Consider the following 72,089-nt stretch of genomic DNA (forward strand, 5'->3'; position numbering starts at 1 on the left):
CAAGTCACGTGATTACCTCGAGACTCATCTACGGTGCTGCGAATGGCATTGTGTCCTTTTTTTCCTTGGCGAATATTCTGTCTTAGCGAGGTCCATTTTCTGCAATGTGATTCCCTGAGGGCTGAGGATTAGCTGCCCTGGGCAGCCTGACCAAGCCGGCAAGCCCTCCCCAGGTGTGCCTGGGTTGAGGTCAATATAAACAGCACTCCAGGCAGCAATAGCCCCTGCAGCTGTGCCTGACTCCATATTCTCTGCCCCGTCAGCAGTCTCGGGGCTGTGCTGTTGGGAGGGTGGGAGGGTCCACGGCTTTGTGGGTGGCCCGGTGTGAGTGGGGCTCTGCTGGACTTTCGGCAGGAGTTGCCAGGCTGCCACCTGTAAAGAAGGGGATGTGTCACCCATAACTTCCACTGGAATATCTCTCCGGGCTGAGGTGAGGAAGGAAAAAAAGGAGTGGGGGCCGGGACAGGAGGGGTATCTCAGGCAGGGCAATGGAAAGCTTCCAGAAGAGCACCCGTGGCCAGGACCATCCTGGCTGACCTGCAGGCACCAAGTTGTCCTGCGTGCCGTCGCTGGTGTGGCTCCACGGCCCTCCCTCTAGGCTTTCAAGCCCTTGTACATATTCAGGTGTTTCACCTGGGAAGGGTGGGAACAGTTCAGCAGCATCTGGCCTGGGGCTCAGCTCACGTTTACTCACAGAGGCCTGGGCACGGTCTCCCAGCTTTGCAATAAGGACGCTCCTTGCGTGGGCGGGTGGGGCTGCTGGCTGTATGGGAGATGATTCCCCACCTCTGACCAATTTCAGAATTGTTTACCACTGGAGCAAGTGCCTTGGTAGTGTTTTCCTCTGTATAACTGTTAGGTTCAGTTTTTTTTTTTTTTCTTTTTTGGTTCAAGTTAGATTTTATTCCTCTTTTATGTATTTATAGATATAAGCATGGAAATAATTCATTGTTATATATACATCAGTGTGAATGGAAGAACTTTTTTTCTGTTTTATTTTAACATTTTATTTTTAAAAATTTTGAAATTTAATTTTGTTTATTTTTTTATACAGTAGGTTATTATTAGTTATCTATTTTATGCATATACATGTATACAGGTCAATCCCAATCTCCCAACTCATCCCACCACCACCACCCCATGGCTTCCCCCACTTTGTGTCCATACGTCTGTTCTCTACCTCTGTGTCTCCATTTCTGCCCTGCAAACCAGTTCATCTGTACCATTTTTCTAGGTTCCACATATAGGCATTAGTACACAATATTTGTTTTTCTCTTTCTGACTTACTTCACTCTGTATGACAGTCTCTAGATCCATCCACTTCTCTACAAATGACCCAGTTTCATTCCTTTTTATGGCTGAGTAATATTCCATTTTATATATGTACCACATCTTTATCCATTCGTCTGTCTGTGGGCATTTAGGTTGCTTCCATTACCTGGCTATTGTAAATAGTGCTGCAATGAACATTGTGGTGAATGTGTCTTTGTGATTTATGGTTTTCTCTGGGTATATGCCCAGAAGTGGGATTGCTGGATCCTATGGTAATTCTCTTTTTAGTTTTTTAAAGGAACCTCCATACTGTTCTCCATAGTGACTGTATCAATTTACATTCCCACCAATAGCGGAAGAGGGTTCCTTTTGTCCACACCCTCCCCAGAATTTGTTGTTTGTACATTATCTGATGATGCCGATTCTAACAGGTGTGAGGTCTTACCTCATTGTAGTTTTGATTTGCATTTCTCTAATAATTAGTGATGTTGAGCAGCTTCTCATGTGCGTCTTGGCCATCTCTGTGTCTTCTTTGAAGAAACGTCTCTTTAGATCTTCTGCCCATTTTTGTATTGGGTTGTTTGTTTTATTAATATTAAGCTGCATGAGCTGTTTATATATATTGGAGATTAAACCTTTGTCCATTGATTCGTTTGTGAACGTTTTCGCCCATTCTGAGGGTTGCCTTTTTCCATTCCCGTTTTTTTAACAAAGAAAGAAAGAAAGCAAAAGAAGCAGAACACTAATGTGCGTGAAATATGCCTCTTGAAACTGTCGTTTTGAAATATGGACGTCTTTTGAATTTTTTGGTCGATATATGACCCCAGGATTTGTTTTCAGGGCAGGCGTCATTTACAGGCCGGTAATGATTTGGAATATCCACTGACCATTAGCGCTGGGATTAAAGCTGCAGTTGTGAGAACCGGCCACAAGGTGGCAGCAGTTCTCCCTTACCAAATCTGGTTACTAGGGCAGCAGAGCCTCAATGGAAGTCGCGTTCTAGATTGGAATGTAGAACGGAATGTGCCAGGAGAAAGCCCCTCAAGTGTGTCTCACTACTTCTTGTTCTTGTTTTTAATTTAATCTTTTATTTTTTATTACAGCAAGTTTGAGTACAACGTTTAGCTTGTTGTAGGTGTGCAAGAGGTGGTTCTTTTACACATATACATATGTCTGTTCTTCCTGGGATCCTTTTCCCATGTACGTTATGACAGAATGTTGAGTAGTCTTCTCTTGGTACTCCGTAGGTCTTTGGTGATTATATACGTCTACTGTGTTTGTATATGTCTGTTAACCCCAATATCGTAATGAATTCAATCCTCACACCTTTCCTTTGGTGAACCATAAGTTTCTTTAATGAATCTGTGATTGCCCTTCTCCGTGGAAATATCTGCCCTGGTATCAATTTATAGGTAACACCTATAAGTGATATGATACGATATGTGTCTTTCACTTTCTGACTTACTCCAAGTCACGTGATTACCTCGAGACTCATCTACGGTGCTGCAAATGGCATTGTGTCCTTTTTTTCCTTGGCGAATATGCTGTCTTAGCGAGGTCCATTTTCTGCAATGTGATTCCCTGAGGGCTGAGGATTAGCTGCCCTGGGCAGCCTGACCCTGCCGGCAAGCCCTCCCCAGGTGTGCCTGGGTTGAGGTCAATATAAACAGCACTCCAGGCAGCAATAGCCCCTGCAGCTGTGCCTGACTCCATATTCTCTGCCCCGTCAGCAGTCTCGGGGCTGTGCTGGTGGGAGGGTGGGAGGGTCCACGGCTTTGTGGGTGGCCCGGTGTGAGTGGGGCTCTGCTGGACTTTCGGCAGGAGTTGCCAGGCTGCCACCTGTAAAGAAGAGGATGTGTCACCCATAACTTCCACTGGAATATCTCTCCGGGCTGAGGTGAGGAAGGAAAAAAAGGAGTGGGGGCCGGGACAGGAGGGGTATCTCAGGCAGGGCAATGGAAAGCTTCCAGAAGAGCACCCGTGGCCAGGACCATCCTGGCTGACCTGCAGGCACCAAGTGGGCCTGCGTGCCGTCGCTGGTGTGGCTCCACGGCCCTCCCTCTAGGCTTTCAAGCCCGTGAACATATTCAGGTGTTTCACCTGGGAAGGGTGGGAACAGTTCAGCAGCATCTGGCCTGGGGCTCAGCTCACGTTTACTCACAGAGGCCTGGGCACGGTCTCCCAGCTTTGCAATAAGGACGCTCCTTGCGTGGGCGGGTGGGGCTGCTGGCTGTATGGGAGATGATTCCCCACCTCTGACCAATTTCAGAATTGTTTACCACTGGAGCAAGTGCCTTGGTAGTGTTTTCCTCTGTATAACTGTTAGGTTCAGTTTTTTTTTTTTTTTCTTTTTTGGTTCAAGTTAGATTTTATTACTCTTTTATGTATTTATAGATATAAGCATGGAAATAATTCATTGTTATATATACATCAGTGTGAATGGAAGAACTTTTTTTCTGTTTTATTTTTACATTTTATTTTTAAAAATTTTGAAATTTAATTTTGTTTATTTTTTTATACAGTAGGTTATTATTAGTTATCTATTTTATGCATATACATGTATACAGGTCAATCCCAATCTCCCAACTCATCCCACCACCACCACCCCATGGCTTCCCCCACTTTGTGTCCATACGTCTGTTCTCTACCTCTGTGTCTCCATTTCTGCCCTGCAAACCAGTTCATCTGTACCATTTTTCTAGGTTCCACATATAGGCATTAGTATACAATATTTGTTTTTCTCTTTCTGACATACTTCACTCTGTATGACAGTCTCTAGATCCATCCACTTCTCTACAAATGACCCAGTTTCATTCCTTTTTATGGCTGAGTAATATTCCATTTTATATATGTACCACATCTTTATCCATTCGTCTGTCTGTGGGCATTTAGGTTGCTTCCATTACCTGGCTATTGTAAATAGTGCTGCAATGAACATTGTGGTGAATGTGTCTTTGTGATTTATGGTTTTATCTGGGTATATGCCCAGAAGTGGGATTGCTGGATCCTATGGTAATTCTCTTTTTAGTTTTTTAAAGGAACCTCCATACTGTTCTCCATAGTGACTGTATCAATTTACATTCCCACCAATAGCGGAAGAGGGTTCCTTTTGTCCACACCCTCCCCAGAATTTGTTGTTTGTACATTATCTGATGATGCCGATTCTAACAGGTGTGAGGTCTTACCTCATTGTAGTTTTGATTTGCATTTCTCTGATAATTAGTGATGTTGAGCAGCTTCTCATGTGCGTCTTGGCCATCTCTGTGACTTCTTTGAAGAAACGTCTCTTTAGATCTTCTGCCCATTTTTGTATTGGGTTGTTTGTTTTATTAATATTAAGCTGCATGAGCTGTTTATATATATTGGAGATTAAACCTTTGTCCATTGATTCGTTTGTGAACGTTTTCGCCCATTCTGAGGGTTGCCTTTTTCCATTCCCGTTTTTTTAACAAAGAAAGAAAGAAAGCAAAAGAAGCAGAACACTAATGTGCGTGAAATATGCCTCTTGAAACTGTCGTTTTGAAATATGGACGTCTTTTGAATTTTTTGGTCGATATATGACCCCAGGATTTGTTTTCAGGGCAGGCGTCATTTACAGGCCTGTAATGATTTGGAATATCCACTGACCATTAGCGCTGGGATTAAAGCTGCAGTTGTGAGAAACGGCCACAAGGTGGCAGCAGTTCTCCCTTACCAAATCTGGTTACTAGGGCAGCAGAGCCTCAATGGAAGTTGCGTTCTAGATTGGCATGTAGAACGGAATGTGCCAGGAGAAAGCCCCTCAAGTGTGTCTCACTACTTCTTGTTCTTGTTTTTAATTTAAGCTTTTATTTTTTATTACAGCAAGTTTGAGTACAACGTTTAGCTTGTTGTAGGTGTGCAAGAGGTGGTTCTTTTACACATATACATATGTCTGTTCTTCCTGGGATCCTTTTCCCATGTACGTTATGACAGAATGTTGAGTAGTCTTCTCTTGGTACTCCGTAGGTCTTTGGTGATTATATACGTCTACTGTGTTTGTATATGTCTGTTAACCCCAATATCGTAATGAATTCAATCCTCACACCTTTCCTTTGGTGAACCATAAGTTTGTTTAATGAATCTGTGATTGCCCTTCTCCGTGGATATATCTGCCCTGGTATCAATTTATAGGTAACACCTATAAGTGATATGATACGATATGTGTCTTTCACTTTCTGACTTACTCCAAGTCACGTGATTACCTCGAGACTCATCTACGGTGCTGCGAATGGCATTGTGTCCTTTTTTTCCTTGGCGAATATTCTGTCTTAGCGAGGTCCATTTTCTGCAATGTGATTCCTTGAGGGCTGAGGATTAGCTGCCCTGGGCAGCCTGACCCTGCCGGCAAGTCCTCCCCAGGTGTGCCTGGGTTGAGGTCAATATAAACAGCACTCCAGGCAGCAATAGCCCCTGCAGCTGTGCCTGACTCCATATTCTATGCCCCGTCAGCAGTCTCGGGGCTGTGCTGGTGGGAGGGTTGAGGGTCCACGGCTTTGTGGGTGGCCCAGTGTGAGTGGGGCTCTGCTGGACTTTCGGCAGGAGTTGCCAGGCTGCCACCTGTAAAGGAGAGGATGTGTCACCCATAACTTCCACTGGAATATCTCTCCGGGCTGAGGTGAGGAAGGAAAAAAAGGAGTGGGGGCCGGGACAGGAGGGGTATCTCAGGCAGGGCAATGGAAAGCTTCCAGAAGAGCGCCCGTGGCCAGGACCATCCTGGCTGACCTGCAGGCACCAAGTTGGCCTGCGTGCCGTCGCTGGTGTGGCTCCACGGCCCTCCCTCTAGGCTTTCAAGCCCTTGTACATATTCAGGTGTTTCACCTGGGAAGGGTGGGAACAGTTCAGCAGCATCTGGCCTGGGGCTCAGCTCACGTTTACTCACAGAGGCCTGGGCACGGTCTCCCAGCTTTGCAATAAGGACGCTCCTTGCGTGGGCGGGTGGGGCTGCTGGCTGTATGGGAGATGATTCCCCACCTCTGACCAATTTCAGAATTGTTTACCACTGGAGCAAGTGCCTTGGTAGTGTTTTCCTCTGTATAACTGTTAGGTTCAGTTTTTTTTTTTTTTTTCTTTATTGGTTCAAGTTAGATTTTATTCCTCTTTTATGTATTTATAGATATAAGCATGGAAATAATTCATTGTTATATATACATCAGTGTGAATGGAAGAACTTTTTTTCTGTTTTATTTTTACATTTTATTTTTAAGAATTTTGAAATTTAATTTTGTTTATTTTTTTATACAGTAGGTTATTATTAGTTATCTATTTTATGCATATACATGTATACAGGTCAATCCCAATCTCCCAACTCATCCCACCACCACAACCCCATGGCTTCCCCCACTTTGTGTCCATACGTCTGTTCTCTACCTCTGTGTCTCTATTTCTGCCCTGCAAACCAGTTCATCTGTACCATTTTTCTAGGTTCCACATATAGGCATTAATATACAATATTTGTTTTTCTCTTTCTGACTTACTTCACTCTGCATGACAGTCTCTAGATCCATCAACTTCTCTACAAATGACCCAGTTTCATTCCTTTTTATGGCTGAGTAATATTCCATTTTATATATGTACCACATCTTTATCCATTCGTCTGTCTGTGGGCATTTAGGTTGCTTCCATTACCTGGCTATTGTAAATAGTGCTGCAATGAACATTGTGGTGAATGTGTCTTTGTGATTTATGGTTTTCTCTGGGTATATGCCCAGAAGTGGGATTGCTGGTTCCTATGGTAATTCTCTTTTTAGTTTTTTAAAGGAACCTCCATACTGTTCTCCATAGTGACTGTATCAATTTACATTCCCACCAATAGCGGAAGAGGGTTCCTTTTGTCCACACCCTCCCCAGAATTTGCTGTTTGTACATTATCTGATGATGCCGATTCTAACAGGTGTGAGGTCTTACCTCATTGTAGTTTTGATTTGCATTTCTCTGATAATTAGTGATGTTGAGCAGCTTCTCATGTGCGTCTTGGCCATCTCTGTGACTTCTTTGAAGAAACGTCTCTTTAGATCTTCTGCCCATTTTTGTATTGGGTTGTTTGTTTTATTAATATTAAGCTGCATGAGCTGTTTATATATATTGGAGATTGAACCTTTGTCCATTGATTCGTTTGTGAACGTTTTCGCCCATTCTGAGGGTTGCCTTTTTCCATTCCCGTTTTTTTAACAAAGAAAGAAAGAAAGCAAAAGAAGCAGAACACTAATGTGCGTGAAATATGCCTCTTGAAACTGTCGTTTTGAAATATGGACGTCTTTTGAATTTTTTGGTCGATATATGACCCCAGGATTTGTTTTCAGGGCAGGCGTCATTTACAGGCCTGTAATGATTTGGAATATCCACTGACCATTAGCGCTGGGATTAAAGCTGCAGTTGTGAGAAACGGCCACAAGGTGGCAGCAGTTCTCCCTTACCAAATCTGGTTACTAGGGCAGCAGAGCCTCAATGGAAGTCGCGTTCTAGATTGGCATGTAGAACGGAATGTGCCAGGAGAAAGCCCCTCAAGTGTGTCTCACTACTTCTTGTTCTTGTTTTTAATTTAATCTTTTATTTTTTATTACAGCAAGTTTGAGTACAACGTTTAGCTTGTTGTAGGTGTGCAAGAGGTGGTTCTTTTACACATATACATATGTCTGTTCTTCCTGGGATCCTTTTCCCATGTACGTTATGACAGAATGTTGAGTAGTCTTCTCTTGGTACTCCGTAGGTCTTTGGTGATTATATACGTCTACTGTGTTTGTATATGTCTGTTAACCCCAATATCGTAATGAATTCAATCCTCACACCTTTCCTTTGGTGAACCATAAGTTTCTTTAATGAATCTGTGATTGCCCTTCTCCGTGGAAATATCTGCCCTGGTATCAATTTATAGGTAACACCTATAAGTGATATGATACGATATGTGTCTTTCACTTTCTGACTTACTCCAAGTCACGTGATTACCTCGAGACTCATCTACGGTGCTGCAAATGGCATTGTGTCCTTTTTTTCCTTGGCGAATATTCTGTCTTAGCGAGGTCCATTTTCTGCAATGTGATTCCCTGAGGGCTGAGGATTAGCTGCCCTGGGCAGCCTGACCCTGCCGGCAAGCCCTCCCCAGGTGTGCCTGGGTTGAGGTCAATATAAACAGCACTCCAGGCAGCAATAGCCCCTGCAGCTGTGCCTGACTCCATATTCTCTGCCCCGTCAGCAGTCTCGGGGCTGTGCTGGTGGGAGGGTGTGAGGGTCCACGGCTTTGTGGTTGGCCCGGTGTGAGTGGGGCTCTGCTGGACTTTCGGCAGGAGTTGCCAGGCTGCCACCTGTAAAGGAGAGGATGTGTCACCCATAACTTCCACTGGAATATCTCTCCGGGCTGAGGTGAGGAAGGAAAAAAAGGAGTGGGGGCCGGGACAGGAGGGGTATCTCAGGCAGGGCAATGGAAAGCTTCCAGAAGAGCGCCCGTGGCCAGGACCATCCTGGCTGACCTGCAGGCACCAAGTTGGCCTGCGTGCCGTCGCTGGTGTGGCTCCACGGCCCTCCCTCTAGGCTTTCAAGCCCTTGTACATATTCAGGTGTTTCACCTGGGAAGGGTGGGAACAGTTCAGCAGCATCTGGCCTGGGGCTCAGCTCACGTTTACTCACAGAGGCCTGGGCACGGTCTCCCAGCTTTGCAATAAGGACGCTCCTTGCGTGGGCGGGTGGGGCTGCTGGCTGTATGGGAGATGATTCCCCACCTCTGACCAATTTCAGAATTGTTTACCACTGGAGCAAGTGCCTTGGTAGTGTTTTCCTCTGTATAACTGTTAGGTTCAGTTTTTTTTTTTCTTTTTTGGTTCAAGTTAGATTTTATTCCTCTTTTATGTATTTATAGATATAAGCATGGAAATAATTCATTGTTATATATACATCAGTGTGAATGGAAGAAATTTTTTTCTGTTTTATTTTAACATTTTATTTTTAAAAATTTTGAAATTTAATTTTGTTTATTTTTTTATACAGTAGGTTATTATTAGTTATCTATTTTATGCATATACATGTATACAGGTCAATCCCAATCTCCCAACTCATCCCACCACCACCACCCCATGGCTTCCCCCACTTTGTGTCCATACGTCTGTTCTCTACCTCTGTGTCTCTATTTCTGCCCTGCAAACCAGTTCATCTGTACCATTTTTCTAGGTTCCACATATAGGCATTAGTATACAATATTTGTTTTTCTCTTTCTGACTTACTTCACTCTGTATGACAGTCTCTAGATCCATCAACTTCTCTACAAATGACCCAGTTTCATTCCTTTTTATGGCTGAGTAATATTCCATTTTATATATGTACCACATCTTTATCCATTCGTCTGTCTGTGGGCATTTAGGTTGCTTCCATTACCTGGCTATTGTAAATAGTGCTGCAATGAACATTGTGGTGAATGTGTCTTTGTGATTTATGGTTTTCTCTGGGTATATGCCCAGAAGTGGGATTGCTGGATCCTATGGTAATTCTCTTTTTACTTTTTTAAAGGAACCTCCATACTGTTCTCCATAGTGACTGTATCAATTTACATTCCCACCAATAGCGGAAGAGGGTTCCTTTTGTCCACACCCTCCCCAGAATTTTTGGTTTGTACATTATCTGATGATGCCGATTCTAACAGGTGTGAGGTCTTACCTCATTGTAGTTTTGATTTGCATTTCTCTGATAATTAGTGATGTTGAGCAGCTTCTCATGTGCGTCTTGGCCATCTCTGTGACTTCTTTGAAGAAACGTCTCTTTAGATCTTCTGCCCATTTTTGTATTGGGTTGTTTGTTTTATTAATATTAAGCTGCATGAGCTGTTTATATATATTGGAGATTAAACCTTTGTCCATTGATTCGTTTGTGAACGTTTTCGCCCATTCTGAGGGTTGCCTTTTTCCATTCCCGTTTTTTTAACAAAGAAAGAAAGAAAGCAAAAGAAGCAGAACACTAATGTGCGTGAAATATGCCTCTTGAAACTGTCGTTTTGAAATATGGACGTCTTTTGAATTTTTTGGTCGATATATGACCCCAGGATTTGTTTTCAGGGCAGGTGTCATTTACAGGCCGGTAATGATTTGGAATATCCACTGACCATTAGCGCTGGGATTAAAGCTGCAGTTGTGAGAAACGGCCACAAGGTGGCAGCAGTTCTCCCTTACCAAATCTGGTTACTAGGGCAGCAGAGCCTCAATGGAAGTCGCGTTCTAGATTGGAATGTAGAACGGAATGTGCCAGGAGAAAGCCCCTCAAGTGTGTCTCACTACTTCTTGTTCTTGTTTTTAATTTAATCTTTTATTTTTTATTACAGCAAGTTTGAGTACAACGTTTAGCTTGTTGTAGGTGTGCAAGAGGTGGTTCTTTTACACATATACATATGTCTGTTCTTCCTGGGATCCTTTTCCCATGTACGTTATGACAGAATGTTGAGTAGTCTTCTCTTGGTACTCCGTAGGTCTTTGGTGATTATATACGTCTACTGTGTTTGTATATGTCTGTTAACCCCAATATCGTAATGAATTCAATCCTCACACCTTTCCTTTGGTGAACCATAAGTTTCTTTAATGAATCTGTGATTGCCCTTCTCCGTGGAAATATCTGCCCTGGTATCAATTTATAGGTAACACCTATAAGTGATATGATACGATATGTGTCTTTCACTTTCTGACTTACTCCAAGTCACGTGATTACCTCGAGACTCATCTACGGTGCTGCAAATGGCATTGTGTCCTTTTTCTCCTTGGCGAATATTCTGTCTTAGCGAGGTCCATTTTCTGCAATGTGATTCCCTGAGGGCTGAGGATTAGCTGCCCTGGGCAGCCTGACCCTGCCGGCAAGCCCTCCCCAGGTGTGCCTGGGTTGAGGTCAATATAAACAGCACTCCAGGCAGCAATAGCCCCTGCAGCTGTGCCTGACTCCATATTCTCTGCCCCGTCAGCAGTCTCGGGGCTGTGCTGGTGGGAGGGTGTGAGGGTCCACGGCTTTGTGGGTGGCCCGGTGTGAGTGGGGCTCTGCTGGACTTTCGGCAGGAGTTGCCAGGCTGCCACATGTAAAGAACAGGATGTGTCACCCATAACTTCCACTGGAATATCTCTCCGGGCTGAGGAGAGGAAGGAAAAAAAAGGAGTGGGGGCCGGGACAGGAGGGGTATCTCAGGCAGGGCAATGGAAAGCTTCCAGAAGAGCGCCCGTGGCCAGGACCATCCTGGCTGACCTGCAGGCACCAAGTTGGCCTGCGTGCCGTCGCTGGTGTGGCTCCACGGCCCTCCCTCTAGGCTTTCAAGCCCTTGTACATATTCAGGTGTTTCACCTGGGAAGGGTGGGAACAGTTCAGCAGCATCTGGCCTGGGGCTCAGCTCACGTTTACTCACAGAGGCCTGGGCACGGTCTCCCAGCTTTGCAATAAGGACGCTCCTTGCGTGGGCGGGTGGGGCTGCTGGCTGTATGGGAGATGATTCCCCACCTCTGACCAATTTCAGAATTGTTTACCACTGGAGCAAGTGCCTTGGTAGTGTTTTCCTCTGTATAACTGTTAGGTTCAGTTTTTTTTTTTTTTCTTTTTTGGTTCAAGTTAGATTTTATTCCTCTTTTATGTATTTATAGATATAAGCATGGAAATAATTCATTGTTATATATACATCAGTGTGAATGGAAGAACTTTTTTTCTGTTTTATTTTAACATTTTATTTTTAAAAATTTTGAAATTTAATTTTGTTTATATTTTTATACAGTAGGTTATTATTAGTTATCTATTTTATGCATATACATGTATACAGGTCAATCCCAATCTCCCAACTCATCCCACCACCACCACCCCATGGCTTCCCCCACTTTGTGTCCATACGTCTGTTCTCTACCTCTGTGTCTCTATTTCTGCCCTGCAAACCAGTTCATCTGTACCATTTTTCTAGGTTCCACATATAGGCATTAGTATACAATATTTGTTTTTCTCTTTCTGACTTACTTCACTCTGTATGACAGTCTCTAGATCCATCCACTTCTCTACAAATGACCCAGTTTCATTCCTTTTCATGGCTGAGTAATATTCCATTTTATATATGTACCACATCTTTATCCATTCGTCTGTCTGTGGGCATTTAGGTTGCTTCCATTACCTGGCTATTGTAAATAGTGCTGCAATGAACATTGTGGTGAATGTGTCTTTGTGATTTATGGTTTTCTCTGGGTATATGCCCAGAAGTGGGATTGCTGGATCCTATGGTAATTCTCTTTTTAGTTTTTTAAAGGAACCTCCATACTGTTCTCCATAGTGACTGTATCAATTTACATTCCCACCAATAGCGGAAGAGGGTTCCTTTTGTCCACACCCTCCCCAGAATTTGTTGTTTGTACATTATCTGATGATGCCGATTCTAACAGGTGTGAGGTCTTACCTCATTGTAGTTTTGATTTGCATTTCTCTGATAATTAGTGATGTTGAGCAGCTTCTCATGTGCGTCTTGGCCATCTCTGTGTCTTCTTTGAAGAAACGTCTATTTAGATCTTCTGCCCATTTTTGTATTGGGTTGTTTGTTTTATTAATATTAAGCTGCATGAGCTGTTTATATATATTGGAGATTAAACCTTTGTCCATTGATTCGTTTGTGAACGTTTTCGCCCATTCTGAGGGTTGCCTTTTTCCATTCCCGTTTTTTTAACAAAGAAAGAAAGAAAGCAAAAGAAGCAGAACACTAATGTGCGTGAAATATGCCTCTTGAAACTGTCGTTTTGAAATATGGACGTCTTTTGAATTTTTTGGTCGATATATGACCCCAGGATTTGTTTTCAGGGCAGGTGTCATTTACAGGCCGGTAATGATTTGGAATATCCACTGACCATTAGCGCTGGGATTAAAGCTGCAGTTGTGAGAAACGGCCACAAGGTGGCAGCAGTTCTCCCTTACCAAATCTGGTTACTAGGGCAGCAGAGCCTCAATGGAAGTCGCGTTCTAGATTGGAATGTAGAACGGAATGTGCCAGGAGAAAGCCCCTCAAGTGTGTCTCACTACTTCTTGTTCTTGTTTTTAATTTAATCTTTTATTTTTTATTACAGCAAGTTTGAGTACAACGTTTAGCTTGTTGTAGGTGTGCAAGAGGTGGTTCTTTTACACATATACATATGTCTGTTCTTCCTGGGATCCTTTTCCCATGTACGTTATGACAGAATGTTGAGTAGTCTTCTCTTGGTACTCCGTAGGTCTTTGGTGATTATATACGTCTACTGTGTTTGTATATGTCTGTTAACCCCAATATCGTAATGAATTCAATCCTCACACCTTTCCTTTGGTGAACCATAAGTTTCTTTAATGAATCTGTGATTGCCCTTCTCCGTGGAAATATCTGCCCTGGTATCAATTTATAGGTAACACCTATAAGTGATATGATACGATATGTGTCTTTCACTTTCTGACTTACTCCAAGTCACGTGATTACCTCGAGACTCATCTACGGTGCTACAAATGGCATTGTGTCCTTTTTTTCCTTGGCGAATATTCTGTCTTAGCGAGGTCCATTTTCGGCAATGTGATTCCCTGAGGGCTGAGGATTAGCTGCCCTGGGCAGCCTGACCCTGCCGGCAAGCCCTCCCCAGGTGTGCCTGGGTTGAGGTCAATATAAACAGCACTCCAGGCAGCAATAGCCCCTGCAGCTGTGCCTGACTCCATATTCTCTGCCCCGTCAGCAGTCTCGGGGCTGTGCTGGTGGGAGGGTGTGAGGGTCCACGGCTTTGTGGGTGGCCCGGTGTGAGTGGGGCTCTGCTGGACTTTCGGCAGGAGTTGCCAGGCTGCCACCTGTAAAGGAGAGGATGTGTCACCCATAACTTCCACTGGAATATCTCTCCGGGCTGAGGTGAGGAAGGAAAAAAAGGAGTGGGGGCCGGGACAGGAGGGGTATCTCAGGCAGGGAAATGGAAAGCTTCCAGAAGAGCTCCCGTGGCCAGGACCATCCTGGCTGACCTGCAGGCACCAAGTTGGCCTGCGTGCCGTCGCTGGTGTGGCTCCACGGCCCTCCCTCTAGGCTTTCAAGCCCTTGTACATATTCAGGTGTTTCACCTGGGAAGGGTGGGAACAGTTCAGCAGCATCTGGCCTGGGGCTCAGCTCACGTTTACTCACAGAGGCCTGGGCACGGTCTCCCAGCTTTGCAATAAGGACGCTCCTTGCGTGGGCGGGTGGGGCTGCTGGCTGTATGGGAGATGATTCCCCACCTCTGACCTATTTCAGAATTGTTTACCACTGGAGCAAGTGCCTTGGTAGTGTTTTCCTCTGTGTAACTGTTAGGTTCAGTTTTTTTTTTTTCTTTTTTGGTTCAAGTTAGATTTTATTCCTCTTTTATGTATTTATAGATATAAGCATGGAAATAATTCATTGTTATATATACATCAGTGTGAATGGAAGAACTTTTTTTCTGTTTTATTTTAACATTTTATTTTTAAAAATTTTGATATTTAATTTTGTTTATTTTTTTATACAGTAGGTTATTATTAGTTATCTATTTTATGCATATACATGTATACAGGTCAATCCCAATCTCCCAACTCATCCCACCACCACCACCCCATGGCTTCCCCCACTTTGTGTCCATACGTCTGTTCTCTACCTCTGTGTCTCTATTTCTGCCCTGCAAACCAGTTCATCTGTACCATTTTTCTAGGTTCCACATATAGGCATTAGTATACAATATTTGTTTTTCTCTTTCTGACTTACTTCACTCTGTATGACAGTCTCTAGATCCATCCACTTCTCTACAAATGACCCAGTTTCATTCCTTTTTATGGCTGAGTAATATTCCATTTTATATATGTACCACATCTTTATCCATTCGTCTGTCTGTGGGCATTTAGGTTGCTTCCATTACCTGGCTATTGTAAATAGTGCTGCAATGAACATTGTGGTGAATGTGTCTTTGTGATTTATGGTTTTCTCTGGGTATATGCCCAGAAGTGGGATTGCTGGATCCTATGGTAATTCTCTTTTTAGTTTTTTAAAGGAACCTCCATACTGTTCTCCATAGTGACTGTATCAATTTACATTCCCACCAATAGCGGAAGAGGGTTCCTTTTGTCCACACCCTCCCCAGAATTTGTTGTTTGTACATTATCTGATGATGCCGATTCTAACAGGTGTGAGGTCTTACCTCATTGTAGTTTTGATTTGCATTTCTCTAATAATTAGTGATGTTGAGCAGCTTCTCATGTGCGTCTTGGCCATCTCTGTGACTTCTTTGAAGAAACGTCTCTTTAGATCTTCTGCCCATTTTTGTATTGGGTTGTTTGTTTTATTAATATTAAGCTGCATGAGCTGTTTATATATATTGGAGATTAAACCTTTGTCCATTGATTCGTTTGTGAACGTTTTCGCCCATTCTGAGGGTTGCCTTTTTCCATTCCCGTTTTTTTAACAAAGAAAGAAAGAAAGCAAAAGAAGCAGAACACTAATGTGCGTGAAATATGCCTCTTGAAACTGTCGTTTTGAAATATGGACGTCTTTTGAATTTTTTGGTCGATATATGACCCCAGGATTTGTTTTCAGGGCAGGTGTCATTTACAGGCCGGTAATGATTTGGAATATCCTCTGACCATTAGCGCTGGGATTAAAGCTGCAGTTGTGAGAAACGGCCACAAGGTGGCAGCAGTTCTCCCTTACCAAATCTGGTTACTAGGGCAGCAGAGCCTCAATGGAAGTCGCGTTCTAGATTGGAATGTAGAACGGAATGTGCCAGGAGAAAGCCCCTCAAGTGTGTCTCACTACTTCTTGTTCTTGTTTTTAATTTAATCTTTTATTTTTTATTACAGCAAGTTTGAGTACAACGTTTAGCTTGTTGTAGGTGTGCAAGAGGTGGTTCTTTTACACATATACATATGTCTGTTCTTCCTGGGATCCTTTTCCCATGTACGTTATGACAGAATGTTGAGTAGTCTTCTCTTGGTACTCCGTAGGTCTTTGGTGATTATATACGTCTACTGTGTTTGTATATGTCTGTTAACCCCAATATCGTAATGAATTCAATCCTCACACCTTTCCTTTGGTGAACCATAAGTTTCTTTAATGAATCTGTGATTGCCCTTCTCCGTGGAAATATCTGCCCTGGTATCAATTTATAGGTAACACCTATAAGTGATATGATACGATATGTGTCTTTCACTTTCTGACTTACTCCAAGTCACGTGATTACCTCGAGACTCATCTACGGTGCTGCAAATGGCATTGTGTCCTTTTTTTCCTTGGCGAATATTCTGTCTTAGCGAGGTCCATTTTCTGCAATGTGATTCCCTGAGGGCTGAGGATTAGCTGCCCTGGGCAGCCTGACCCTGCCGGCAAGCCCTCCCCAGGTGTGCCTGGGTTGAGGTCAATATAAACAGCACTCCAGGCAGCAATAGCCCCTGCAGCTGTGCCTGACTCCATATTCTCTGCCCCGTCAGCAGTCTCGGGGCTGTGCTGGTGGGAGGGTGTGAGGGTCCACGGCTTTGTGGGTGGCCCGGTGTGAGTGGGGCTCTGCTGGACTTTCGGCAGGAGTTGCCAGGCTGCCACCTGTAAAGGAGAGGATGTGTCACCCATAACTTCCACTGGAATATCTCTCCGGGCTGAGGTGAGGAAGGAAAAAAAGGAGTGGGGGCCGGGACAGGAGGGGTATCTCAGGCAGGGCAATGGAAAGCTTCCAGAAGAGCGCCCGTGGCCAGGACCATCCTGGCTGACCTGCAGGCACCAAGTTGGCCTGCGTGCCGTCGCTGGTGTGGCTCCACGGCCCTCCCTCTAGGCTTTCAAGCCCTTGTACATATTCAGGTGTTTCACCTGGGAAGGGTGGGAACAGTTCAGCAGCATCTGGCCTGGGGCTCAGCTCACGTTTACTCACAGAGGCCTGGGCACGGTCTCCCAGCTTTGCAATAAGGACGCTCCTTGCGTGGGCGGGTGGGGCTGCTGGCTGTATGGGAGATGATTCCCCACCTCTGACCAATTTCAGAATTGTTTACCACTGGAGCAAGTGCCTTGGTAGTGTTTTCCTCTGTATAACTGTTAGGTTCAGTTTTTTTTTTTTCTTTTTTGGTTCAAGTTAGATTTTATTCCTCTTTTATGTATTTATAGATATAAGCATGGAAATAATTCATTGTTATATATACATCAGTGTGAATGGAAGAACTTTTTTTCTGTTTTATTTTAACATTTTATTTTTAAAAATTTTGAAATTTAATTTTGTTTATTTTTTTATACAGTAGGTTATTATTAGTTATCTATTTTATGCATATACATGTATACAGGTCAATCCCAATCTCCCAACTCATCCCACCACCACCACCCCATGGCTTCCCCCACTTTGTGTCCATACGTCTGTTCTCTACCTCTGTGTCTCTATTTCTGCCCTGCAAACCAGTTCATCTGTACCATTTTTCTAGGTTCCACATATAGGCATTAGTATACAATATTTGTTTTTCTCTTTCTGACTTACTTCACTCTGTATGACAGTCTCTAGATCCATCAACTTCTCTACAAATGACCCAGTTTCATTCCTTTTTATGGCTGAGTAATATTCCATTTTATATATGTACCACATCTTTATCCATTCGTCTGTCTGTGGGCATTTAGGTTGCTTCCATTACCTGGCTATTGTAAATAGTGCTGCAATGAACATTGTGGTGAATGTGTCTTTGTGATTTATGGTTTTCTCTGGGTATATGCCCAGAAGTGGGATTGCTGGATCCTATGGTAATTCTCTTTTTACTTTTTTAAAGGAACCTCCATACTGTTCTCCATAGTGACTGTATCAATTTACATTCCCACCAATAGCGGAAGAGGGTTCCTTTTGTCCACACCCTCCCCAGAATTTGTTGTTTGTACATTATCTGATGATGCCGATTCTAACAGGTGTGAGGTCTTACCTCATTGTAGTTTTGATTTGCATTTCTCTAATAATTAGTGATGTTGAGCAGCTTCTCATGTGCGTCTTGGCCATCTCTGTGACTTCTTTGAAGAAACGTCTCTTTAGATCTTCTGCCCATTTTTGTATTGGGTTGTTTGTTTTATTAATATTAAGCTGCATGAGCTGTTTATATATATTGGAGATTAAACCTTTGTCCATTGATTCGTTTGTGAACGTTTTCGCCCATTCTGAGGGTTGCCTTTTTCCATTCCCGTTTTTTTAACAAAGAAAGAAAGAAAGCAAAAGAAGCAGAACACTAATGTGCGTGAAATATGCCTCTTGAAACTGTCGTTTTGAAATATGGACGTCTTTTGAATTTTTTGGTCGATATATGACCCCAGGATTTGTTTTCAGGGCAGGTGTCATTTACAGGCCGGTAATGATTTGGAATATCCACTGACCATTAGCGCTGGGATTAAAGCTGCAGTTGTGAGAAACGGCCACAAGGTGGCAGCAGTTCTCCCTTACCAAATCTGGTTACTAGGGCAGCAGAGCCTCAATGGAAGTCGCGTTCTAGATTGGAATGTAGAACGGAATGTGCCAGGAGAAAGCCCCTCAAGTGTGTCTCACTACTTCTTGTTCTTGTTTTTAATTTAATCTTTTATTTTTTATTACAGCAAGTTTGAGTACAACGTTTAGCTTGTTGTAGGTGTGCAAGAGGTGGTTCTTTTACACATATACATATGTCTGTTCTTCCTGGGATCCTTTTCCCATGTACGTTATGACAGAATGTTGAGTAGTCTTCTCTTGGTACTCCGTAGGTCTTTGGTGATTATATACGTCTACTGTGTTTGTATATGTCTGTTAACCCCAATATCGTAATGAATTCAATCCTCACACCTTTCCTTTGGTGAACCATAAGTTTCTTTAATGAATCTGTGATTGCCCTTCTCCGTGGAAATATCTGCCCTGGTATCAATTTATAGGTAACACCTATAAGTGATATGATACGATATGTGTCTTTCACTTTCTGACTTACTCCAAGTCACGTGATTACCTCGAGACTCATCTACGGTGCTGCAAATGGCATTGTGTCCTTTTTCTCCTTGGCGAATATTCTGTCTTAGCGAGGTCCATTTTCTGCAATGTGATTCCCTGAGGGCTGAGGATTAGCTGCCCTGGGCAGCCTGACCCTGCCGGCAAGCCCTCCCCAGGTGTGCCTGGGTTGAGGTCAATATAAACAGCACTCCAGGCAGCAATAGCCCCTGCAGCTGTGCCTGACTCCATATTCTCTGCCCCGTCAGCAGTCTCGGGGCTGTGCTGGTGGGAGGGTGGGAGGGTCCACGGCTTTGTGGGTGGCCCGGTGTGAGTGGGGCTCTGCTGGACTTTCGGCAGGAGTTGCCAGGCTGCCACATGTAAAGAACAGGATGTGTCACCCATAACTTCCACTGGAATATCTCTCCGGGCTGAGGAGAGGAAGGAAAAAAAAGGAGTGGGGGCCGGGACAGGAGGGGTATCTCAGGCAGGGCAATGGAAAGCTTCCAGAAGAGCGCCCGTGGCCAGGACCATCCTGGCTGACCTGCAGGCACCAAGTTGGCCTGCGTGCCGTCGCTGGTGTGGCTCCACGGCCCTCCCTCTAGGCTTTCAAGCCCTTGTACATATTCAGGTGTTTCACCTGGGAAGGGTGGGAACAGTTCAGCAGCATCTGGCCTGGGGCTCAGCTCACGTTTACTCACAGAGGCCTGGGCACGGTCTCCCAGCTTTGCAATAAGGACGCTCCTTGCGTGGGCGGGTGGGGCTGCTGGCTGTATGGGAGATGATTCCCCACCTCTGACCAATTTCAGAATTGTTTACCACTGGAGCAAGTGCCTTGGTAGTGTTTTCCTCTGTGTAACTGTTAGGTTCAGTTTTTTTTTTTTTTTCTTTTTTGGTTCAAGTTAGATTTTATTCCTCTTTTATGTATTTATAGATATAAGCATGGAAATAATTCATTGTTATATATACATCAGTGTGAATGGAAGAACTTTTTTTCTGTTTTATTTTAACATTTTATTTTTAAAAATTTTGAAATTTAATTTTGTTTATATTTTTATACAGTAGGTTATTATTAGTTATCTATTTTATGCATATACATGTATACAGGTCAATCCCAATCTCCCAACTCATCCCACCACCACCACCCCATGGCTTCCCCCACTTTGTGTCCATACGTCTGTTCTCTACCTCTGTGTCTCTATTTCTGCCCTGCAAACCAGTTCATCTGTACCATTTTTCTAGGTTCCACATATAGGCATTAGTATACAATATTTGTTTTTCTCTTTCTGACTTACTTCACTCTGTATGACAGTCTCTAGATCCATCCACTTCTCTACAAATGACCCAGTTTCATTCCTTTTCATGGCTGAGTAATATTCCATTTTATATATGTACCACATCTTTATCCATTCGTCTGTCTGTGGGCATTTAGGTTGCTTCCATTACCTGGCTATTGTAAATAGTGCTGCAATGAACATTGTGGTGAATGTGTCTTTGTGATTTATGGTTTTCTCTGGGTATATGCCCAGAAGTGGGATTGCTGGTTCCTATGGTAATTCTCTTTTTAGTTTTTTAAAGGAACCTCCATACTGTTCTCCATAGTGACTGTATCAATTTACATTCCCACCAATAGCGGAAGAGTGTTCCTTTTGTCCACACCCTCCCCAGAATTTGTTGTTTGTACATTATCTGATGATGCCGATTCTAACAGGTGTGAGGTCTTACCTCATTGTAGTTTTGATTTGCATTTCTCTGATAATTAGTGATGTTGAGCAGCTTCTCATGTGCGTCTTGGCCATCTCTGTGTCTTCTTTGAAGAAACGTCTATTTAGATCTTCTGCCCATTTTTGTATTGGGTTGTTTGTTTTATTAATATTAAGCTGCATGAGCTGTTTATATATATTGGAGATTAAACCTTTGTCCATTGATTCGTTTGTGAACGTTTTCGCCCATTCTGAGGGTTGCCTTTTTCCATTCCCGTTTTTTTAACAAAGAAAGAAAGAAAGCAAAAGAAGCAGAACACTAATGTGCGTGAAATATGCCTCTTGAAACTGTCGTTTTGAAATATGGACGTCTTTTGAATTTTTTGGTCGATATATGACCCCAGGATTTGTTTTCAGGGCAGGCGTCATTTACAGGCCGGTAATGATTTGGAATATCCACTGACCATTAGCGCTGGGATTAAAGCTGCAGTTGTGAGAAACGGCCACAAGGTGGCAGCAGTTCTCCCTTACCAAATCTGGTTACTAGGGCAGCAGAGCCTCAATGGAAGTCGCGTTCTAGATTGGAATGTAGAACGGAATGTGCCAGGAGAAAGCCCCTCAAGTGTGTCTCACTACTTCTTGTTCTTGTTTTTAATTTAATCTTTTATTTTTTATTACAGCAAGTTTGAGTACAACGTTTAGCTTGTTGTAGGTGTGCAAGAGGTGGTTCTTTTACACACGTACATATGTCTGTTCTTCCTGGGATCCTTTTCCCATGTACGTTATGACAGAATGTTGAGTAGTCTTCTCTTGGTACTCCGTAGGTCTTTGGTGATTATATACGTCTACTGTGTTTGTATATGTCTGTTAACCCCAATATCGTAATGAATTCAATCCTCACACCTTTCCTTTGGTGAACCATAAGTTTCTTTAATGAATCTGTGATTGCCCTTCTCCGTGGAAATATCTGCCCTGGTATCAATTTATAGGTAACACCTATAAGTGATATGATACGATATGTGTCTTTCACTTTCTGACTTACTCCAAGTCACGTGATTACCTCGAGACTCATCTACGGTGCTGCAAATGGCATTGTGTCCTTTTTCTCCTTGGCGAATATTCTGTCTTAGCGAGGTCCATTTTCTGCAATGTGATTCCCTGAGGGCTGAGGATTAGCTGCCCTGGGCAGCCTGACCCTGCCGGCAAGCCCTCCCCAGGTGTGCCTGGGTTGAGGTCAATATAAACAGCACTCCAGGCAGCAATAGCCCCTGCAGCTGTGCCTGACTCCATATTCTCTGCCCCGTCAGCAGTCTCGGGGCTGTGCTGGTGGGAGGGTGTGAGGGTCCACGGCTTTGTGGGTGGCCCGGTGTGAGTGGGGCTCTGCTGGACTTTCGGCAGGAGTTGCCAGGCTGCCACCTGTAAAGAAGAGGATGTGTCACCCATAACTTCCACTGGAATATCTCTCCGGGCTGAGGTGAGGAAGGAAAAAAAGGAGTGGGGGCCGGGACGGGAGGGGTATCTCAGGCAGGGCAATGGAAAGCTTCCAGAAGAGCGCCCGTGGCCAGGACCATCCTGGCTGACCTGCAGGCACCAAGTTGGCCTGCGTGCCGTCGCTGGTGTGGCTCCACGGCCCTCCCTCTAGGCTTTCAAGCCTTTGTACATATTCAGGTGTTTCACCTGGGAAGGGTGGGAACAGTTCAGCAGCATCTGGCCTGGGGCTCAGCTCACGTTTACTCACAGAGGCCTGGGCACGGTCTCCCAGCTTTGCAATAAGGACGCTCCTTGCGTGGGCGGGTGGGGCTGCTGGCTGTATGGGAGATGATTCCCCACCTCTGACCAATTTCAGAATTGTTTACCACTGGAGCAAGTGCCTTGGTAGTGTTTTCCTCTGTATAACTGTTAGGTTCAGTTTTTTTTTTTTTTCTTTTTTGGTTCAAGTTAGATTTTATTCCTCTTTTATGTATTTATAGATATAAGCATGGAAATAATTCATTGTTATATATACATCAGTGTGAATGGAAGAACTTTTTTTCTGTTTTATTTTTACATTTTATTTTTAAAAATTTTGAAATTTAATTTTGTTTATTTTTTTATACTGTAGGTTATTATTAGTTATCTATTTTATGCATATACATGTATACAGGTCAATCCCAATCTCCCAACTCATCCCACCACCACCACCCCATGGCTTCCCCCACTTTGTGTCCATACGTCTGTTCTCTACCTCTGTGTCTCTATTTCTGCCCTGCAAACCAGTTCATCTGTACCATTTTTCTAGGTTCCACATATAGGCATTAGTATACAATATTTGTTTTTCTCTTTCTGACTTACTTCACTCTGTATGACAGTCTCTAGATCCATCAACTTCTCTACAAATGACCCAGTTTCATTCCTTTTCATGGCTGAGTAATATTCCATTTTATATATGTACCACATTTTTATCCATTCGTCTGTCTGTGGGCATTTAGGTTGCTTCCATTACCTGGCTATTGTAAATAGTGCTGCAATGAACATTGTGGTGAATGTGTCTTTGTGATTTATGGTTTTCTCTGGGTATATGCCCAGAAGTGGGATTGCTGGATCCTATGGTAATTCTCTTTTTAGTTTTTTAAAGGAACCTCCATACTGTTCTCCATAGTGACTGTATCAATTTACATTCCCACCAATAGCGGAAGAGGGTTCCTTTTGTCCACACCCTCCCCAGAATTTGTTGTTTGTACATTATCTGATGATGGCGATTCTAACAGGTGTGAGGTCTTACCTCATTGTAGTTTTGATTTGCATTTCTCTGATAATTAGTGATGTTGAGCAGCTTCTCATGTGCGTCTTGGCCATCTCTGTGACTTCTTTGAAGAAACGTCTCTTTAGATCTTCTGCCCATTTTTGTATTGGGTTGTTTGTTTTATTAATATTAAGCTGCATGAGCTGTTTATATATATTGGAGATTAAACCTTTGTCCATTGATTCGTTTGTGAACGTTTTCGCCCATTCTGAGGGTTGCCTTTTTCCATTCCCGTTATTTTAACAAAGAAAGAAAGAAAGCAAAAGAAGCAGAACACTAATGTGCGTGAAATATGCCTCTTGAAACTGTCGTTTTGAAATATGGACGTCTTTTGAATTTTTTGGTCGATATATGACCCCAGGATTTGTTTTCAGGGCAGGTGTCATTTACAGGCCGGTAATGATTTGGAATATCCACTGACCATTAGCGCTGGGATTAAAGCTGCAGTTGTGAGAAACGGCCACAAGGTGGCAGCAGTTCTCCCTTACCAAATCTGGTTACTAGGGCAGCAGAGCCTCAATGGAAGTCGCGTTCTAGATTGGAATGTAGAACGGAATGTGCCAGGAGAAAGCCCCTCAAGTGTGTCTCACTACTTCTTGTTCTTGTTTTTAATTTAATCTTTTATTTTTTATTACAGCAAGTTTGAGTACAACGTTTAGCTTGTTGTAGGTGTGCAAGAGGTGGTTCTTTTACACATATACATATGTCTGTTCTTCCTGGGATCCTTTTCCCATGTACGTTATGACAGAATGTTGAGTAGTCTTCTCTTGGTACTCCGTAGGTCTTTGGTGATTATATACGTCTACTGTGTTTGTATATGTCTGTTAACCCCAATATCGTAATGAATTCAATCCTCACACCTTTCCTTTGGTGAACCATAAGTTTCTTTAATGAATCTGTGATTGCCCTTCTCCGTGGAAATATCTGCCCTGGTATCAATTTATAGGTAACACCTATAAGTGATATGATACGATATGTGTCTTTCACTTTCTGACTTACTCCTAGTCACGTGATTACCTCGAGACTCATCTACGGTGCTGCAAATGGCATTGTGTCCTTTTTTTCCTTGGCGAATATTCTGTCTTAGCGAGGTCCATTTTCTGCAATGTGATTCCCTGAGGGCTGAGGATTAGCTGCCCTGGGCAGCCTGACCCTGCCGGCAAGCCCTCCCCAGGTGTGCCTGGGTTGAGGTCAATATAAACAGCACTCCAGGCAGCAATAGCCCCTGCAGCTGTGCCTGACTCCATATTCTCTGCCCCGTCAGCAGTCTCGGGGCTGTGCTGGTGGGAGGGTGGGAGGGTCCACGGCTTTGTGGGTGGCCCGGTGTGAGTGGGGCTCTCCTGGACTTTCGGCAGGAGTTGCCAGGCTGCCACCTGTAAAGGAGAGGATGTGTCACCCATAACTTCCACTGGAATATCTCTCCGGGCTGAGGTGAGGAAGGAAAAAAAGGAGTGGGGGCCGGGACGGGAGGGGTATCTCAGGCAGGGCAATGGAAAGCTTCCAGAAGAGCGCCCGTGGCCAGGACCATCCTGGCTGACCTGCAGGCACCAAGTTGGCCTGCGTGCCGTCGCTGGTGTGGCTCCACGGCCCTCCCTCTAGGCTTTCAAGCCCTTGTACATATTCAGGTGTTTCACCTGGGAAGGGTGGGAACAGTTCAGCAGCATCTGGCCTGGGGCTCAGCTCACGTTTACTCACAGAGGCCTGGGCACGGTCTCCCAGCTTTGCAATAAGGACGCTCCTTGCGTGGGCGGGTGGGGCTGCTGGCTGTATGGGAGATGATTCCCCACCTCTGACCAATTTCAGAATTGTTTACCACTGGAGCAAGTGCCTTGGTAGTGTTTTCCTCTGTATAACTGTTAGGTTCAGGTTTTTTTTTTCTTTTTTGGTTCAAGTTAGATTTTATTCCTCTTTTATGTATTTATAGATATAAGCATGGAAATAAATCATTGTTATATATACATCAGTGTGAATGGAAGAACTTGTTTTCTGTTTTATTATTACATTTTATTTTTAAAAATTTTGAAATTTAATTTTGTTTATTTTTTTATACAGTAGGTTATTATTAGTTATCTATTTTATGCATATACATGTATACAGGTCAATCCCAATCTCCCAACTCTTCCCACCACCACCACCCCATGGCTTCCCCCACTTTGTGTCCATACGTCTGTTCTCTACCTCTGTGTCTCTATTTCTGCCCTGCAAACCAGTTCATCTGTACCATTTTTCTAGGTTCCACATATAGGCATTAGTATACAATATTTGTTTTTCTCTTTCTGACTTACTTCACTCTGTATGACAGTCTCTAGATCCATCCACTTCTCTACAAATGACCCAGTTTCATTCCTTTTTATGGCTGAGTAATATTCCATTTTATATATGTACAACATCTTTATCCATTCGTCTGTCTGTGGGCATTTAGGTTGCTTCCATTACCTGGCTATTGTAAATAGTGCTGCAATGAACATTGTGGTGAATGTGTCTTTGTGATTTATGGTTTTCTCTGGGTATATGCCCAGAAGTGGGATTGCTGGATCCTATGGTAATTCTCTTTTTACTTTTTTAAAGGAACCTCCATACTGTTCTCCATAGTGACTGTATCAATTTACATTCCCACCAATAGCGGAAGAGGGTTCCTTTTGTCCACACCCTCCCCAGAATTTGTTGTTTGTACATTATCTGATGATGCCGATTCTAACAGGTGTGAGGTCTTACCTCATTGTAGTTTTGATTTGCATTTCTCTAATAATTAGTGATGTTGAGCAGCTTCTCATGTGCGTCTTGGCCATCTCTGTGACTTCTTTGAAGAAACGTCTCTTTAGATCTTCTGCCCATTTTTGTATTGGGTTGTTTGTTTTATTAATATTAAGCTGCATGAGCTGTTTATATATATTGGAGATTAAACCTTTGTCCATTGATTCGTTTGTGAACGTTTTCGCCCATTCTGAGGGTTGCCTTTTTCCATTCCCGTTATTTTAACAAAGAAAGAAAGAAAGCAAAAGAAGCAGAACACTAATGTGCGTGAAATATGCCTCTTGAAACTGTCGTTTTGAAATATGGACGTCTTTTGAATTTTTTGGTCGATATATGACCCCAGGATTTGTTTTCAGGGCAGGTGTCATTTACAGGCCGGTAATGATTTGGAATATCCACTGACCATTAGCGCTGGGATTAAAGCTGCAGTTGTGAGAAACGGCCACAAGGTGGCAGCAGTTCTCCCTTACCAAATCTGGTTACTAGGGCAGCAGAGCCTCAATGGAAGTCGCGTTCTAGATTGGAATGTAGAACGGAATGTGCCAGGAGAAAGCCCCTCAAGTGTGTCTCACTACTTCTTGTTCTTGTTTTTAATTTAATCTTTTATTTTTTATTACAGCAAGTTTGAGTACAACGTTTAGCTTGTTGTAGGTGTGCAAGAGGTGGTTCTTTTACACATATACATATGTCTGTTCTTCCTGGGATCCTTTTCCCATGTACGTTATGACAGAATGTTGAGTAGTCTTCTCTTGGTACTCCGTAGGTCTTTGGTGATTATATACGTCTACTGTGTTTGTATATGTCTGTTAACCCCAATATCGTAATGAATTCAATCCTCACACCTTTCCTTTGGTGAACCATAAGTTTCTTTAATGAATCTGTGATTGCCCTTCTCCGTGGAAATATCTGCCCTGGTATCAATTTATAGGTAACACCTATAAGTGATATGATACGATATGTGTCTTTCACTTTCTGACTTACTCCAAGTCACGTGATTACCTCGAGACTCATCTACGGTGCTGCGAATGGCATTGTGTCCTTTTTTTCCTTGGCGAATATTCTGTCTTAGCGAGGTCCATTTTCTGCAATGTGATTCCTTGAGGGCTGAGGATTAGCTGCCCTGGGCAGCCTGACCTTGCCGGCAAGCCCTCCCCAGGTGTGCCTGGGTTGAGGTCAATATAAACAGCACTCCAGGCAGCAATAGCCCCTGCAGCTGTGCCTGACTCCATATTCTCTGCCCCGTCAGCAGTCTCGGGGCTGTGCTGGTGGGAGGGTGTGAGGGTCCACGGCTTTGTGGGTGGCCCGGTGTGAGTGGGGCTCTGCTGGACTTTCGGCAGGAGTTGCCAGGCTGCCACCTGTAAAGGAGAGGATGTGTCACCCATAACTTCCACTGGAATATCTCTCCGGGCTGAGGTGAGGAAGGAAAAAAAGGAGTGGGGGCCGGGACGGGAGGGGTATCTCAGGCAGGGCAATGGAAAGCTTCCAGAAGAGCGCCCGTGGCCAGGACCATCCTGGCTGACCTGCAGGCACCAAGTTGGCCTGCGTGCCATCGCTGGTGTGGCTCCACGGCCCTCCCTCTAGGCTTTCAAGCCCTTGTACATATTCAGGTGTTTCACCTGGGAAGGGTGGGAACAGTTCAGCAGCATCTGGCCTGGGGCTCAGCTCACGTTTACTCACAGAGGCCTGGGCACGGTCTCCCAGCTTTGCAATAAGGACGCTCCTTGCGTGGGCGGGTGGGGCTGCTGGCTGTATGGGAGATGATTCCCCACCTCTGACCAATTTCAGAATTGTTTACCACTGGAGCAAGTGCCTTGGTAGTGTTTTCCTCTGTGTAACTGTTAGGTTCAGTTTTTTTTTTTTTTCTTTTTTGGTTCAAGTTAGATTTTATTCCTCTTTTATGTATTTATAGATATAAGCATGGAAATAATTCATTGTTATATATACATCAGTGTGAATGGAAGAACTTTTTTTCTGTTTTATTTTTACATTTTATTTTTAAAAATTTAGAAATTTAATTTTGTTTATTTTTTTATACAGTAGGTTATTATTAGTTATCTATTTTATGCATATACATGTATACAGGTCAATCCCAATCTCCCAACTCATCCCACCACCACCACCCCATGGCTTCCCCCACTTTGTGTCCATACGTCTGTTCTCTACCTCTGTGTCTCTATTTCTGCCCTGCAAACCAGTTCATCTGTACCATTTTTCTAGGTTCCACATATAGGCATTAGTATACAATATTTGTTTTTCTCTTTCTGACTTACTTGACTCTGTATGACAGTCTCTAGATCCATCCACTTCTCTACAAATGACCCAGTTTCATTCCTTTTTATGGCTGAGTAATATTCCATTTTATATACGTACCACATCTTTATCCATTCGTCTGTCTGTGGGCATTTAGGTTGCTTCCATTACCTGGCTATTGTAAATAGTGCTGCAATGATCATTGTGGTGAATGTGTCTTTGTGATTTATGGTTTTCTCTGGGTATATGCCCAGAAGTGGGATTGCTGGATCCTATGGTAATTCTCTTTTTAGTTTTTTAAAGGAACCTCCATACTGTTCTCCATAGTGACTGTATCAATTTACATTCCCACCAATAGCGGAAGAGGGTTCCTTTTGTCCACACCCTCCCCAGAATTTGTTGTTTGTACATTATCTGATGATGCCGATTCTAACAGGTGTGAGGTCTTACCTCATTGTAGTTTTGATTTGCATTTCTCTAATAATTAGTGATGTTGAGCAGCTTCTCATGTGCGTCTTGGCCATCTCTGTGTCTTCTTTGAAGAAACGTCTCTTTAGATCTTCTGCCCATTTTTGTATTGGGTTGTTTGTTTTATTAATATTAAGCTGCATGAGCTGTTTATATATATTGGAGGTTAAACCTTTGTCCATTGATTCGTTTGTGAACGTTTTCGCCCATTCTGAGGGTTGCCTTTTTCCATTCCCGTTTTTTTAACAAAGAAAGAAAGAAAGCAAAAGAAGCAGAACACTAATGTGCGTGAAATATGCCTCTTGAAACTGTCGTTTTGAAATATGGACGTCTTTTGAATTTTTTGGTCAATATATGACCCCAGGATTTGTTTTCAGGGCAGGCGTCATTTACAGGCCTGTAATGATTTGGAATATCCACTGACCATTAGCGCTGGGATTAAAGCTGCAGTTGTGAGAAACGGCCACAAGGTGGCAGCAGTTCTCCCTTACCAAATCTGGTTACTAGGGCAGCAGAGCCTCAATGGAAGTTGCGTTCTAGATTGGCATGTAGAACGGAATGTGCCAGGAGAAAGCCCCTCAAGTGTGTCTCACTACTTCTTGTTCTTGTTTTTAATTTAATCTTTTATTTTTTATTACAGCAAGTTTGAGTACAACGTTTAGCTTGTTGTAGGTGTGCAAGAGGTGGTTCTTTTACACATATACATATGTCTGTTCTTCCTGGGATCCTTTTCCCATGTACGTTATGACAGAATGTTGAGTAGTCTTCTCTTGGTACTCCGTAGGTCTTTGGTGATTATATACGTCTACTGTGTTTGTATATGTCTGTTAACCCCAATATCGTAATGAATTCAATCCTCACACCTTTCCTTTGGTGAACCATAAGTTTCTTTAATGAATCTGTGATTGCCCTTCTCCGTGGAAATATCTGCCCTGGTATCAATTTATAGGTAACACCTATAAGTGATATGATACGATATGTGTCTTTCACTTTCTGACTTACTCCAAGTCACGTGATTACCTCGAGACTCATCTACGGTGCTGCAAATGGCATTGTGTCCTTTTTCTCCTTGGCGAATATTCTGTCTTAGCGAGGTCCATTTTCTGCAATGTGATTCCCTGAGGGCTGAGGATTAGCTGCCCTGGGCAGCCTGACCCTGCCGGCAAGCCCTCCCCAGGTGTGCCTGGGTTGAGGTCAATATAAACAGCACTCCAGGCAGCAATAGCCCCTGCAGCTGTGCCTGACTCCATATTCACTGCCCCGTCAGCAGTCTCGGGGCTTTGCTGGTGGGAGGGTGGGAGGGTCCACGGCTTTGTGGGTGGCCCGGTGTGAGTGGGGCTCTGCTGGACTTTCGGCAGGAGTTGCCAGGCTGCCACCTGTAAAGAACAGGATGTGTCACCCATAACTTCCACTGGAATATCTCTCCGGGCTGAGGTGAGGAAGGAAAAAAAAGGAGTGGGGGCCGGGACAGGAGGGGTATCTCAGGCAGGGCAATGGAAAGCTTCCAGAAGAGCGCCCGTGGCCAGGACCATCCTGGCTGACCTGCAGGCACCAAGTTGGCCTGCGTGCCGTCGCTGGTGTGGCTCCACGGCCCTCCCTCTAGGCTTTCAAGCCCTTGTACATATTCAGGTGTTTCACCTGGGAAGGGTGGGAACAGTTCAGCAGCATCTGGCCTGGGGCTCAGCTCACGTTTACTCACAGAGGCCTGGGCACGGTCTCCCAGCTTTGCAATAAGGACGCTCCTTGCGTGGGCGGGTGGGGCTGCTGGCTGTATGGGAGATGATTCCCCACCTCTGACCAATTTCAGAATTGTTTACCACTGGAGCAAGTGCCTTGGTAGTGTTTTCCTCTGTATAACTGTTAGGTTCAGTTTTTTTTTTTTTCTTTTTTGGTTCAAGTTAGATTTTATTCCTCTTTTATGTATTTATAGATATAAGCATGGAAATAATTCATTGTTATATATACATCAGTGTGAATGGAAGAACTTTTTTTCTGTTTTATTTTTACATTTTATTTTTAAAAATTTTGAAATTTAATTTTGTTTATTTTTTTATACAGTAGGTTATTATTAGTTATCTATTTTATGCATATACATGTATACAGGTCAATCCCAATCTCCCAACTCATCCCACCACCACCACCCCATGGCTTCCCCCACTTTGTGTCCATACGTCTGTTCTCTACCTCTGTGTCTCTATTTCTGCCCTGCAAACCAGTTCATCTGTACCATTTTTCTAGGTTCCACATATAGGCATTAGTATACAATATTTGTTTTTCTCTTTCTGACTTACTTCACTCTGTATGACAGTCTCTAGATCCATCAACTTCTCTACAAATGACCCAGTTTCATTCCTTTTTATGGCTGAGTAATATTCCATTTTATATATGTACCACATCTTTATCCATTCGTCTGTCTGTGGGCATTTAGGTTGCTTCCATTACCTGGCTATTGTAAATAGTGCTGCAATGAACATTGTGGTGAATGTGTCTTTGTGATTTATGGTTTTCTCTGGGTATATGCCCAGAAGTGGGATTGCTGGATCCTATGGTAATTCTCTTTTTAGTTTTTTAAAGGAACCTCCATACTGTTCTCCATAGTGACTGTATCAATTTACATTCCCACCAATAGCGGAAGAGGGTTCCTTTTGTCCACACCCTCCCCAGAATTTGCTGTTTGTACATTATCTGATGATGCCGATTCTAACAGGTGTGAGGTCTTACCTCATTGTAGTTTTGATTTGCATTTCTCTGATAATTAGTGATGTTGAGCAGCTTCTCATGTGCGTCTTGGCCATCTCTGTGACTTCTTTGAAGAAACGTCTCTTTAGATCTTCTGCCCATTTTTGTATTGGGTTGTTTGTTTTATTAATATTAAGCTGCATGAGCTGTTTATATATATTGGAGATTAAACCTTTGTCCATTGATTCGTTTGTGAACATTTTCGCCCATTCTGAGGGTTGCCTTTTTCCATTCCCGTTTTTTTAACAAAGAAAGAAAGAAAGCAAAAGAAGCAGAACACTAATGTGCGTGAAATATGCCTCTTGAAACTGTCGTTTTGAAATATGGACGTCTTTTGAATTTTTTGGTCGATATATGACCCCAGGATTTGTTTTCAGGGCAGGCGTCATTTACAGGCCTGTAATGATTTGGAATATCCACTGACCATTAGCGCTGGGATTAAAGCTGCAGTTGTGAGAAACGGCCACAAGGTGGCAGCAGTTCTCCCTTACCAAATCTGGTTACTAGGGCAGCAGAGCCTCAATGGAAGTCGCGTTCTAGATTGGCATGTAGAACGGAATGTGCCAGGAGAAAGCCCCTCAAGTGTGTCTCACTACTTCTTGTTCTTGTTTTTAATTTAAGCTTTTATTTTTTATTACAGCAAGTTTGAGTACAACGTTTAGCTTGTTGTAGGTGTGCAAGAGGTGGTTCTTTTACACATATACATATGTCTGTTCTTCCTGGGATCCTTTTCCCATGTACGTTATGACAGAATGTTGAGTAGTCTTCTCTTGGTACTCCGTAGGTCTTTGGTGATTATATACGTCTACTGTGTTTGTATATGTCTGTTAACCCCAATATCGTAATGAATTCAATCCTCACACCTTTCCTTTGGTGAACCATAAGTTTGTTTAATGAATCTGTGATTGCCCTTCTCCGTGGAAATATCTGCCCTGGTATCAATTTATAGGTAACACCTATAAGTGATATGATACGATATGTGTCTTTCACTTTCTGACTTACTCCAAGTCACGTGATTACCTCGAGACTCATCTACGGTGCTGCGAATGGCATTGTGTCCTTTTTTTCCTTGGCGAATATTCTGTCTTAGCGAGGTCCATTTTCTGCAATGTGATTCCTTGAGGGCTGAGGATTAGCTGCCCTGGGCAGCCTGACCCTGCCGGCAAGTCCTCCCCAGGTGTGCCTGGGTTGAGGTCAATATAAACAGCACTCCAGGCAGCAATAGCCCCTGCAGCTGTGCCTGACTCCATATTCTCTGCCCCGTCAGCAGTCTCGGGGCTGTGCTGGTGGGAGGGTGTGAGGGTCCACGGCTTTGTGGGTGGCCCGGTGTGAGTGGGGCTCTGCTGGACTTTCGGCAGGAGTTGCCAGGCTGCCACCTGTAAAGGAGAGGATGTGTCACCCATAACTTCCACTGGAATATCTCTCCGGGCTGAGGTGAGGAAGGAAAAAAAGGAGTGGGGGCCGGGACAGGAGGGGTATCTCAGGCAGGGCAATGGAAAGCTTCCAGAAGAGCGCCCGTGGCCAGGACCATCCTGGCTGACCTGCAGGCACCAAGTTGGCCTGCGTGCCGTCGCTGGTGTGGCTCCACGGCCCTCCCTCTAGGCTTTCAAGCCCTTGTACATATTCAGGTGTTTCACCTGGGAAGGGTGGGAACAGTTCAGCAGCATCTGGCCTGGGGCTCAGCTCACGTTTACTCACAGAGGCCTGGGCACGGTCTCCCAGCTTTGCAATAAGGACGCTCCTTGCGTGGGCGGGTGGGGCTGCTGGCTGTATGGGAGATGATTCCCCACCTCTGACCAATTTCAGAATTGTTTACCACTGGAGCAAGTGCCTTGGTAGTGTTTTCCTCTGTATAACTGTTAGGTTCAGTTTTTTTTTTTTTTCTTTTTTGGTTCAAGTTAGATTTTATTCCTCTTTTATGTATTTATAGATATAAGCATGGAAATAATTCATTGTTATATATACATCAGTGTGAATGGAAGAACTTTTTTTCTGTTTTATTTTTACATTTTATTTTTAAGAATTTTGAAATTTAATTTTGTTTATTTTTTTATACAGTAGGTTATTATTAGTTATCTATTTTATGCATATACATGTATACAGGTCAATCCCAATCTCCCAACTCATCCCACCACCACAACCCCATGGCTTCCCCCACTTTGTGTCCATACGTCTGTTCTCTACCTCTGTGTCTCTATTTCTGCCCTGCAAACCAGTTCATCTGTACCATTTTTCTAGGTTCCACATATAGGCATTAATATACAATATTTGTTTTTCTCTTTCTGACTTACTTCACTCTGCATGACAGTCTCTAGATCCATCAACTTCTCTACAAATGACCCAGTTTCATTCCTTTTTATGGCTGAGTAATATTCCATTTTATATATGTACCACATCTTTATCCATTCGTCTGTCTGTGGGCATTTAGGTTGCTTCCATTACCTGGCTATTGTAAATAGTGCTGCAATGAACATTGTGGTGAATGTGTCTTTGTGATTTATGGTTTTCTCTGGGTATATGCCCAGAAGTGGGATTGCTGGTTCCTATGGTAATTCTCTTTTTAGTTTTTTAAAGGAACCTCCATACTGTTCTCCATAGTGACTGTATCAATTTACATTCCCACCAATAGCGGAAGAGGGTTCCTTTTGTCCACACCCTCCCCAGAATTTGCTGTTTGTACATTATCTGATGATGCCGATTCTAACAGGTGTGAGGTCTTACCTCATTGTAGTTTTGATTTGCATTTCTCTGATAATTAGTGATGTTGAGCAGCTTCTCATGTGCGTCTTGGCCATCTCTGTGACTTCTTTGAAGAAACGTCTCTTTAGATCTTCTGCCCATTTTTGTATTGGGTTGTTTGTTTTATTAATATTAAGCTGCATGAGCTGTTTATATATATTGGAGATTGAACCTTTGTCCATTGATTCGTTTGTGAACGTTTTCGCCCATTCTGAGGGTTGCCTTTTTCCATTCCCGTTTTTTTAACAAAGAAAGAAAGAAAGCAAAAGAAGCAGAACACTAATGTGCGTGAAATATGCCTCTTGAAACTGTCGTTTTGAAATATGGACGTCTTTTGAATTTTTTGGTCGATATATGACCCCAGGATTTGTTTTCAGGGCAGGCGTCATTTACAGGCCTGTAATGATTTGGAATATCCACTGACCATTAGCGCTGGGATTAAAGCTGCAGTTGTGAGAAACGGCCACAAGGTGGCAGCAGTTCTCCCTTACCAAATCTGGTTACTAGGGCAGCAGAGCCTCAATGGAAGTCGCGTTCTAGATTGGCATGTAGAACGGAATGTGCCAGGTGAAAGCCCCTCAAGTGTGTCTCACTACTTCTTGTTCTTGTTTTTAATTTAAGCTTTTATTTTTTATTACAGCAAGTTTGAGTACAACGTTTAGCTTGTTGTAGGTGTGCAAGAGGTGGTTCTTTTACACATATACATATGTCTGTTCTTCCTGGGATCCTTTTCCCATGTACGTTATGACAGAATGTTGAGTAGTCTTCTCTTGGTACTCCGTAGGTCTTTGGTGATTATATACGTCTACTGTGTTTGTATATGTCTGTTAACCCCAATATCGTAATGAATTCAATCCTCACACCTTTCCTTTGGTGAACCATAAGTTTGTTTAATGAATCTGTGATTGCCCTTCTCCGTGGAAATATCTGCCCTGGTATCAATTTATAGGAAACACCTATAAGTGATATGATACGATATGTGTCTTTCACTTTCTGACTTACTCCAAGTCACGTGATTACCTCGAGACTCATCTACGGTGCTGCGAATGGCATTGTGTCCTTTTTTTCCTTGGCGAATATTCTGTCTTAGCGAGGTCCATTTTCTGCAATGTGATTCCCTGAGGGCTGAGGATTAGCTGCCCTGGGCAGCCTGACCCTGCCGGCAAGCCCTCCCCAGGTGTGCCTGGGTTGAGGTCAATATAAACAGCACTCCAGGCAGCAATAGCCCCTGCAGCTGTGCCTGACTCCATATTCTCTGCCCCGTCAGCAGTCTCGGGGCTGTGCTGGTGGGAGGGTGTGAGGGTCCACGGCTTTGTGGGTGGCCCGGTGTGAGTGGGGCTCTGCTGGACTTTCGGCAGGAGTTGCCAGGCTGCCACCTGTAAAGGAGAGGATGTGTCACCCATAACTTCCACTGGAATATCTCTCCGGGCTGAGGTGAGGAAGGAAAAAAAGGAGTGGGGGCCGGGACAGGAGGGGTATCTCAGGCAGGGCAATGGAAAGCTTCCAGAAGAGCGCCCGTGGCCAGGACCATCCTGGCTGACTTGCAGGCACCAAGTTGGCCTGCGTGCCGTCGCTGGTGTGGCTCCACGGCCCTCCCTCTAGGCTTTCAAGCCCTTGTACATATTCAGGTGTTTCACCTGGGAAGGGTGGGAACAGTTCAGCAGCATCTGGCCTGGGGCTCAGCTCACGTTTACTCACAGAGGCCTGGGCACGGTCTCCCAGCTTTGCAATAAGGACGCTCCTTGCGTGGGCGGGTGGGGCTGCTGGCTGTATGGGAGATGATTCCCCACCTCTGACCAATTTCAGAATTGTTTACCACTGGAGCAAGTGCCTTGGTAGTGTTTTCCTCTGTATAACTGTTAGGTTCAGTTTTTTTTTTTTTTCTTTTTTGGTTCAAGTTAGATTTTATTCCTCTTTTATGTATTTATAGATATAAGCATGGAAATAATTCATTGTTATATATACATCAGTGTGAATGGAAGAACTTTTTTTCTGTTTTATTTTTACATTTTATTTTTAAAAATTTTGAAATTTAATTTTGTTTATTTTTTTATACAGTAGGTTATTATTAGTTATCTATTATATGCATATACATGTATACAGGTCAATCCCAATCTCCCAACTCATCCCACCACCACCACCCCATGGCTTCCCCCACTTTGTGTCCATACGTCTGTTCTCTACCTCTGTGTCTCTATTCCTAACCTGCAAACCAGTTCTTCTGTACCATTTTTCTAGGTTCCACATATAGGCATTAGTATACAATATTTGTTTTTCTCTTTCTGACTTACTTCACTCTGCATGACAGTCTCTAGATCCATCAACTTCTCTACAAATGACCCAGTTTCATTCCTTTTTATGGCTGAGTAATATTCCATTTTATATACGTACCACATCTTTATCCATTCGTCTGTCTGTGGGCATTTAGGTTGCTTCCATTACCTGGCTATTGTAAATAGTGCTGCAATGAACATTGTGGTGAATGTGTCTTTGTGATTTATGGTTTTCTCTGGGTATATGCCCAGAAGTGGGATTGCTGGTTCCTATGGTAATTCTCTTTTTAGTTTTTTAAAGGAACCTCCATACTGTTCTCCATAGTGACTGTATCAATTTACATTCCCACCAATAGCGGAAGAGGGTTCCTTTTGTCCACACCCTCCCCAGAATTTGTTGTTTGTACATTATCTGATGATGCCGATTCTAACAGGTGTGAGGTCTTACCTCATTGTAGTTTTGATTTGCATTTCTCTAATAATTAGTGATGTTGAGCAGCTTCTCATGTGCGTCTTGGCCATCTCTGTGTCTTCTTTGAAGAAACGTCTCTTTAGATCTTCTGCCCATTTTTGTATTGGGTTGTTTGTTTTATTAATATTAAGCTGCATGAGCTGTTTATATATATTGGAGATTAAACCTTTGTCCATTGATTCGTTTGTGAACGTTTTCGCCCATTCTGAGGGTTGCCTTTTTCCATTCCCGTTTTTTTAACAAAGAAAGAAAGAAAGCAAAAGAAGCAGAACACTAATGTGCGTGAAATATGCCTCTTGAAACTGTCTTTTTGAAATATGGACGTCTTTTGAATTTTTTGGTCGATATATGACCCCAGGATTTGTTTTCAGGGCAGGTGTCATTTACAGGCCTGTAATGATTTGGAATATCCACTGACCATTAGCGCTGGGATTAAAGCTGCAGTTGTGAGAAACGGCCACAAGGTGGCAGCAGTTCTCCCTTACCAAATCTGGTTACTAGGGCAGCAGAGCCTCAATGGAAGTCGCGTTCTAGATTGGCATGTAGAACGGAATGTGCCAGGAGAAAGCCCCTCAAGTGTGTCTCACTACTTCTTGTTCTTGTTTTTAATTTAATCTTTTATTTTTTATTACAGCAAGTTTGAGTACAACGTTTAGCTTCTTGTAGGTGTGCAAGAGGTGGTTCTTTTACACATGTACATATGTCTGTTCTTCCTGGGATCCTTTTCCCATGTACGTTATGACAGAATGTTGAGTAGTCTTCTCTTGGTACTCCATAGGTCTTTGGTGATTATATACGTCTACTGTGTTTGTATATGTCTGTTAACCCCAATATCGTAATGAATTCAATCCTCACACCTTTCCTTTGGTGAACCATAAGTTTGTTTAATGAATCTGTGATTGCCCTTCTCCGTGGAAATATCTGCCCTGGTATCAATTTATAGGTAACACCTACAAGTGATATGATACGATATGTGTCTTTCACTCTCTGACTTACTGCAAATCACGTGATTACCTCGAGACTCATCTACGGTGCTGCGAATGGCATTGTGTCCTTTTTCTCCTTGGCGAATATTCTGTCTTAGCGAGGTCCATTTTCTGCAATGTGATTCCCTGAGGGCTGAGGATTAGCTGCCCTGGGCAGCCTGACCCTGCCGGCAAGCCCTCCCCAGGTGTGCCTGGGTTGAGGTCAATATAAACAGCACTCCAGGCAGCAATAGCCCCTGCAGCTGTACCTGACTCCATATTCTCTGCCCCGTCAGCTGTCTCGGGGCTGTGCTGGTGGGAGGGTGTGAGGGTCCACGGCTTTGTGGGTGGCCCGGTGTGAGTGGGGCTCTGCTGGACTTTCGGCAGGAGTTGCCAGGCTGCCACCTGTAAAGGAGAGGATGTGTCACCCATAACTTCCACTGGAATATCTCTCCGGGCTGAGGTGAGGAAGGAAAAAAAGGAGTGGGGGCCGGGACAGGAGGGGTATCTCAGGCAGGGCAATGGAAAGCTTCCAGAAAAGCGCCCGTGGCCAGGACCATCCTGGCTGACCTGCAGGCACCAAGTTGGCCTGCGTGCCGTCGCTGGTGTGGCTCCACGGCCCTCCCTCTAGGCTTTCAAGCCCTTGTACATATTCAGGTGTTTCACCTGGGAAGGGTGGGAACAGTTCAGCAGCATCTGGCCTGGGGCTCAGCTCACGTTTACTCACAGAGGCCTGGGCACGGTCTCCCAGCTTTGCAATAAGGACGCTCCTTGCGTGGGCGGGTGGGGCTGCTGGCTGTATGGGAGATGATTCCCCACCTCTGACCAATTTCAGAATTGTTTACCACTGGAGCAAGTGCCTTGGTAGTGTTTTCCTCTGTATAACTGTTAGGTTCAGTTTTTTTTTTTTTTCTTTTTTGGTTCAAGTTAGATTTTATTCCTCTTTTATGTATTTATAGATATAAGCATGGAAATAATTCATTGTTATATATACATCAGTGTGAATGGAAGAACTTTTTTTCTGTTTTATTTTTACATTTTATTTTTAAAAATTTTGAAATTTAATTTTGTTTATTTTTTTATACAGTAGGTTATTATTAGTTATCTATTATATGCATATACATGTATACAGGTCAATCCCAATCTCCCAACTCATCCCACCACCACCACCCCATGGCTTCCCCCACTTTGTGTCCATACGTCTGTTCTCTACCTCTGTGTCTCTATTCCTAACCTGCAAACCAGTTCTTCTGTACCATTTTTCTAGGTTCCACATATAGGCATTAGTATACAATATTTGTTTTTCTCTTTCTGACTTACTTCACTCTGCATGACAGTCTCTAGATCCATCAACTTCTCTACAAATGACCCAGTTTCATTCCTTTTTATGGCTGAGTAATATTCCATTTTATATATGTACCACATCTTTATCCATTCGTCTGTCTGTGGGCATTTAGGTTGCTTCCATTACCTGGCTATTGTAAATAGAGCTGCAATGAACATTGTGGTGAATGTGTCTTTGTGATTTATGGTTTTCTCTGGGTATATGCCCAGAAGTGGGATTGCTGGTTCCTATGGTAATTCTCTTTTTAGTTTTTTAAAGGAACCTCCATACTGTTCTCCATAGTGACTGTATCAATTTACATTCCCACCAATAGCGGAAGAGGGTTCCTTTTGTCCACACCCTCCCCAGAATTTGTTGTTTGTACATTATCTGAAGATGCCGATTCTAACAGGTGTGAGGTCTTACCTCATTGTAGTTTTGATTTGCATTTCTCTAATAATTAGTGATGTTGAGCAGCTTCTCATGTGCGTCTTGGCCATCTCTGTGTCTTCTTTGAAGAAACGTCTCTTTAGATCTTCTGCCCATTTTTGTATTGGGTTGTTTGTTTTATTAATATTAAGCTGCATGAGCTGTTTATATATATTGGAGATTAAACCTTTGTCCATTGATTCGTTTGTGAACGTTTTCGCCCATTCTGAGGGTTGCCTTTTTCCATTCCCGTTTTTTTAACAAAGAAAGAAAGAAAGCAAAAGAAGCAGAACACTAATGTGCGTGAAATATGCCTCTTGAAACTGTCGTTTTGAAATATGGACGTCTTTTGAATTTTTTGGTCGATATATGACCCCAGGATTTGTTTTCAGGGCAGGTGTCATTTACAGGCCTGTAATGATTTGGAATATCCACTGACCATTAGCGCTGGGATTAAAGCTGCAGTTGTGAGAAACGGCCACAAGGTGGCAGCAGTTCTCCCTTACCAAATCTGGTTACTAGGGCAGCAGAGCCTCAATGGAAGTCGCGTTCTAGATTGGAATGTAGAACGGAATGTGCCAGGAGAAAGCCCCTCAAGTGTGTCTCACTACTTCTTGTTCTTGTTTTTAATTTAATCTTTTATTTTTTATTACAGCAAGTTTGAGTACAACGTTTAGCTTGTTGTAGGTGTGCAAGAGGTGGTTCTTTTACACATGTACATATGTCTGTTCTTCCTGGGATCCTTTTCCCATGTACGTTATGACAGAATGTTGAGTAGTCTTCTCTTGGTACTCCATAGGTCTTTGGTGATTATATACGTCTACTGTGTTTGTATATGTCTGTTAACCCCAATATCGTAATGAATTCAATCCTCACACCTTTCCTTTGGTGAACCATAAGTTTGTTTAATGAATCTGTGATTGCCCTTCTCCGTGGAAATATCTGCCCTGGTATCAATTTATAGGTAACACCTACAAGTGATATGATACGATATGTGTCTTTCACTCTCTGACTTACTGCAAATCACGTGATTACCTCGAGACTCATCTACGGTGCTGCGAATGGCATTGTGTCCTTTTTCTCCTTGGCGAATATTCTGTCTTAGCGAGGTCCATTTTCTGCAATGTGATTCCCTGAGGGCTGAGGATTAGCTGCCCTGGGCAGCCTGACCCTGCCGGCAAGCCCTCCCCAGGTGTGCCTGGGTTGAGGTCAATATAAACAGCACTCCAGGCAGCAATAGCCCCTGCAGCTGTGCCTGACTCCATATTCTCTGCCCCGTCAGCTGTCTCGGGGCTGTGCTGGTGGGAGGGTGTGAGGGTCCACGGCTTTGTGGGTGGCCCGGTGTGAGTGGGGCTCTGCTGGACTTTCGGCAGGAGTTGCCAGGCTGCCACTTGTAAAGGAGAGGATGTGTCACCCATAACTTCCACTGGAATATCTCTCCGGGCTGAGGTGAGGAAGGAAAAAAAGGAGTGGGGGCCGGGACAGGAGGGGTATCTCAGGCAGGGCAATGGAAAGCTTCCAGAAGAGCGCCCGTGGCCAGGACCATCCTGGCTGACCTGCAGGCACCAAGTTGGCCTGCGTGCCGTCGCTGGTGTGGCTCCACGGCCCTCCCTCTAGGCTTTCAAGCCCTTGTACATATTCAGGTGTTTCACCTGGGAAGGGTGGGAACAGTTCAGCAGCATCTGGCCTGGGGCTCAGCTCACGTTTACTCACAGAGGCCTGGGCACGGTCTCCCAGCTTTGCAATAAGGACGCTCCTTGCGTGGGCGGGTGGGGCTGCTGGCTGTATGGGAGATGATTCCCCACCTCTGACCAATTTCAGAATTGTTTACCACTGGAGCAAGTGCCTTGGTAGTGTTTTCCTCTGTATAACTGTTAGGTTCAGTTTTTTTTTTTTTTCTTTTTTGGTTCAAGTTAGATTTTATTCCTCTTTTATGTATTTATAGATATAAGCATGGAAATAATTCATTGTTATATATACATCAGTGTGAATGGAAGAACTTTTTTTCTGTTTTATTTTTACATTTTATTTTTAAAAATTTTGAAATTTAATTTTGTTTATTTTTTTATACAGTAGGTTATTATTAGTTATCTATTATATGCATATACATGTATACAGGTCAATCCCAATCTCCCAACTCATCCCACCACCACCACCCCATGGCTTCCCCCACTTTGTGTCCATACGTCTGTTCTCTACCTCTGTGTCTCTATTCCTAACCTGCAAACCAGTTCTTCTGTACCATTTTTCTAGGTTCCACATATAGGCATTAGTATACAATATTTGTTTTTCTCTTTCTGACTTACTTCACTCTGCATGACAGTCTCTAGATCCATCAACTTCTCTACAAATGACCCAGTTTCATTCCTTTTTATGGCTGAGTAATATTCCATTTTATATATGTACCACATCTTTATCCATTCGTCTGTCTGTGGGCATTTAGGTTGCTTCCATTACCTGGCTATTGTAAATAGAGCTGCAATGAACATTGTGGTGAATGTGTCTTTGTGATTTATGGTTTTCTCTGGGTATATGCCCAGAAGTGGGATTGCTGGTTCCTATGGTAATTCTCTTTTTAGTTTTTTAAAGGAACCTCCATACTGTTCTCCATAGTGACTGTATCAATTTACATTCCCACCAATAGCGGAAGAGGGTTCCTTTTGTCCACACCCTCCCCAGAATTTGTTGTTTGTACATTATCTGATGATGCCGATTCTAACAGGTGTGAGGTCTTACCTCATTGTAGTTTTGATTTGCATTTCTCTAATAATTAGTGATGTTGAGCAGCTTCTCATGTGCGTCTTGGCCATCTCTGTGTCTTCTTTGAAGAAACGTCTCTTTAGATCTTCTGCCCATTTTTGTATTGGGTTGTTTGTTTTATTAATATTAAGCTGCATGAGCTGTTTATATATATTGGAGATTAAACCTTTGTCCATTGATTCGTTTGTGAACGTTTTCGCCCATTCTGAGGGTTGCCTTTTTCCATTCCCGTTTTTTTAACAAAGAAAGAAAGAAAGCAAAAGAAGCAGAACACTAATGTGCGTGAAATATGCCTCTTGAAACTGTCTTTTTGAAATATGGACGTCTTTTGAATTTTTTGGTCGATATATGACCCCAGGATTTGTTTTCAGGGCAGGTGTCATTTACAGGCCTGTAATGATTTGGAATATCCACTGACCATTAGCGCTGGGATTAAAGCTGCAGTTGTGAGAAACGGCCACAAGGTGGCAGCAGTTCTCCCTTACCAAATCTGGTTACTAGGGCAGCAGAGCCTCAATGGAAGTCGCGTTCTAGATTGGCATGTAGAACGGAATGTGCCAGGAGAAAGCCCCTCAAGTGTGTCTCACTACTTCTTGTTCTTGTTTTTAATTTAATCTTTTATTTTTTATTACAGCAAGTTTGAGTACAACGTTTAGCTTCTTGTAGGTGTGCAAGAGGTGGTTCTTTTACACATGTACATATGTCTGTTCTTCCTGGGATCCTTTTCCCATGTACGTTATGACAGAATGTTGAGTAGTCTTCTCTTGGTACTCCATAGGTCTTTGGTGATTATATACGTCTACTGTGTTTGTATATGTCTGTTAACCCCAATATCGTAATGAATTCAATCCTCACACCTTTCCTTTGGTGAACCATAAGTTTGTTTAATGAATCTGTGATTGCCCTTCTCCGTGGAAATATCTGCCCTGGTATCAATTTATAGGTAACACCTACAAGTGATATGATACGATATGTGTCTTTCACTTTCTGACTTACTGCAAATCACGTGATTACCTCGAGACTCATCTACGGTGCTGCGAATGGCATTGTGTCCTTTTTCTCCTTGGCGAATATTCTGTCTTAGCGAGGTCCATTTTCTGCAATGTGATTCCCTGAGGGCTGAGGATTAGCTGCCCTGGGCAGCCTGACCCTGCCGGCAAGCCCTCCCCAGGTGTGCCTGGGTTGAGGTCAATATAAACAGCACTCCAGGCAGCAATAGCCCCTGCAGCTGTGCCTGACTCCATATTCTCTGCCCCGTCAGCTGTCTCGGGGCTGTGCTGGTGGGATGGTGTGAGGGTCCACGGCTTTGTGGGTGGCCCGGTGTGAGTGGGGCTCTGCTGGACTTTCGGCAGGAGTTGCCAGGCTGCCACCTGTAAAGGAGAGGATGTGTCACCCATAACTTCCACTGGAATATCTCTCCGGGCTGAGGTGAGGAAGGAAAAAAAGGAGTGGGGGCCGGGACAGGAGGGGTATCTCAGGCAGGGCAATGGAAAGCTTCCAGAAGAGCGCCCGTGGCCAGGACCATCCTGGCTGACCTGCAGGCACCAAGTTGGCCTGCGTGCCGTCGCTGGTGTGGCTCCACGGCCCTCCCTCTAGGCTTTCAAGCCCTTGTACATATTCAGGTGTTTCACCTGGGAAGGGTGGGAACAGTTCAGCAGCATCTGGCCTGGGGCTCAGCTCACGTTTACTCACAGAGGCCTGGGCACGGTCTCCCAGCTTTGCAATAAGGACGCTCCTTGTGTGGGCGGGTGGGGCTGCTGGCTGTATGGGAGATGATTCCCCACCTCTGACCAATTTCAGAATTGTTTACCACTGGAGCAAGTGCCTTGGTAGTGTTTTCCTCTGTATAACTGTTAGGTTCAGTTTTTTTTTTTTTCTTTTTTGGTTCAAGTTAGATTTTATTCCTCTTTTATGTATTTATAGATATAAGCATGGAAATAATTCATTGTTATATATACATCAGTGTGAATGGAAGAACTTTTTTTCTGTTTTATTTTTACATTTTATTTTTAAAAATTTTGAAATTTAATTTTGTTTATTTTTTTATACAGTAGGTTATTATTAGTTATCTATTATATGCATATACATGTATACAGGTCAATCCCAATCTCCCAACTCATCCCACCACCACCACCCCATGGCTTCCCCCACTTTGTGTCCATACGTCTGTTCTCTACCTCTGTGTCTCTATTCCTAACCTGCAAACCAGTTCTTCTGTACCATTTTTCTAGGTTCCACATATAGGCATTAGTATACAATATTTGTTTTTCTCTTTCTGACTTACTTCACTCTGCATGACAGTCTCTAGATCCATCAACTTCTCTACAAATGACCCAGTTTCATTCCTTTTTATGGCTGAGTAATATTCCATTTTATATATGTACCACATCTTTATCCATTCGTCTGTCTGTGGGCATTTAGGTTGCTTCCATTACCTGGCTATTGTAAATAGAGCTGCAATGAACATTGTGGTGAATGTGTCTTTGTGATTTATGGTTTTCTCTGGGTATATGCCCAGAAGTGGGATTGCTGGTTCCTATGGTAATTCTCTTTTTAGTTTTTTAAAGGAACCTCCATACTGTTCTCCATAGTGACTGTATCAATTTACATTCCCACCAATAGCGGAAGAGGGTTCCTTTTGTCCACACCCTCCCCAGAATTTGTTGTTTGTACATTATCTGAAGATGCCGATTCTAACAGGTGTGAGGTCTTACCTCATTGTAGTTTTGATTTGCATTTCTCTAATAATTAGTGATGTTGAGCAGCTTCTCATGTGCGTCTTGGCCATCTCTGTGTCTTCTTTGAAGAAACGTCTCTTTAGATCTTCTGCCCATTTTTGTATTGGGTTGTTTGTTTTATTAATATTAAGCTGCATGAGCTGTTTATATATATTGGAGATTAAACCTTTGTCCATTGATTCGTTTGTGAACGTTTTCGCCCATTCTGAGGGTTGCCTTTTTCCATTCCCGTTTTTTTAACAAAGAAAGAAAGAAAGCAAAAGAAGCAGAACACTAATGTGCGTGAAATATGCCTCTTGAAACTGTCGTTTTGAAATATGGACGTCTTTTGAATTTTTTGGTCGATATATGACCCCAGGATTTGTTTTCAGGGCAGGTGTCATTTACAGGCCTGTAATGATTTGGAATATCCACTGACCATTAGCGCTGGGATTAAAGCTGCAGTTGTGAGAAACGGCCACAAGGTGGCAGCAGTTCTCCCTTACCAAATCTGGTTACTAGGGCAGCAGAGCCTCAATGGAAGTCGCGTTCTAGATTGGAATGTAGAACGGAATGTGCCAGGAGAAAGCCCCTCAAGTGTGTCTCACTACTTCTTGTTCTTGTTTTTAATTTAATCTTTTATTTTTTATTACAGCAAGTTTGAGTACAACGTTTAGCTTGTTGTAGGTGTGCAAGAGGTGGTTCTTTTACACATGTACATATGTCTGTTCTTCCTGGGATCCTTTTCCCATGTACGTTATGACAGAATGTTGAGTAGTCTTCTCTTGGTACTCCATAGGTCTTTGGTGATTATATACGTCTACTGTGTTTGTATATGTCTGTTAACCCCAATATCGTAATGAATTCAATCCTCACACCTTTCCTTTGGTGAACCATAAGTTTGTTTAATGAATCTGTGATTGCCCTTCTCCGTGGAAATATCTGCCCTGGTATCAATTTATAGGTAACACCTACAAGTGATATGATACGATATGTGTCTTTCACTCTCTGACTTACTGCAAATCACGTGATTACCTCGAGACTCATCTACGGTGCTGCGAATGGCATTGTGTCCTTTTTCTCCTTGGCGAATATTCTGTCTTAGCGAGGTCCATTTTCTGCAATGTGATTCCCTGAGGGCTGAGGATTAGCTGCCCTGGGCAGCCTGACCCTGCCGGCAAGCCCTCCCCAGGTGTGCCTGGGTTGAGGTCAATATAAACAGCACTCCAGGCAGCAATAGCCCCTGCAGCTGTGCCTGACTCCATATTCTCTGCCCCGTCAGCTGTCTCGGGGCTGTGCTGGTGGGAGGGTGTGAGGGTCCACGGCTTTGTGGGTGGCCCGGTGTGAGTGGGGCTCTGCTGGACTTTCGGCAGGAGTTGCCAGGCTGCCACCTGTAAAGGAGAGGATGTGTCACCCATAACTTCCACTGGAATATCTCTCCGGGCTGAGGTGAGGAAGGAAAAAAAGGAGTGGGGGCCGGGACAGGAGGGGTATCTCAGGCAGGGCAATGGAAAGCTTCCAGAAGAGCGCCCGTGGCCAGGACCATCCTGGCTGACCTGCAGGCACCAAGTTGGCCTGCGTGCCGTCGCTGGTGTGGCTCCACGGCCCTCCCTCTAGGCTTTCAAGCCCTTGTACATATTCAGGTGTTTCACCTGGGAAGGGTGGGAACAGTTCAGCAGCATCTGGCCTGGGGCTCAGCTCACGTTTACTCACAGAGGCCTGGGCACGGTCTCCCAGCTTTGCAATAAGGACGCTCCTTGCGTGGGCGGGTGGGGCTGCTGGCTGTATGGGAGATGATTCCCCACCTCTGACCAATTTCAGAATTGTTTACCACTGGAGCAAGTGCCTTGGTAGTGTTTTCCTCTGTATAACTGTTAGGTTCAGTTTTTTTTTTTTTTCTTTTTTGGTTCAAGTTAGATTTTATTCCTCTTTTATGTATTTATAGATATAAGCATGGAAATAATTCATTGTTATATATACATCAGTGTGAATGGAAGAACTTTTTTTCTGTTTTATTTTTACATTTTATTTTTAAAAATTTTGAAATTTAATTTTGTTTATTTTTTTATACAGTAGGTTATTATTAGTTATCTATTATATGCATATACATGTATACAGGTCAATCCCAATCTCCCAACTCATCCCACCACCACCACCCCATGGCTTCCCCCACTTTGTGTCCATACGTCTGTTCTCTACCTCTGTGTCTCTATTCCTAACCTGCAAACCAGTTCTTCTGTACCATTTTTCTAGGTTCCACATATAGGCATTAGTATACAATATTTGTTTTTCTCTTTCTGACTTACTTCACTCTGCATGACAGTCTCTAGATCCATCAACTTCTCTACAAATGACCCAGTTTCATTCCTTTTTATGGCTGAGTAATATTCCATTTTATATATGTACCACATCTTTATCCATTCGTCTGTCTGTGGGCATTTAGGTTGCTTCCATTACCTGGCTATTGTAAATAGAGCTGCAATGAACATTGTGGTGAATGTGTCTTTGTGATTTATGGTTTTCTCTGGGTATATGCCCAGAAGTGGGATTGCTGGTTCTTATGGTAATTCTCTTTTTAGTTTTTTAAAGGAACCTCCATACTGTTCTCCATAGTGACTGTATCAATTTACATTCCCACCAATAGCGGAAGAGGGTTCCTTTTGTCCACACCCTCCCCAGAATTTGTTGTTTGTACATTATCTGAAGATGCCGATTCTAACAGGTGTGAGGTCTTACCTCATTGTAGTTTTGATTTGCATTTCTCTAATAATTAGTGATGTTGAGCAGCTTCTCATGTGCGTCTTGGCCATCTCTGTGTCTTCTTTGAAGAAACGTCTCTTTAGATCTTCTGCCCATTTTTGTATTGGGTTGTTTGTTTTATTAATATTAAGCTGCATGAGCTGTTTATATATATTGGAGATTAAACCTTTGTCCATTGATTCGTTTGTGAACGTTTTCGCCCATTCTGAGGGTTGCCTTTTTCCATTCCCGTTTTTTTAACAAAGAAAGAAAGAAAGCAAAAGAAGCAGAACACTAATGTGCGTGAAATATGCCTCTTGAAACTGTCTTTTTGAAATATGGACGTCTTTTGAATTTTTTGGTCGATATATGACCCCAGGATTTGTTTTCAGGGCAGGTGTCATTTACAGGCCTGTAATGATTTGGAATATCCACTGACCATTAGCGCTGGGATTAAAGCTGCAGTTGTGAGAAACGGCCACAAGGTGGCAGCAGTTCTCCCTTACCAAATCTGGTTACTAGGGCAGCAGAGCCTCAATGGAAGTCGCGTTCTAGATTGGAATGTAGAACGGAATGTGCCAGGAGAAAGCCCCTCAAGTGTGTCTCACTACTTCTTGTTCTTGTTTTTAATTTAATCTTTTATTTTTTATTACAGCAAGTTTGAGTACAACGTTTAGCTTGTTGTAGGTGTGCAAGAGGTGGTTCTTTTACACATGTACATATGTCTGTTCTTCCTGGGATCCTTTTCCCATGTACGTTATGACAGAATGTTGAGTAGTCTTCTCTTGGTACTCCATAGGTCTTTGGTGATTATATACGTCTACTGTGTTTGTATATGTCTGTTAACCCCAATATCGTAATGAATTCAATCCTCACACCTTTCCTTTGGTGAACCATAAGTTTGTTTAATGAATCTGTGATTGCCCTTCTCCGTGGAAATATCTGCCCTGGTATCAATTTATAGGTAACACCTACAAGTGATATGATACGATATGTGTCTTTCACTTTCTGACTTACTGCAAATCACGTGATTACCTCGAGACTCATCTACGGTGCTGCGAATGGCATTGTGTCCTTTTTCTCCTTGGCGAATATTCTGTCTTAGCGAGGTCCATTTTCTGCAATGTGATTCCCTGAGGGCTGAGGATTAGCTGCCCTGGGCAGCCTGACCCTGCCGGCAAGCCCTCCCCAGGTGTGCCTGGGTTGAGGTCAATATAAACAGCACTCCAGGCAGCAATAGCCCCTGCAGCTGTGCCTGACTCCATATTCTCTGCCCCGTCAGCTGTCTCGGGGCTGTGCTGGTGGGAGGGTGTGAGGGTCCACGGCTTTGTGGGTGGCCCGGTGTGAGTGGGGCTCTGCTGGACTTTCGGCAGGAGTTGCCAGGCTGCCACCTGTAAAGGAGAGGATGTGTCACCCATAACTTCCACTGGAATATCTCTCCGGGCTGAGGTGAGGAAGGAAAAAAAGGAGTGGGGGCCGGGACAGGAGGGGTATCTCAGGCAGGGCAATGGAAAGCTTCCAGAAGAGCGCCCGTGGCCAGGACCATCCTGGCTGACCTGCAGGCACCAAGTTGGCCTGCGTGCCGTCGCTGGTGTGGCTCCACGGCCCTCCCTCTAGGCTTTCAAGCCCTTGTACATATTCAGGTGTTTCACCTGGGAAGGGTGGGAACAGTTCAGCAGCATCTGGTCTGGGGCTCAGCTCACGTTTACTCACAGAGGCCTGGGCACGGTCTCCCAGCTTTGCAATAAGGACGCTCCTTGCGTGGGCGGGTGGGGCTGCTGGCTGTATGGGAGATGATTCCCCACCTCTGACCAATTTCAGAATTGTTTACCACTGGAGCAAGTGCCTTGGTAGTGTTTTCCTCTGTATAACTGTTAGGTTCAGTTTTTTTTTTTTTTCTTTTTTGGTTCAAGTTAGATTTTATTCCTCTTTTATGTATTTATAGATATAAGCATGGAAATAATTCATTGTTATATATACATCAGTGTGAATGGAAGAACTTTTTTTCTGTTTTATTTTTACATTTTATTTTTAAAATTTTTGAAATTTAATTTTGTTTATTTTTTTATACAGTAGGTTATTATTAGTTATCTATTTTATGCATATACATGTATACAGGTCAATCCCAATCTCCCAACTCATCCCACCACCACCACCCCATGGCTTCCCCCACTTTGTGTCCATACGTCTGTTCTCTACCTCTGTGTCTCTATTTCTGCCCTGCAAACCAGTTCATCTGTACCATTTTTCTAGGTTCCACATATAGGCATTAGTATACAATATTTGTTTTTCTCTTTCTGACTTACTTCACTCTGTATGACAGTCTCTAGATCCATCAACTTCTCTACAAATGACCCAGTTTCATTCCTTTTTATGGCTGAGTAATATTCCATTTTATATATGTACCACATCTTTATCCATTCGTCTGTCTGTGGGCATTTAGGTTGCTTCCATTACCTGGCTATTGTAAATAGTGCTGCAATGAACATTGTGGTGAATGTGTCTTTGTGATTTATGGTTTTCTCTGGGTATATGCCCAGAAGTGGGATTGCTGGATCCTATGGTAATTCTCTTTTTACTTTTTTAAAGGAACCTCCATACTGTTCTCCATAGTGACTGTATCAATTTACATTCCCACCAATAGCGGAAGAGGGTTCCTTTTGTCCACACCCTCCCCAGAATTTGCTGTTTGTACATTATCTGATGATGCCGATTCTAACAGGTGTGAGGTCTTACCTCATTGTAGTTTTGATTTGCATTTCTCTGATAATTAGTGATGTTGAGCAGCTTCTCATGTGCGTCTTGGCCATCTCTGTGACTTCTTTGAAGAAACGTCTCTTTAGATCTTCTGCCCATTTTTGTATTGGGTTGTTTGTTTTATTAATATTAAGCTGCATGAGCTGTTTATATATATTGGAGATTAAACCTTTGTCCATTGATTCGTTTGTGAACGTTTTCGCCCATTCTGAGGGTTGCCTTTTTCCATTCCCGTTTTTTTAACAAAGAAAGAAAGAAAGCAAAAGAAGCAGAACACTAATGTGCGTGAAATATGCCTCTTGAAACTGTCGTTTTGAAATATGGACGTCTTTTGAATTTTTTGGTCGATATATGACCCCAGGATTTGTTTTCAGGGCAGGTGTCATTTACAGGCCTGTAATGATTTGGAATATCCACTGACCATTAGCGCTGGGATTAAAGCTGCAGTTGTGAGAACCGGCCACAAGGTGGCAGCAGTTCTCCCTTACCAAATCTGGTTACTAGGGCAGCAGAGCCTCAATGGAAGTCGCGTTCTAGATTGGCATGTAGAACGGAATGTGCCAGGAGAAAGCCCCTCAAGTGTGTCTCACTACTTCTTGTTCTTGTTTTTAATTTAATCTTTTATTTTTTATTACAGCAAGTTTGAGTACAACGTTTAGCTTGTTGTAGGTGTGCAAGAGGTGGTTCTTTTACACATGTACATATGTCTGTTCTTCCTGGGATCCTTTTCCCATGTACGTTATGACAGAATGTTGAGTAGTCTTCTCTTGGTACTCCGTAGGTCTTTGGTGATTATATACGTCTACTGTGTTTGTATATGTCTGTTAACCCCAATATCGTAATGAATTCAATCCTCACACCTTTCCTTTGGTGAACCATAAGTTTCTTTAATGAATCTGTGATTGCCCTTCTCCGTGGAAATATCTGCCCTGGTATCAATTTATAGGTAACACCTATAAGTGATATGATACGATATGTGTCTTTCACTTTCTGACTTACTCCAAGTCACGTGATTACCTCGAGACTCATCTACGGTGATGCGAATGGCATTGTGTCCTTTTTCTCCTTGGCGAATATTCTGTCTTAGCGAGGTCCATTTTCTGCAATGTGATTCCCTGAGGGCTGAGGATTAGCTGCCCTGGGCAGCCTGACCCTGCCGGCAAGCCCTCCCCAGGTGTGCCTGGGTTGAGGTCAATATAAACAGCACTCCAGGCAGCAATAGCCCCTGCATCTGTGCCTGACTCCATATTCTCTGCCCCGTCAGCAGTCTCGGGGCTGTGCTGGTGGGAGGGTGGGAGGGTCCACGGCTTTGTGGGTGGCCCGGTGTGAGTGGGGCTCTGCTGGACTTTCGGCAGGAGTTGCCAGGCTGCCACCTGTAAAGGAGAGGATGTGTCACCCATAACTTCCACTGGAATATCTCTCCGGGCTGAGGTGAGGAAGGAAAAAAAGGAGTGGGGGCCGGGACGGGAGGGGTATCTCAGGCAGGGCAATGGAAAGCTTCCAGAAGAGCGCCCGTGGCCAGGACCATCCTGGCTGACCTGCAGGCACCAAGTTGGCCTGCGTGCCGTCGCTGGTGTGGCTCCACGGCCCTCCCTCTAGGCTTTCAAGCCCTTGTACATATTCAGGTGTTTCACCTGGGAAGGGTGGGAACAGTTCAGCAGCATCTGGCCTGTGGCTCAGCTCACGTTTACTCACAGAGGCCTGGGCACGGTCTCCCAGCTTTGCAATAAGGACGCTCCTTGCGTGGGCGGGTGGTGCTGCTGGCTGTATGGGAGATGATTCCCCACCTCTGACCAATTTCAGAATTGTTTACCACTGGAGCAAGTGCCTTGGTACTGTTTTCCTCTGTATAACTGTTAGGTTCAGTTTTTTTTTTTTTCTTTTTTGGTTCAAGTTAGATTTTATTCCTCTTTTATGTATTTATAGATATAAGCATGGAAATAATTCATTGTTATATATACATCAGTGTGAATGGAAGAACTTTTTTTCTGTTTTATTTTTACATTTTATTTTTAAAAATTTTGAAATTTAATTTTGTTTATTTTTTTATACAGTAGGTTATTATTAGTTATCTATTATATGCATATACATGTATACAGGTCAATCCCAATCTCCCAACTCATCCCACCACCACCACCCCATGGCTTCCCCCACTTTGTGTCCATACGTCTGTTCTCTACCTCTGTGTCTCTATTCCTAACCTGCAAACCAGTTCATCTGTACCATTTTTCTAGGTTTCACATATAGGCATTAATATACAATATTTGTTTTTCTCTTTCTGACTTACTTCACTCTGCATGACAGTCTCTAGATCCATCAACTTCTCTACAAATGACCCAGTTTCATTCCTTTTTATGGCTGAGTAATATTCCATTTTATATATGTACCACATCTTTATCCATTCGTCTGTCTGTGGGCATTTAGGTTGCTTCCATTACCTGGCTATTGTAAATAGTGCTGCAATGAACATTGTGGTGAATGTGTCTTTGTGATTTATGGTTTTCTCTGGGTATATGCCCAGAAGTGGGATTGCTGGTTCCTATGGTAATTCTCTTTTTAGTTTTTTAAAGGAACCTCCATACTGTTCTCCATCGTGACTGTATCAATTTACATTCCCACCAATAGCGGAAGAGGGTTCCTTTTGTCCACACCCTCCCCAGAATTTGTTGTTTGTACATTATCTGATGATGCCGATTCTAACAGGTGTGAGGTCTTACCTCATTGTAGTTTTGATTTGCATTTCTCTGATAATTAGTGATGTTGAGCAGCTTCTCATGTGCGTCTTGGCCATCTCTGTGACTTCTTTGAAGAAACGTCTCTTTAGATCTTCTGCCCATTTTTGTATTGGGTTGTTTGTTTTATTAATATTAAGCTGCATGAGCTGTTTATATATATTGGAGATTAAACCTTTGTCCATTGATTCGTTTGTGAACGTTTTCGCCCATTCTGAGGGTTGCCTTTTTCCATTCCCGTTTTTTTAACAAAGAAAGAAAGAAAGCAAAAGAAGCAGAACACTAATGTGCGTGAAATATGCCTCTTGAAACTGTCGTTTTGAAATATGGACGTCTTTTGAATTTTTTGGTCGATATATGACCCCAGGATTTGTTTTCAGGGCAGGTGTCATTTACAGGCCTGTAATGATTTGGAATATCCACTGACCATTAGCGCTGGGATTAAAGCTGCAGTTGTGAGAAACGGCCACAAGGTGGCAGCAGTTCTCCCTTACCAAATCTGGTTACTAGGGCAGCAGAGCCTCAATGGAAGTCGCGTTCTAGATTGGCATGTAGAACGGAATGTGCCAGGAGAAAGCCCCTCAAGTGTGTCTCACTACTTCTTGTTCTTGTTTTTAATTTAATCTTTTATTTTTTATTACAGCAAGTTTGAGTACAACGTTTAGCTTGTTGTAGGTGTGCAAGAGGTGGTTCTTTTACACATGTACATATGTCTGTTCTTCCTGGGATCCTTTTCCCATGTACGTTATGACAGAATGTTGAGTAGTCTTCTCTTGGTACTCCGTAGGTCTTTGGTGATTATATACGTCTACTGTGTTTGTATATGTCTGTTAAACCCAATATCTTAATGAATTCAATCCTCACACCTTTCCTTTGGTGTACCATAAGTTTGTTTAATGAATCTGTGATTGCCCTTCTCCGTGGAAATATCTGCCCTGGTATCAATTTATAGGTAACACCTATAAGTGATATGATACGATATGTGTCTTTCACTTTCTGACTTACTCCAAGTCACGTGATTACCTCGAGACTCATCTACGGTGCTGCGAATGGCATTGTGTCCTTTTTTTCCTTGGCGAATATTCTGTCTTAGCGAGGTCCATTTTCTGCAATGTGATTCCCTGAGGGCTGAGGATTAGCTGCCCTGGGCAGCCTGACCCTGCCGGCAAGCCCTCCCCAGGTGTGCCTGGGTTGAGGTCAATATAAACAGCACTCCAGGCAGCAATAGCCCCTGCAGCTGTGCCTGACTCCATATTCTCTGCCCCGTCAGCAGTCTCGGGGCTGTGCTGGTGGGAGGGTGTGAGGGTCCACGGCTTTGTGGGTGGCCCGGTGTGAGTGGGGCTCTGCTGGACTTTCGGCAGGAGTTGCCAGGCTGCCACCTGTAAAGGAGAGGATGTGTCACCCATAACTTCCACTGGAATATCTCTCCGGGCTGAGGTGAGGAAGGAAAAAAAGGAGTGGGGGCCGGGACAGGAGGGGTATCTCAGGCAGGGCAATGGAAAGCTTCCAGAAGAGCGCCCGTGACCAGGACCATCCTGGCTGACCTGCAGGCACCAAGTTGGCCTGCGTGCCATCGCTGGTGTGGCTCCACGGCCCTCCCTCTAGGCTTTCAAGCCCTTGTACATATTCAGGTGTTTCACCTGGGAAGGGTGGGAACAGTTCAGCAGCATCTGGTCTGGGGCTCAGCTCACGTTTACTCACAGAGGCCTGGGCACGGTCTCCCAGCTTTGCAATAAGGACGCTCCTTGCGTGGGCGGGTGGGGCTGCTGGCTGTATGGGAGATGATTCCCCACCTCTGACCAATTTCAGAATTGTTTACCACTGGAGCAAGTGCCTTGGTAGTGTTTTCCTCTGTATAACTGTTAGGTTCAGTTTTTTTTTTTTTTCTTTTTTGGTTCAAGTTAGATTTTATTCCTCTTTTATGTATTTATAGATATAAGCATGGAAATAATTCATTGTTATATATACATCAGTGTGAATGGAAGAACTTTTTTTCTGTTTTATTTTTACATTTTATTTTTAAAAATTTTGAAATTTAATTTTGTTTATTTTTTTATACAGTAGGTTATTATTAGTTATCTATTTTATGCATATACATGTATACAGGTCAATCCCAATCTCCCAACTCATCCCACCACCACCACCCCATGGCTTCCCCCACTTTGTGTCCATACGTCTGTTCTCTACCTCTGTGTCTCTATTTCTGCCCTGCAAACCAGTTCATCTGTACCATTTTTCTAGGTTCCACATATAGGCATTAGTATACAATATTTGTTTTTCTCTTTCTGACTTACTTCACTCTGTATGACAGTCTCTAGATCCATCAACTTCTCTACAAATGACCCAGTTTCATTCCTTTTTATGGCTGAGTAATATTCCATTTTATATATGTACCACATCTTTATCCATTCGTCTGTCTGTGGCCATTTAGGTTGCTTCCATTACCTGGCTATTGTAAATAGTGCTGCAATGAACATTGTGGTGAATGTGTCTTTGTGATTTATAGTTTTCTCTGGGTATATGCCCAGAAGTGGGATTGCTGGATCCTATGGTAATTCTCTTTTTAGTTTTTTAAAGGAACCTCCATACTGTTCTCCATAGTGACTGTATCAATTTACATTCCCACCAATAGCGGAAGAGGGTTCCTTTTGTCCACACCCTCCCCAGAATTTGCTGTTTGTACATTATCTGATGATGCCGATTCTAACAGGTGTGAGGTCTTACCTCATTGTAGTTTTGATTTGCATTTCTCTGATAATTAGTGATGTTGAGCAGCTTCTCATGTGCGTCTTGGCCATCTCTGTGACTTCTTTGAAGAAACGTCTCTTTAGATCTTCTGCCCATTTTTGTATTGGGTTGTTTGTTTTATTAATATTAAGCTGCATGAGCTGTTTATATATATTGGAGATTAAACCTTTGTCCATTGATTCGTTTGTGAACGTTTTCGCCCATTCTGAGGGTTGCCTTTTTCCATTCCCGTTTTTTTAACAAAGAAAGAAAGAAAGCAAAAGAAGCAGAACACTAATGTGCGTGAAATATGCCTCTTGAAACTGTCGTTTTGAAATATGGACGTCTTTTGAATTTTTTGGTCGATATATGACCCCAGGATTTGTTTTCAGGGCAGGTGTCATTTACAGGCCTGTAATGATTTGGAATATCCACTGACCATTAGCGCTGGGATTAAAGCTGCAGTTGTGAGAACCGGCCACAAGGTGGCAGCAGTTCTCCCTTACCAAATCTGGTTACTAGGGCAGCAGAGCCTCAATGGAAGTCGCGTTCTAGATTGGCATGTAGAACGGAATGTGCCAGGAGAAAGCCCCTCAAGTGTGTCTCACTACTTCTTGTTCTTGTTTTTAATTTAATCTTTTATTTTTTATTACAGCAAGTTTGAGTACAACGTTTAGCTTGTTGTAGGTGTGCAAGAGGTGGTTCTTTTACACATGTACATATGTCTGTTCTTCCTGGGATCCTTTTCGCATGTACGTTATGACAGAATGTTGAGTAGTCTTCTCTTGGTACTCCGTAGGTCTTTGGTGATTATATACGTCTACTGTGTTTGTATATGTCTGTTAACCCCAATATCGTAATGAATTCAATCCTCACACCTTTCCTTTGGTGAACCATAAGTTTGTTTAATGAATCTGTGATTGCCCTTCTCCGTGGAAATATCTGCCCTGGTATCAATTTATAGGTAACACCTACAAGTGATATGATACGATATGTGTCTTTCACTTTCTGACTTACTCCAAGTCACGTGATTACCTCGAGACTCATCTACGGTGCTGCGAATGGCATTGTGTCCTTTTTCTCCTTGGCGAATATTCTGTCTTAGCGAGGTCCATTTTCTGCAATGTGATTCCCTGAGGGCTGAGGATTAGCTGCCCTGGGCAGCCTGACCCTGCCGGCAAGCCCTCCCCAGGTGTGCCTGGGTTGAGGTCAATATAAACAGCATTCCAGGCAGCAATAGCCCCTGCAGCTGTGCCTGACTCCATATTCTCTGCCCCGTCAGCAGTCTCGGGGCTGTGCTGGTGGGAGGGTGGGAGGGTCCACGGCTTTCTGCGTGGCCCGGTGTGAGTGGGGCTCTGCTGGACTTTCGGCAGGAGTTGCCAGGCTGCCACCTGTAAAGAACAGGATGTGTCACCCATAACTTCCAGTGGAATATCTCTCCGGGCTGAGGTGAGGAAGGAAAAAAAAGGATTGGGGGCCGGCACAGGAGGGGTATCTCAGGCAGGGCAATGGAAAGCTTCCAGAAGAGCGCCCGTGGCCAGGACCATCCTGGCTGACCTGCAGGCACCAAGTTGGCCTGCGTGCCGTCGCTGGTGTGGCTCCACGGCCCTCCCTCTAGGCTTTCAAGCCCTTGTACATATTCAGGTGTTTCACCTGGGAAGGGTGGGAACAGTTCAGCAGCATCTGGCCTGGGGCTCAGCTCACGTTTACTCACAGAGGCCTGGGCACGGTCTCCCAGCTTTGCAATAAGGACGCTCCTTGCGTGGGCGGGTGGGGCTGCTGGCTGTATGGGAGATGATTCCCCACCTCTGACCAATTTCAGAATTGTTTACCACTGGAGCAAGTGCCTTGGTAGTGTTTTCCTCTGTATAACTGTTAGGTTCAGTTTTTTTTTTTTCTTTTTTGGTTCAAGTTAGATTTTATTCCTCTTTTTTGTATTTATAGATATAAGCATGGAAATAATTCATTGTTATATATACATCAGTGTGAATGGAAGAACTTTTTTTCTGTTTTATTTTTACATTTTATTTTTAAAAATTTTGAAATTTAATTTTGTTTATTTTTTTATACAGTAGGTTATTATTAGTTATCTATTTTATGCATATACATGTATACAGGTCAATCCCAATCTCCCAACTCATCCCACCACCACCACCCCATGGCTTCCCCCACTTTGTGTCCATACGTCTGTTCTCTACCTCTGTGTCTCTATTTCTGCCCTGCAAACCAGTTCATCTGTACCATTTTTCTAGGTTCCACATATAGGCATTAGTATACAATATTTGTTTTTCTCTTTCTGACTTACTTCACTCTGTATGACAGTCTCTAGATCCATCAACTTCTCTACAAATGACCCAGTTTCATTCCTTTTTATGGCTGAGTAATATTCCATTTTATATATGTACCACATCTTTATCCATTCGTCTGTCTGTGGGCATTTAGGTTGCTTCCATTACCTGGCTATTGTAAATAGTGCTGCAATGAACATTGTGGTGAATGTGTCTTTGTGATTTATGGTTTTCTCTGGGTATATGCCCAGAAGTGGGATTGCTGGATCCTATGGTAATTCTCTTTTTAGTTTTTTAAAGGAACCTCCATACTGTTCTCCATAGTGACTGTATCAATTTACATTCCCACCAATAGCGGAAGAGGGTTCCTTTTGTCCACACCCTCCCCAGAATTTGCTGTTTGTACATTATCTGATGATGCCGATTCTAACAGGTGTGAGGTCTTACCTCATTGTAGTTTTGATTTGCATTTCTCTGATAATTAGTGATGTTGAGCAGCTTCTCATGTGCGTCTTGGCCATCTCTGTGACTTCTTTGAAGAAACGTCTCTTTAGATCTTCTGCCCATTTTTGTATTGGGTTGTTTGTTTTATTAATATTAAGCTGCATGAGCTGTTTATATATATTGGAGATTAAACCTTTGTCCATTGATTCGTTTGTGAACGTTTTCGCCCATTCTGAGGGTTGCCTTTTTCCATTCCCGTTTTTTTAACAAAGAAAGAAAGAAAGCAAAAGAAGCAGAACACTAATGTGCGTGAAATATGCCTCTTGAAACTGTCGTTTTGAAATATGGACGTCTTTTGAATTTTTTGGTCGATATATGACCCCAGGATTTGTTTTCAGGGCAGGTGTCATTTACAGGCCTGTAATGATTTGGAATATCCACTGACCATTAGCGCTGGGATTAAAGCTGCAGTTGTGAGAAACGGCCACAAGGTGGCAGCAGTTCTCCCTTACCAAATCTGGTTACTAGGGCAGCAGAGCCTCAATGGAAGTCGCGTTCTAGATTGGCATGTAGAACGGAATGTGCCAGGAGAAAGCCCCTCAAGTGTGTCTCACTACTTCTTGTTCTTGTTTTTAATTTAATCTTTTATTTTTTATTACAGCAAGTTTGAGTACAACGTTTAGCTTGTTGTAGGTGTGCAAGAGGTGGTTCTTTTACACATGTACATATGTCTGTTCTTCCTGGGATCCTTTTCCCATGTACGTTATGACAGAATGTTGAGTAGTCTTCTCTTGGTACTCCGTAGGTCTTTGGTGATTATATACGTCTACTGTGTTTGTATATGTCTGTTAACCCCAATATCGTAATGAATTCAATCCTCACACCTTTCCTTTGGTGAACCATAAGTTTGTTTAATGAATCTGTGATTGCCCTTCTCCGTGGAAATATCTGCCCTGGTATCAATTTATAGGTAACACCTATAAGTGATATGATACGATATGTGTCTTTCACTTTCTGACTTACTCCAAGTCACGTGATTACCTCGAGACTCATCTACGGTGATGCGAATGGCATTGTGTCCTTTTTCTCCTTGGCGAATATTCTGTCTTAGCGAGGTCCATTTTCTGCAATGTGATTCCCTGAGGGCTGAGGATTAGCTGCCCTGGGCAGCCTGACCCTGCCGGCAAGCCCTCCCCAGGTGTGCCTGGGTTGAGGTCAATATAAACAGCACTCCAGGCAGCAATAGCCCCTGCAGCTGTGCCTGACTCCATATTCTCTGCCCCGTCAGCAGTCTCGGGGCTGTGCTGGTGGGAGGGTGTGAGGGTCCACGGCTTTGTGGGTGGCCCGGTGTGAGTGGGGCTCTGCTGGACTTTCGGCAGGAGTTGCCAGGCTGCCACCTGTAAAGGAGAGGATGTGTCACCCATAATTTCCACTGGAATATCTCTCCGGGCTGAGGTGAGGAAGGAAAAAAAGGAGTGGGGGCCGGGACGGGAGGGGTATCTCAGGCAGGGCAATGGAAGGCTTCCAGAAGAGCGCCCGTGGCCAGGACCATCCTGGCTGACCTGCAGGCACCAAGTTGGCCTGCGTGCCGTCGCTGGTGTGGCTCCACGGCCCTCCCTCTAGGCTTTCAAGCCCTTGTACATATTCAGGTGTTTCACCTGGGAAGGGTGGGAACAGTTCAGCAGCATCTGGTCTGGGGCTCAGCTCACGTTTACTCACAGAGGCCTGGGCACGGTCTCCCAGCTTTGCAATAAGGACGCTCCTTGCGTGGGCGGGTGGGGCTGCTGGCTGTATGGGAGATGATTCCCCACCTCTGACCAATTTCAGAATTGTTTACCACTGGAGCAAGTGCCTTGGTAGTGTTTTGCTCTGTATAACTGTTAGGTTCAGTTTTTTTTTTTCTTTTTTGTTTCAAGTTAGATTTTATTCCTCTTTTATGTATTTATAGATATAAGCATGGAAATAATTCATTGTTATATATACATCAGTGTGAATGGAAGAACTTTTTTTCTGTTTTATTTTTACATTTTATTTTTAAAAATTTTGAAATTTAATTTTGTTTATTTTTTTATACAGTAGGTTATTATTAGTTATCTATTTTATGCATATACATGTATACAGGTCAATCCCAATCTCCCAACTCATCCCACCACCACCACCCCATGGCTTCCCCCACTTTGTGTCCATACGTCTGTTCTCTACCTCTGTGTCTCTATTTCTGCCCTGCAAACCAGTTCATCTGTACCATTTTTCTAGGTTCCACATATAGGCATTAGTATACAATATTTGTTTTTCTCTTTCTGACTTACTTCACTCTGTATGACAGTCTCTAGATCCATCAACTTCTCTACAAATGACCCAGTTTCATTCCTTTTTATGGCTGAGTAATATTCCATTTTATATATGTACCACATCTTTATCCATTCGTCTGTCTGTGGGCATTTAGGTTGCTTCCATTACCTGGCTATTGTAAATAGTGCTGCAATGAACATTGTGGTGAATGTGTCTTTGTGATTTATGGTTTTCTCTGGGTATATGCCCAGAAGTGGGATTGCTGGATCCTATGGTAATTCTCTTTTTAGTTTTTTAAAGGAACCTCCATACTGTTCTCCATAGTGACTGTATCAATTTACATTCCCACCAATAGCGGAAGAGGGTTCCTTTTGTCCACACCCTCCCCAGAATTTGCTGTTTGTACATTATCTGATGATGCCGATTCTAACAGGTGTGAGGTCTTACCTCATTGTAGTTTTGATTTGCATTTCTCTGATAATTAGTGATGTTGAGCAGCTTCTCATGTGCGTCTTGGCCATCTCTGTGACTTCTTTGAAGAAACGTCTCTTTAGATCTTCTGCCCATTTTTGTATTGGGTTGTTTGTTTTATTAATATTAAGCTGCATGAGCTGTTTATATATATTGGAGATTAAACCTTTGTCCATTGATTCGTTTGTGAACGTTTTCGCCCATTCTGAGGGTTGCCTTTTTCCATTCCCGTTTTTTTAACAAAGAAAGAAAGAAAGCAAAAGAAGCAGAACACTAATGTGCGTGAAATATGCCTCTTGAAACTGTCGTTTTGAAATATGGACGTCTTTTGAATTTTTTGGTCGATATATGACCCCAGGATTTGTTTTCAGGGCAGGTGTCATTTACAGGCCTGTAATGATTTGGAATATCCACTGACCATTAGCGCTGGGATTAAAGCTGCAGTTGTGAGAACCGGCCACAAGGTGGCAGCAGTTCTCCCTTACCAAATCTGGTTACTAGGGCAGCAGAGCCTCAATGGAAGTCGCGTTCTAGATTGGCATGTAGAACGGAATGTGCCAGGAGAAAGCCCCTCAAGTGTGTCTCACTACTTCTTGTTCTTGTTTTTAATTTAATCTTTTATTTTTTATTACAGCAAGTTTGAGTACAACGTTTAGCTTGTTGTAGGTGTGCAAGAGGTGGTTCTTTTACACATGTACATATGTCTGTTCTTCCTGGGATCCTTTTCGCATGTACGTTATGACAGAATGTTGAGTAGTCTTCTCTTGGTACTCCGTAGGTCTTTGGTGATTATATACGTCTACTGTGTTTGTATATGTCTGTTAACCCCAATATCGTAATGAATTCAATCCTCACACCTTTCCTTTGGTGAACAATAAGTTTGTTTAATGAATCTGTGATTGCCCTTCTCTGTGGAAATATCTGCCCTGGTATCAATTTATAGGTAACACCTACAAGTGATATGATACGATATGTGTCTTTCACTTTCTGACTTACTCCAAGTCACGTGATTACCTCGAGACTCATCTACGGTGCTGCGAATGGCATTGTGTCCTTTTTCTCCTTGGCGAATATTCTGTCTTAGCGAGGTCCATTTTCTGCAATGTGATTCCCTGAGGGCTGAGGATTAGCTGCCCTGGGCAGCCTGACCCTGCTGGCAAGCCCTCCCCAGGTGTGCCTGGGTTGAGGTCAATATAAACAGCATTCCAGGCAGCAATAGCCCCTGCAGCTGTGCCTGACTCCATATTCTCTGCCCCGTCAGCAGTCTCGGGGCTGTGCTGGTGGGAGGGTGGGAGGGTCCACGGCTTTCTGGGTGGCCCGGTGTGAGTGGGGCTCTGCTGGACTTTCGGCAGGAGTTGCCAGGCTGCCACCTGTAAAGAACAGGATGTGTCACCCATAACTTCCAGTGGAATATCTCTCCGGGCTGAGGTGAGGAAGGAAAAAAAAGGATTGGGGGCCGGGACAGGAGGGGTATCTCAGGCAGGGCAATGGAATGCTTCCAGAAGAGCGCCCGTGGCCAGGACCATCCTGGCTGACCTGCAGGCACCAAGTTGGCCTGCGTGCCGTCGCTGGTGTGGCTCCACGGCCCTCCCTCTAGGCTTTCAAGCCCTTGTACATATTCAGGTGTTTCACCTGGGAAGGGTGGGAACAGTTCAGCAGCATCTGGCCTGGGGCTCAGCTCACGTTTACTCACAGAGGCCTGGGCACGGTCTCCCAGCTTTGCAATAAGGACGCTCCTTGCGTGGGCGGGTGGGGCTGCTGGCTGTATGGGAGATGATTCCCCACCTCTGACCAATTTCAGAATTGTTTACCACTGGAGCAAGTGCCTTGGTAGTGTTTTCCTCTGTATAACTGTTAGGTTCAGTTTTTTTTTTTTTCTTTTTTGGTTCAAGTTAGATTTTATTCCTCTTTTATGTATTTATAGATATAAGCATGGAAATAATTCATTGTTATATATACATCAGTGTGAATGGAAGAACTTTTTTTCTGTTTTATTTTTACATTTTATTTTTAAAAATTTTGAAATTTAATTTTGTTTATTTTTTTATACAGTAGGTTATTATTAGTTATCTATTTTATGCATATACATGTATACAGGTCAATCCCAATCTCCCAACTCATCCCACCACCACCACCCCATGGCTTCCCCCACTTTGTGTCCATACGTCTGTTCTCTACCTCTGTGTCTCTATTTCTGCCCTGCAAACCAGTTCATCTGTACCATTTTTCTAGGTTCCACATATAGGCATTAGTATACAATATTTGTTTTTCTCTTTCTGACTTACTTCACTCTGTATGACAGTCTCTAGATCCATCAACTTCTCTACAAATGACCCAGTTTCATTCCTTTTTATGGCTGAGTAATATTCCATTTTATATATGTACCACATCTTTATCCATTCGTCTGTCTGTGGGCATTTAGGTTGCTTCCATTACCTGGCTATTGTAAATAGTGCTGCAATGAACATTGTGGTGAATGTGTCTTTGTGATTTATGGTTTTCTCTGGGTATATGCCCAGAAGTGGGATTGCTGGATCCTATGGTAATTCTCTTTTTAGTTTTTTAAAGGAACCTCCATACTGTTCTCCATAGTGACTGTATCAATTTACATTCCCACCAATAGCGGAAGAGGGTTCCTTTTGTCCACACCCTCCCCAGAATTTGCTGTTTGTACATTATCTGATGATGCCGATTCTAACAGGTGTGAGGTCTTACCTCATTGTAGTTTTGATTTGCATTTCTCTGATAATTAGTGATGTTGAGCAGCTTCTCATGTGCGTCTTGGCCATCTCTGTGACTTCTTTGAAGAAACGTCTCTTTAGATCTTCTGCCCATTTTTGTATTGGGTTGTTTGTTTTATTAATATTAAGCTGCATGAGCTGTTTATATATATTGGAGATTAAACCTTTGTCCATTGATTCGTTTGTGAACGTTTTCGCCCATTCTGAGGGTTGCCTTTTTCCATTCCCGTTTTTTTAACAAAGAAAGAAAGAAAGCAAAAGAAGCAGAACACTAATGTGCGTGAAATATGCCTCTTGAAACTGTCGTTTTGAAATATGGACGTCTTTTGAATTTTTTGGTCGATATATGACCCCAGGATTTGTTTTCAGGGCAGGTGTCATTTACAGGCCTGTAATGATTTGGAATATCCACTGACCATTAGCGCTGGGATTAAAGCTGCAGTTGTGAGAACCGGCCACAAGGTGGCAGCAGTTCTCCCTTACCAAATCTGGTTACTAGGGCAGCAGAGCCTCAATGGAAGTCGCGTTCTAGATTGGCATGTAGAACGGAATGTGCCAGGAGAAAGCCCCTCAAGTGTGTCTCACTACTTCTTGTTCTTGTTTTTAATTTAAGCTTTTATTTTTTATTACAGCAAGTTTGAGTACAACGTTTAGCTTGTTGTAGGTGTGCAAGAGGTGGTTCTTTTACACATATACATATGTCTGTTCTTCCTGGGATCCTTTTCCCATGTACGTTATGACAGAATGTTGAGTAGTCTTCTCTTGGTACTCCGTAGGTCTTTGGTGATTATATACGTCTACTGTGTTTGTATATGTCTGTTAACCCCAATATCGTAATGAATTCAATCCTCACACCTTTCCTTTGGTGAACCATAAGTTTGTTTAATGAATCTGTGATTGCCCTTCTCCGTGGAAATATCTGCCCTGGTATCAATTTATAGGTAACACCTATAAGTGATATGATACGATATGTGTCTTTCACTTTCTGACTTACTCCAAGTCACGTGATTACCTCGAGACTCATCTACGGTGCTGCGAATGGCATTGTGTCCTTTTTTTCCTTGGCGAATATTCTGTCTTAGCGAGGTCCATTTTCTGCAATGTGATTCCCTGAGGGCTGAGGATTAGCTGCCCTGGGCAGCCTGACCCTGCCGGCAAGCCCTCCCCAGGTGTGCCTGGGTTGAGGTCAATATAAACAGCACTCCAGGCAGCAATAGCCCCTGCAGCTGTGCCTGACTCCATATTCTCTGCCCCGTCAGCAGTCTCGGGGCTGTGCTGGTGGGAGGGTGTGAGGGTCCACGGCTTTGTGGGTGGCCCGGTGTGAGTGGGGCTCTGCTGGACTTTCGGCAGGAGTTGCCAGGCTGCCACTTGTAAAGGAGAGGATGTGTCACCCATAACTTCCACTGGAATATCTCTCCGGGCTGAGGTGAGGAAGGAAAAAAAGGAGTGGGGGCCGGGACAGGAGGGGTATCTCAGGCAGGGCAATGGAAAGCTTCCAGAAGAGCGCCCGTGGCCAGGACCATCCTGGCTGACCTGCAGGCACCAAGTTGGCCTGCGTGCCGTCGCTGGTGTGGCTCCACGGCCCTCCCTCTAGGCTTTCAAGCCCTTGTACATATTCAGGTGTTTCACCTGGGAAGGGTGGGAACAGTTCAGCAGCATCTGGCCTGGGGCTCAGCTCACGTTTACTCACAGAGGCCTGGGCACGGTCTCCCAGCTTTGCAATAAGGACGCTCCTTGCGTGGGCGGGTGGTGCTGCTGGCTGTATGGGAGATGATTCCCCACCTCTGACCAATTTCAGAATTGTTTACCACTGGAGCAAGTGCCTTGGTACTGTTTTCCTCTGTATAACTGTTAGGTTCAGTTTTTTTTTTTTTCTTTTTTGGTTCAAGTTAGATTTTATTCCTCTTTTATGTATTTATAGATATAAGCATGGAAATAATTCATTGTTATATATACATCAGTGTGAATGGAAGAACTTTTTTTCTGTTTTATTTTTACATTTTATTTTTAAAAATTTTGAAATTTAATTTTGTTTATTTTTTTATACAGTAGGTTATTATTAGTTATCTATTTTATGCATATACATGTATACAGGTCAATCCCAATCTCCCAACTCATCCCACCACCACTACCCCATGGCTTCCCCCACTTTGTGTCCATACGTCTGTTCTCTACCTCTGTGTCTCTATTTCTGCCCTTCAAACCAGTTCATCTGTACCATTTTTCTAGGTTCCACATATAGGCATTAGTATACAATATTTGTTTTTCTCTTTCTGACTTACTTCACTCTGTATGACAGTCTCTAGATCCATCAACTTCTCTACAAATGACCCAGTTTCATTCCTTTTTATGGCTGAGTAATATTCCATTTTATATATGTACCACATCTTTATCCATTCGTCTGTCTGTGGGCATTTAGGTTGCTTCCATTACCTGGCTATTGTAAATAGTGCTGCAATGAACATTGTGGTGAATGTGTCTTTGTGATTTATGGTTTTCTCTGGGTATATGCCCAGAAGTGGGATTGCTGGATCCTATGGTAATTCTCTTTTTAGTTTTTTAAAGGAACCTCCATACTGTTCTCCATAGTGACTGTATCAATTTACATTCCCACCAATAGCGGAAGAGGGTTCCTTTTGTCCACACCCTCCCCAGAATTTGCTGTTTGTACATTATCTGATGATGGCGATTCTAACAGGTGTGAGGTCTTACCTCATTGTAGTTTTGATTTGCATTTCTCTGATAATTAGTGATGTTGAGCAGCTTCTCATGTGCGTCTTGGCCATCTTTGTGACTTCTTTGAAGAAACGTCTCTTTAGATCTTCTGCCCATTTTTGTATTGGGTTGTTTGTTTTATTAATATTAAGCTGCATGAGCTGTTTATATATATTGGAGATTAAACCTTTGTCCATTGATTCGTTTGTGAACGTTTTCGCCCATTCTGAGGGTTGCCTTTTTCCATTCCCGTTTTTTTAACAAAGAAAGAAAGAAAGCAAAAGAAGCAGAACACTAATGTGAGTGAAATATGCCCCTTGAAACTGTCGTTTTGAAATATGGACGTCTTTTGAATTTTTTGGTCGATATATGACCCCAGGATTTGTTTTCAGGGCAGGTGTCATTTACAGGCCTGTAATGATTTGGAATATCCACTGACCATTAGCGCTGGGATTAAAGCTGCAGTTGTGAGAACCGGCCACAAGGTGGCAGCAGTTCTCCCTTACCAAATCTGGTTACTAGGGCAGCAGAGCCTCAATGGAAGTCGCGTTCTAGATTGGCATGTAGAACGGAATGTGCCAGGAGAAAGCCCCTCAAGTGTGTCTCACTACTTCTTGGTCTTGTTTTTAATTTAATCTTTTATTTTTTATTACAGCAAGTTTGAGTACAACGTTTAGCTTGTTGTAGGTGTGCAAGAGGTGGTTCTTTTACACATATACATATGTCTGTTCTTCCTGGGATCCTTTTCCCATGTACGTTATGACAGAATGTTGAGTAGTCTTCTCTTGGTACTCCGTAGGTCTTTGGTGATTATATACGTCTACTGTGTTTGTATATGTCTGTTAACCCCAATATCGTAATGAATTCAATCCTCACACCTTTCCTTTGGTGAACCATAAGTTTGTTTAATGAATCTGTGATTGCCCTTCTCCGTGGAAATATCTGCCCTGGTATCAATTTATAGGTAACACCTATAAGTGATATGATACGATATGTGTCTTTCACTTTCTGACTTACTCCAAATCACGTGATTACCTCGAGACTCATCTACGGTGCTGCGAATGGCATTGTGTCCTTTTTTTCCTTGGCGAATATTCTGTCTTAGCGAGGTCCATTTTCTGCAATGTGATTCCCTGAGGGCTGAGGATTAGCTGCCCTGGGCAGCCTGACCCTGCCGGCAAGCCCTCCCCAGGTGTGCCTGGGTTGAGGTCAATATAAACAGCACTCCAGGCAGCAATAGCCCCTGCAGCTGTGCCTGACTCCATATTCTCTGCCCCGTCAGCAGTCTCGGGGCTGTGCTGGTGGGAGGGTGTGAGGGTCCACGGCTTTGTGGGTGGCCCGGTGTGAGTGGGGCTCTGCTGGACTTTCGGCAGAAGTTGCCAGGCTGCCACCTGTAAAGGAGAGGATGTGTCACCCATAACTTCCACTGGAATATCTCTCCGGGCTGAGGTGAGGAAGGAAAAAAAGGAGTGGGGGCCGGGACAGGAGGGGTATCTCAGGCAAGGCAATGGAAAGCTTCCAGAAGAGCGCCCGTGGCCAGGACCATCCTGGCTGACCTGCAGGCACCAAGTTGGCCTGCGTGCCGTCGCTGGTGTGGCTCCACGGCCCTCCCTCTAGGCTTTCAAGCCCTTGTACATATTCAGGTGTTTCACCTGGGAAGGCTGGGAACAGTTCAGCAGCATCTGGCCTGGGGCTCAGCTCACGTTTACTCACAGAGGCCTGGGCACGGTCTCCCAGCTTTGCAATAAGGACGCTCCTTGCGTGGGCGGGTGGGGCTGCTGGCTGTATGGGAGATGATTCCCCACCTCTGACCAATTTCAGAATTGTTTACCACTGGAGCAAGTGCCTTGGTAGTGTTTTCCTCTGTATAACTGTTAGGTTCAGTTTTTTTTTTTTTTTTCTTTTTTGGTTCAAGTTAGATTTTATTCCTCTTTTATGTATTTATAGATATAAGCATGGAAATAATTCATTGTTATATATACATCAGTGTGAATGGAAGAACTTTTTTTCTGTTTTATTTTTACATTTTATTTTTAAAAATTTTGAAATTTAATTTTGTTTATTTTTTTATACAGTAGGTTATTATTAGTTATCTATTTTATGCATATACATGTATACAGGTCAATCCCAATCTCCCAACTCATCCCACCACCACCACCCCATGGCTTCCCCCACTTTGTGTCCATACGTCTGTTCTCTACCTCTGTGTCTCTATTTCTGCCCTGCAAACCAGTTCATCTGTACCATTTTTCTAGGTTCCACATATAGGCATTAGTATACAATATTTGTTTTTCTCTTTCTGACTTACTTCACTCTGTATGACAGTCTCTAGATCCATCAACTTCTCTACAAATGACCCAGTTTCATTCCTTTTTATGGCTGAGTAATATTCCATTTTATATATGTACCACATCTTTATCCATTCGTCTGTCTGTGGCCATTTAGGTTGCTTCCATTACCTGGCTATTGTAAATAGTGCTGCAATGAACATTGTGGTGAATGTGTCTTTGTGATTTATGGTTTTCTCTGGGTATATGCCCAGAAGTGGGATTGCTGGATCCTATGGTAATTCTCTTTTTAGTTTTTTAAAGGAACCTCCATACTGTTCTCCATAGTGACTGTATCAATTTACATTCCCACCAATAGCGGAAGAGGGTTCCTTTTGTCCACACCCTCCCCAGAATTTGCTGTTTGTACATTATCTGATGATGCCGATTCTAACAGGTGTGAGGTCTTACCTCATTGTAGTTTTGATTTGCATTTCTCTGATAATTAGTGATGTTGAGCAGCTTCTCATGTGCGTCTTGGCCATCTCTGTGACTTCTTTGAAGAAACGTCTCTTTAGATCTTCTGCCCATTTTTGTATTGGGTTGTTTGTTTTATTAATATTAAGCTGCATGAGCTGTTTATATATATTGGAGATTAAACCTTTGTCCATTGATTCGTTTGTGAACGTTTTCGCCCATTCTGAGGGTTGCCTTTTTCCATTCCCGTTTTTTTAACAAAGAAAGAAAGAAAGCAAAAGAAGCAGAACACTAATGTGCGTGAAATATGCCTCTTGAAACTGTCGTTTTGAAATATGGACGTCTTTTGAATTTTTTGGTCGATATATGACCCCAGGATTTGTTTTCAGGGCAGGTGTCATTTACAGGCCTGTAATGATTTGGAATATCCACTGACCATTAGCGCTGGGATTAAAGCTGCAGTTGTGAGAAACGGCCACAAGGTGGCAGCAGTTCTCCCTTACCAAATCTGGTTACTAGGGCAGCAGAGCCTCAATGGAAGTCGCGTTCTAGATTGGCATGTAGAACGGAATGTGCCAGGAGAAAGCCCCTCAAGTGTGTCTCACTACTTCTTGTTCTTGTTTTTAATTTAAGCTTTTATTTTTTATTACAGCAAGTTTGAGTACAACGTTTAGCTTGTTGTAGGTGTGCAAGAGGTGGTTCTTTTACACATATACATATGTCTGTTCTTCCTGGGATCCTTTTCCCATGTACGTTATGACAGAATGTTGAGTAGTCTTCTCTTGGTACTCCGTAGGTCTTTGGTGATTATATACGTCTACTGTGTTTGTATATGTCTGTTAACCCCAATATCGTAATGAATTCAATCCTCACACCTTTCCTTTGGTGAACCATAAGTTTGTTTAATGAATCTGTGATTGCCCTTCTCCGTGGAAATATCTGCCCTGGTATCAATTTATAGGTAACCCCTATAAGTGATATGATACGATATGTGTCTTTCACTTTCTGACTTACTCCAAGTCACGTGATTACCTCGAGACTCATCTACGGTGCTGCGAATGGCATTGTGTCCTTTTTTTCCTTGGCGAATATTCTGTCTTAGCGAGGTCCATTTTCTGCAATGTGATTCCCTGAGGGCTGAGGATTAGCTGCCCTGGGCAGCCTGACCCTGCCGGCAAGCCCTCCCCAGGTGTGCCTGGGTTGAGGTCAATATAAACAGCACTCCAGGCAGCAATAGCCCCTGCAGCTGTGCCTGACTCCATATTCTCTGCCCCGTCAGCAGTCTCGGGGCTGTGCTGGTGGGAGGGTGTGAGGGTCCACGGCTTTGTGGGTGGCCCGGTGTGAGTGGGGCTCTGCTGGACTTTCGGCAGGAGTTGCCAGGCTGCCACCTGTAAAGGAGAGGATGTGTCACCCATAACTTCCACTGGAATATCTCTCCGGGCTGAGGTGAGGAAGGAAAAAAAGGAGTGGGGGCCGGGACAGGAGGGGTATCTCAGGCAGGGCAATGGAAAGCTTCCAGAAGAGCGCCCGTGGCCAGGACCATCCTGGCTGACCTGCAGGCACCAAGTTGGCCTGCGTGCCGTCGCTGGTGTGGCTCCACGGCCCTCCCTCTAGGCTTTCAAGCCCTTGTACATATTCAGGTGTTTCACCTGGGAAGGGTGGGAACAGTTCAGCAGCAACTGGCCTGGGGCTCAGCTCACGTTTACTCACAGAGGCCTGGGCACGGTCTCCCAGCTTTGCAATAAGGACGCTCCTTGCGTGGGCGGGTGGTGCTGCTGGCTGTATGGGAGATGATTCCCCACCTCTGAACAATTTCAGAATTGTTTACCACTGGAGCAAGTGCCTTGGTACTGTTTTCCTCTGTATAACTGTTAGGTTCAGTTTTTTTTTTTTTCTTTTTT

This window comes from Mesoplodon bidens, assembly GCF_964165515.1.
Source record: "Mesoplodon bidens genome assembly, contig: HAP1_SCAFFOLD_164, whole genome shotgun sequence".
In the NCBI taxonomy this organism is placed as follows: Eukaryota; Metazoa; Chordata; class Mammalia; order Artiodactyla; family Ziphiidae; genus Mesoplodon; species Mesoplodon bidens.